Consider the following 68,931-nt stretch of genomic DNA (forward strand, 5'->3'; position numbering starts at 1 on the left):
TTCCTGGCTTCAAAGCGGAAGATAATATTAAGGGCACATTATAATCCCACCTATGTTTTTTAAATAAGCATAGAGGGAGCCTGGGTGGCTCAGTTGGTTGAGCGTCAGACTTCCGCTCAGGTCATGATCTCGTGGTTTGTGAGTTCGAGCCCCGCGTCGGACTCTGTGCTGACAGCATGGAGCCTGGAGCCTGCTTCAGATTCTGTGTCTCCTCCTCTCTCTGCCCCTCCCTTGCTCAGGCTCTGTCTGTCTGTCTCTCAGTAATAAATAAACGTTAAAAATTTTTTTAAATAAGCATAGGAACAAAATGTTAACAGTGGTGTTTTGGGATTTTACTACTGTGATTAACACTTTCTTCTTTAAATGGTAATGTATTTTTCCCAAATTTTCTCTAATACAGTTGACAGTTAAACAACATAGGTTTTACTGTGAGGACACACTTCCATGCGGGTTGATTTGTCTCTCAGTGCCCTTCAGTGGGCTCAGTGCTGATTCCTCGCCAGCCTTCCCCGGTGCTGAGCTCACATGCTGTGTGGTGAGCCACAGTCTCCTTCCAGGGGTCACCAGGGCCTGTTCCCTTTAGCAGAGTCTCCTGGACTCCGTGCTCACTGAGACCCGTGATTTGTTTGCTACAGTCATTCCCTCAGAAGGTTCTAGACTCAGCTTCCTGTTGAGCCGGAAAGGGAGGAGTTGGCTGCCACATTCTTAGTTTTTTTTAGTAAATAAGTCCCCAAATAAGTAACTGCTTGGGGTTTGGGGACACCCGGTCCCGGAATCTGGTTCTTGAAAGTGGTTGAGGGTCACAGGAGCGACCCTGGAGAATACGTCAGCAAGGACTTGTGGTAGATTGTCAGGAGGAGCAGGCAATAGAAGCCAAGGCAGAGAAGCCAAGACAGTAGATGAATTTGCAGTGATAAGTCTGGTCATCTGGAGGGGGAGAGTAATCACACTAGGAACCACGGATAAGGGAAAGGAAGAGGACAATTTCTACATAGGAGCATCTTGTCACCAATTTCCTTTCTTTTTTTTTTTTTTAATGTTTATTTATTATTGAGAGACAGAGACAGAGCACAAGCATGGGAGGGACAGAGAGAGGAGGAGACACAGAACCCGAAGCAGGCTCCAGTCTCTGAGCAGTCAGCACAGAGTCCCACGTGGGGCTCGAACTCACAACCGCGAGATCATGACCTGAGTCGAAGTCAGATGTTCAACCGACAGAACCACACAGGCGCCCCACAAATTTCCTTTCCATGTCATTTCTTCTTGATGTTCCCAGTGTTTCTCACCAGGGTGCGGTGGGCATTTTGGGGTGAGTGGGACTTCCTGTCCTTGTAAGACATGAGAACCCCAAGGAGCTCCAGTCATAGTCCCCCGCCCCCATTCATTGAACTCAAAAACTGATTTTACACATTTCCTTACCCTCTGTCAAGACCCCCTCCTGTGAATCCTAAACATATTCATGGGGAGAAGTCTGTATCTACACAGCGGGTTTGGGGGGGGGGGGGTGGCTTTAAATTGCCTGGCCATTCCATAGGTTTCCAAGTGGGCCAAATTAGCAACAGAAACACCCCCTTGTGTTCGTCTCTAATCACGTAGAAGAGCCAGGAATTTATCTTTAAAAAACATGGTTAAAGAAGCCACGGGTGGGGCGCCTGGGTGGCTCAGTTGGTTAAGCGGCCGACTTCGGCTCAGGTCATGATCTCGCGGTCCGTGGGTTCGAGCCCCGCGTCGGGCTCTGTGCTGACAGCTCGGAGCCTGGAGCCTGTTTCAGATTCTGTGTCTCCCTCTCTCTGACCCTCCCCCGTTCATGCTCTGTCTCTCTCTGTCTCAAAAATAAACGTTAAAAAAAAAAAAAAAAAATTTAAAAAAAAAAAAAAAAAAAAAAAAGAAGCCACGGGCTTCTGGTTCCAGAAATTCAACCTAAGTCATCTTGTTGACCTGCAGGGGGCAGCAGAGGACTAGCCAGAGCACAGGAAAAGGCTACTTGGGTCCTGAGACAGCTCAGGGGGCTGACCCTGGGGAGATGAGACCTTGCAGCCAGTGCATCTGGGCAGGGTGGGGGTGGGGGTGGCCAGGCCAGAGCTTGTGGGGGAAGGAAGAAGCCGGGACAGGCCTGAGCTGGGCGAGGTGTGCTGTGACCCAGTTCACCCCTAAGTGATTGGGGGTCAGCCGTGTGCTGGAGCCTCTGGTGCCCCCTGCAGAACCCACCATACGTGTCTCTTCCCACTTGGGTGTTCAGTGCCCTCACACTGGGGGCTTGGAATCAGCCCTGGTGGCAGTATTTGCATCCCAGGAAGCAGCCGGTGCTGCAAATCAAGGCTTGTTCGCCCCCAGCGAGCTGGCAAAGCAGCCCATCGCTGCTCTGGGGGCTCAGGAGCCCCACAGCCACACCTTGGGGTGTGGGAACCACCTTCTTACAAAAGGAGCGGCCCCTCCGACTCTGCCCTATGCCCCCTCACAACTGACTAGGCCAGTGCAACTGCCCAGACCTGCCCAGAAGTGTGCTGTTGCTTAGTCAGACCAATTCTGCCTCCCATGAAGACGAGGGGTGCTTATTAGGATGTTGGGGAGGGAGTACAGGTAGATGTCATGAGTGCATGTAGTTTTACTATCACCACAGGTGCCCTTCCGGTCTGATTTTAACATCCTAGTCTGAGGGATGGTTAGGAAGTTACCTTATTTTTATTTTGTTTGATTAGCCTCCTAATCAGATTGTTTGCAAGCTGATATTAGAGTAGTTACTTTCTCTAAGCCTAAGACAACACAGTGAAGAAAGGTGCCCAGGAATATTTTGGAAAATGAGACAAGGTGTACAGTTTGCCCCAAATTTAAAATTCAGCACAAATAAGCTGCATTTGCATCACTAAGAGTTGCTGCTCCTTCCATGCTGGGACCCATTGCATCCTGCCTTGTGGGGAAAGCAATGTAAGCTCTCCGTGCTGTCCTCTGGCTTTCCCAGATACTGATGTCCGTCTCCTGAGGTTCAGTCATCTTTGCTAATGAGAAAGTGGAGCTAAGTTGCCAGTGAGAAAAAGCACTGAAAGAAAGGAAAAGTAGAAGAAACAGATTCACCAGGGCTTCAAAGATAACCACAGTGTCTGCTGTATGCCAACAACTGTTCCAGGCACAGGAGAGACCGTGGTGAGCACAGAGCACAGTGTCCACAGTGTGCAAGACTCAACTTGTAAACAAATAAGAAAACTGCCCAATGGGGGAAGTCAAGGGTGGGCAAAGAGTGGCCTATGAACCAAAGCTGGCCCACCACCTGTTTTTGTAAATAAGGTTTTATTGGAACAAAAACACCTGTTTCATTTCCTATTGCTTATGAGAGGTTTAGGAGACATGGCATTCACAATTGAGAACACCAGTCACTTTACAGAGAGGATTGCTGGCCTGGTGTAAGTGCACGGATGCAAACAGGGTGAAATGAGAGAAAGAGTTTGGGGCCATGGCTACTTTCCACTGACTGCCCACGGGACCCCTCCCCAAATGTGACATTTAAACCAACATGTGAAGGACAAGAAAGAAGAGGCAGCCAGAGGAGGGATTGGGGAAGGCAGAGAGATCAGTGAGTGCAAAGGGCCTGGGGCAGTAGAGAGTTGGGTGTCACCCAGGAAACAAACCAAAAGGAGGGTTGATGCGTGCTGGCACCAGGGCTTGAGCATGGTGGTCTGGGAGAAAGGTGCCTGAGGGGATCTAATCAGAAAGGTAGGGGGCCTTACATACCTAGGTAAGGAGATTGGGTTTGGTCCAGGAGGGTTTAGCAGGTGGGCACAAGATCTGACTCTGGTTTTAAGAATTTCCCTTCCACTGCCCAGAGAGGCCAGGTAGAAGGTGATCTTGGAGGCCAGTGAGATATGAGGGCACTTGGATGGGGTTATCCAGGCTCAGATACCTTGTGAGCCATGGGCAGGAGTGCAAAGGAAGCCCCCATCCCTGGGTAAATATGTAAAATACAAGGTTAGAGTGAACAAACAGGGAAATAGCTCATACTTTGACTCCCACTTACATAAATACACTATCTGACCACCTGGAAGGCAGGACTGGTTTAGAATTCTGATTCCTCGAGTTCTCTGCTGCTTCTTGTCTCACCCCCCAACTCTCCAGCTCTTCACAAGCCTGGCATCCTCCCCTGCAAGAGGCCAACAGCCATGCACACCCCAGCCTCACCTCTGCCTCCAGCCACACCTGCCTGCCTGGGGAAGGCAGTGGGGGAACACACAGGAGAATATTTCAAGGCAGGAGCCAGAATTTATGAATAAAGACAATTTTCAACTTTTAACCTTTGTGGACCCTGCTTCTGGGCTCACAGAGAAGCTATACTGAGATTTACCAAGTCAAAGTGACTTAGCAAAACCTCAAAGCATAGGCTCTATTTCTGCCCCGAGCACACACCTGCCCCGAGCATATATCCTCTTTGCTAGCAAAATGACCAAAAAGAAGCATTCCGAACATGAAAATAAGAAAAAGAATAAAAATCCTGGTTCCCATAAGATTAAAATCATGCAGATTGGCATATGGTAAAAACATAAGATAAAGTCTGTAACTTTCTGGAATATCCTTCATCATGATAATTTGTAACTCTTTATGTAAATATATTTTATTATATGTATTTAACATATAAATATATATATTATTTTTATATATTATATATATAACCATATATATATGACCCTACACTAAATGTTCCTTTCTGGGAGCATTCTCTTCTTTGAGAAGATTGTGTCTCCTAGCAGTTGTCCTATCTTGGACTCCAATAAAACTTGCTTTTTTTCCTTTAGAAATTCTAAAATGTTTGCTCATTTTGCGTAGACAGCCATAGTCCCAGCTCCTCCCTTCCCAGGCGTTACTTCAGGAAGGTCTGACCAGACAGGGTTTTGTGACCACCAGGACACAGGTGGTCTTGGGGCTCCCGGGAGGTAGAGAGCACAGAGGGACTTGTGTTCTCCCTCCAAAAATCGGTGTTCTCCCACCTTCAGAGCTAGACGGGAGCAACTCGCACTCACTTCTTCCTCAGACCCTCTCTGTATCAGAAACACAGCCAACCTTGGAGAGCACCCCTGTCGAGTGGATGGCAGCTGCCTTCCCTGGGACACTGCTCTGGGCCTGCCACTTGCCTTTGCATCATCATTTGGTGGTGACAAGTGAAAATGCACCCATCAGCCAGGGGGGAGAGATTTCAGAAACCTCCATGTGTACTTCTATATTAAAATTGGTCTCCATGGAGACCCCACAGGCCCTGCACCCTTACTGTCGCCGCCACACCATGGAGGATGTTCAACACCTGGTGCCTGACAGCCACTTGGAGGAGCTGCTGCCGATCCTAGATGCCGTGGACATTTGTGCCTGGGACCTGAGCAGCAGGACCATGAGGGACATCCCTAACCTGATCAAAACAGACAAACTACACCATTCCTGGATGGTGAAAGAGGATGAAGAGAGGGTCTATGGGTAAACAACTGCAAGATTGCCAATCGCAGGGCCGAGCTGCTGGTGCTTCTGATCAACCACAGCCAGGGCATGGAGGTGCAGGAGCGAGGGCTAGAGATGGAAATGATGAAGTGCTGCCTCCGGCTGGACTCTGTGTGCAGCACCGCGGAGAACATCATGGCCACCACACCCCCAGGGTTGCTGACAGTGAAGCATTACCTGAGCCCCCAGCAGCTGAGGGAGCACCATGAGCCCGTCATGATCTACCAGCCACGGGACTTCTTCCGGGAGCAGACCTTGAAGGAGACCTCGCTAACACCATGGGTGGGTACAAGGAAAGCTTCAGCAGCATCATGTGCTTTGGGTGTCATGACGTGTACTCACAGGCCAGCCTAGGGATGGACATCCATGCATCAGATCTGAACCTCCTGACCCGGAGGAAACTGTGTCATCTGCTGGACCTGCCCGACCCCATGGGGAAGGACTGGTGCCTTCTGGCCATGAACTTGGGTCTCCCCGACCTTGTGGCAAAGTACAACACCAATAACAGGGCTTCCAAGGAGTTCCTCCCAAGCCCGGTCCACGCTCTGCTCCGGGAATGGGCCCCCTACCCCGAGAGCACGGTCGGCATCCTCATGTCCAAACTGTGGGAGCTGGGGCGTTGGGACGCAGCAGACTTTCTACTGAAGGCATCCTCAGTGTTCAAAATCAACTTCGATGGCAATGGCCAGGAGGCCTATGACTCCAGCTGTAACAGTGGCACATCTTATAATTCCATCAGCTCTGTCGTGTCCCGGTGAGGGCAGCCTTTGGCTTGGGCAGGGTGTCTTCGGACTGCAGAGCAGGGGGATGCAGCCCATAGTCCCGGCAGAAATTCCCCCATCCCTCCCTGTGCCCACATCCTGAAGGTCCCCGCCCTCCCTCCTGCTTCACCAGTTTCTCTGCCACTACCTCCCTCCTCCCACACATTCCACTGTGTGTGAACGGTCTTTGTAGTTACAGAGCAGACCACAGCCTGTCCTTTGGCCAATTGAGAAGCCAGTATCCCTCCTCCCTGTGCCCTAGATCATCTCTCATCCGCCAGCACCTTGCTTCTTACTGATAATTTTACTGGAATTCCTAACTTTTCAATGAAATTTTTTTAACTACTGTATGAATTGTCCTAAAAAAAAAAAAAAAAAAACACACATTTATCCCAAATGTGTTTCTTATAGTCTTTTCCTTGTCAGGCCATGTCCTCTGCTTATCCCTTTGATGTTCGTAGGACAGACTCCCATGTGTGGAATCCCACTGTCTGACTGACAAACAGACAACATGTGAGGCCTTTGCAGAAGAGGCTGTGTCTGAGACCATCCAGGGAACGCTCCCTCTGTGTCCCCTGCTGTCTGCTGATCACCGCCTGAGGTGCTCCCCCCTGAGTCGTGGTTTTTCCAGAAATTTTTGTGTTTCATTTCACACGGAAAGGGGAGGAAGGAATCCTCTTCTAGAGTGATTTCACACACAATGTTGTTTTCATGGTAAGACACGTCCTTGCTGCTCTTGTGTAAATGTCAACGTGCGCGTCCACGCGGAACCCTCAGAGTGTCCGCTGATCATTCCCGCTCATCTCAGGTAGAAGGTGACACAGCTGCAGGAAAGGAAGGTCTGCGGGAGGACTCAGCAGACCCCTGACTCCTCCTCGGTGGCAGTCCGCTGTCATTTGCGCGGAGCAGATGGTTTTCACATGTAGATCCTGGTTCGATGACTTCCTGTCTGTGAAGTCCGACAAAGAAGGCGAGGAAGCAAGATTTCCTGCAGTGATTTTAAGTAGTGATGGAGTTTTAAGTTGAAGTGAGGGAACACGTCCTAATTCTTCTGTCCTGAGAAGCGTGTAATTTTAATGTTATAGCATCTATCACTTATCTATCTACATGCAGTATGTGTATATACATGTATTAATAAAGTTAAGTTTACTTAATCTATAAGATGTAGTCAATAAGTTGCTGATTTTTCTTTTTTGTTCTTTTTCCTTTTGTTTCATTTTTTTATAAATAAAATGTCCCTTGTTTCATTAGTTTGTTGGAGTTTCATTCAAAAGGAATCCTTTTTCTCTCTTTTTTCTTCAATTGCCAAAACCCCACATGGCAGGGCAAACCAAACTGAAGTCCAGGAAGTCAATTAACCTAAACTCCCGTGTGGAAATACCGGGCTCATTTGGGGGCATTAGTACTAAAACTGGGGATGGTAGGGGGAAGCGGGAAGAGCCCAGATGGTTTTCACACTGTTGTCACTTGAAGAAGGGAGTCCCTTCCGTTGTCCTTGGGTGATCCAACACCACTGGGGTCCTTGAGTGCCGGCCAGGCACATGGGGAGCTTTTTCTGTCTGTACAGAGGTGCAGGGACCAACCCACAGGAGCAAGAGAAAACCTACTGCCAAAGATTCGTATCTCCTGCCCTTCTTTCCAGACAGAGCCCGCAGCCCAGGCCAGCTTTGACTTGCATGGAAACGCTCAGTGACAAAACCTGCATTTAGTAAAACCTAAACACTGTTTAAAGAAAGGAGAAAGGATTGGAAGGAAAAATAAGATGGTAACGATGATTTTTTTCCGTGGGGCTGGGAATACTGTTTATTTCTGTCTTGCCCAAATTGTCTGCAATAAAAATGGTCTGTCTATGTTATAATGAGAAAAAAACAAAACAAAAACGAATGAAATGATACTAAAAGCTGCACATTGACATGCCAGGAAAGGATGGCACTGAGATAGAAGCTTTGGTCACTCTAGAAGAGTGGACGATCTTTTTTTGTGTTGCCTCCATCCTGAAAGGTCACTTCACTCTCTCCTCCTTCAAAAAGAGTGTCACAGGGGAGGAACATGGCACAAGGCCACTGGAACCCAGAGGCAAGGGGTTGGTCTCTGCCTTCATCTGTATGTAAAATCCCAGAGGAGGATCTGGTCCCACATGGGTCCTGGAGTAGCCTTGTGCAAAATGTGATAGCCTGGTCCTGGGACCATGGGTTGAGTTTGGGAAAGAAGCCCAAGAAGGAAATTCTGTTAACAGGAAAAAGGGGACAGAGGGAGGATGCTGGGCAAATAAAAGCAAAGGAAAGCAAGAGTTTTTATACTTCTCTTTCATGCAGGTGCCTGGATTGGCAAGTGTTCACAAGGATGCAGAACCACTGGGATGCCTGAAGTGTTGAAGCCATAATAGGAATCATTACAACCCAAATCCAAAGGGCTTAAAGACCACTGACCTCACTGTCCCATCCTGGGAAAGGCCATGGAGGCAGGCCAGGGAGCCTTTTGACATCTTTAGTGCATGAACTCAGGTGAAGCTGGAACTGTCTGGCAAAGTCTCACCATGAGAAGCCAGCTCCACCCCCTACAGGAGGGAAGAAACCAGAACACGTCTCATTTCCTTCAGCCACAGTGAGACTCATAGGGTGCAAGTTCTTAGGAGCCAGAAAGCAAAGCCTCCTAGGATCTTTTTCTTAGTGTTGCCGTGAAATGCACTTGGGAACCTGCTCTTTTTCTCCTATGGGCGGTGCTGACCATTGGCACAAAGTCCACCCTTAGGCTGCTCTCTGGTGCCTGTGGTCTCCTTTTGGACAGGAGATTCCCAGGGACCACAGCAGCTAGAGGACACTGTGGGAGTTCTGACTAGTTCCAAATCTGGATGGCACTGTAGGTGGAGATTCTGGTGAACAGTTTGCAGAAAGGGGGGTTTAATTACAACTACAGGATTCCCTGAAATGTTGAAATTGACCGGCTCCCCTCGTGTGCTGAGTCCACACGGGTCTTACTAAACCCTGATGGGGTGACCCTGAAAAGCCACTCCAAAGCGAAGGGCTGACTTAGGTCTTCCTACATAAATAGCGGCTACATGCCTGTGAGGCAGTAAAATTGAGAGGGTGGTCAGGAGATCTGAGCTTGACAAGTGGAAGGCCTTCACAAAGGATAAAACAGTAGATCCAGTTCTGAAGACGAAAAGAGTTCTGGGGACAGATGCTAGTGATGGTGCATGGCAATGTGCATGTGCTTGTAAATGTGGTTAAAATGAACAATTTTATATTCTATTTTACTACAATTTTTTTAAATAGAGAAAATATATAAAGGTAGAACATTAAAAAAGAAAAAATCCAGGTAACAATAAGGCTTGCAGAGGGATGCAGAAGATTATCTGCTGTGTTTAGACCATCCAGCAAAGCAGGACTCCCAAAAAGAGGGATATAGAAAAAAAAAAAAAAAGATAGATTTTGTTTTGGAAGAATTTCATGTGTGTTATTTCAAAAAAAAATTCTTTAAGGGATGTCTGGGTGGCTCAGTCAATTAAGCATCTCACTCTTGATCTCAGCTCAGGTCTTGATCTCAGGGTCATGAGCTCAGGCCCAGCTCTGCACTGGGTGTGGAGCCTACTTAAAAAAAAAAAAAAATTCTTTAAAGTGGTATCATGGGAAGAAGAAGTAAGAATTTAGTTTGGCTTCTTTTCTCTTTTTCTTTACTACTCAATTTTTTTTTTCCTCAGTTTCAATTCATACATGGGATAACGCCATAGTCTTTTCAGGACATTGGATTCTGGAAGACTTAATCAGGCCAAACTTTATGGGGAGTAATGTTGTCTGATTCATTATACCCCAGACCTTTGCTGAGCACCTACTATGGGTGCCAGCCCCAGGCTCACAACAGGGCACAGAGACAGGTGACCATGTGTCTGCTCACCCAGGCTCATCACAGGGATCCACTCCACAGCTGCCTGAAAAGGTGGCTCTGAGGGGCTATTTCCAGAGACCTTTGCTATGCTTTGGGTGGCCACCTGAGGGTAGATCAGACTTCATCTTTGCAACCAAAGATTGTGCATTTCTGAGAGGCTGGAGCCTCAGACCCCTCTGAACTCAGCCGCTTCCAGACACGGGTCAGGATAGGGTTGGGAGTGCAGGTCCCTGCTGAACACCCTGGAGGAGGGAGGACCAGGGAGGAGCCCCTGGAAGGGGATTTTAAGGAGGTCAGTCCCCTGTCATGGGCACCTCTGGAAATGTGTGTGGCAGGAGCAGGAAATGGCCCAGCGGACAGCTGCTAATCTCCCAGAACCCCAGCTTCGGATGCTTGCTGGTCGTGACTATTGCTCACAGGGCCAAGTCTTTGCTCGAAAAAGATGAAGAAGAATGTAGGTGTAGGGAGGAGGGGCAGGAAAGAAGTTGCACAGGTTTCTACAGCAGAGGTTCCCCCGAGATGGGCCTGTGATGTGCCCTCCTTCTCGGGGCTGATGCTTGGTGAGGGGGCCTGGCCGGGTGCCCGAGGTTGTCACTCCAGCCTGCGGGGCTCCTGTCAGGGCACAGAGAAGGTCCTGAGGCCAGCTCTGGTTAGATGATGTGCCTTGTCCCCCTTAAATCATGGAATTTTATAACTGAAAGAAATTTACAGATGGTTTTATTCAGCCACACTCTGTGGGGTCTAGAAACAAAGAGCTTAAGAGATTTAGACAAAATTGTACCATCAGTTATTAACAATTCAGACTAAGTATCAGGACATCTGACCACACCTGGGGATTCACTTTTCTCCTGTGCTAAGTATTTATATTATAATGAAGTATGTGTGTATTGTGCTGAGTGCATGTGTAAATGTGTATATTGTGTAACTGTCTATGCATATGTATGCATCTGTATATATGTGCATAAGCGTATGTGCATAAGTATATGTGTCATGCATATCTGCAGGTGTATATGTGTAACTGTGTATTGTGCCTATAGGTAAATTTTATGTGGGTACATACATGCATAATGTGCGTGTGAGAGAGTATGCCTGTGTATATATGTGCATAAGTGTGTTTTCATGTGTGTGTACCTGTATAGTGTGTGTATTTTATATATGCTTGTGTATATGTGAGTGTGTGTTTCACAAATTAAAGGATTGTCTGTCCCTAAAGACCTGTTCTCCCGGCCAAGAGTCATGACCCTCACCGGTCCATCCATGAGTGCCTGTTCCCCACAGTTAAGGAGGCTCACAGAGCAGGTGAGGACTGTCTTCTTCCCCCCAGCTCCCCACCATCCCCAACCCTGTGTGAGCCCCACAGGGTCCTGCAGAGCCCTCAGGTTGCATCACAGCCAGTACTGATGATAATCTTTCTGTCTTCCAAGAAGAGAAGGCCAGTCATCTTATAGTCATCTTATAGGGAGACCGGTGCTGACTCCTGTGAATCATGATTCTGTGACCAGCCCTCACATGGTACAGAGAAACGTGGAATTTATTGCTGACAGTCCAGTGTACTAGAAGTCAGCGAAACAAAGTCCTTTGGTGCTGGCTCTCCCTGGAACTCGGGCAACAACCCTCTGGGATTTGAGGACAATTTGATGCAATGAAAGTTTTTATTCCCTTCAATTTTTTTCCTAGACATATTTTAATGTAACTGAAATCACAAAATGTACAGTTTTACATCCTGCCTTTTTAAAATTATTTTTTAATGTTTATTTATTCATCTTAGAGAGAGAGCATAAGTGGGGGAGAGGCACAGAGAAGGAGAGGCAGAATCCCAAGCAGGCTTTCCACATTAGAACAGAGCCCGATGTGGGGCTCGAATTCACGACCTGAGATATCATGACGTGAGATCATGACGTGAGCCAAGATCAGGAGTCAGATGCTTAACTAACTGCGCCACCCAGGCGCCCCTACATGCTGCCTTTTTTCACCTAATGTGTCATAACAGCAAAAATTCAATGTTATTAGAAGCTCTTCAGAAAGTACAGTGTTAATGGCTGCATACACTTACATGTTCCCTACCATGAAACACACATTTTTCCCTATTAGAAATAAAGCTGAGAGGGGTGCCTGAGTGGCTCAGGCAGTTAAGTGTCTAACTTTAGTTTTTGGCTCAGGTCATGATCTCACAGTTCGTGGTTTTGAGCCCAACATTGGGCTCGGGGCTGACAGTGCAGAGCCTGCTTGAGATTCTCTTGTCTCCCTCTCTCTTTGCCCCTCCCCCACTCACTCTTTATCTTTTCCTCTCAAAAATAAATAAACATGAAAGAAAGAAAGAAAGAAAGAAAGAAAGAAAGAAAGAAAGAAAGAAAGTTGGGATAACCAAGTTCCTGGACTTTTCTTCTGTATTTTGCATTGGATATGAATTTTTTTTTTTTGCTTTGTCACATGACAATTAAAGTCCAAGGAGAGAAGCACTTCTTACTGAGGAGAGAAGCACTTCTTGTATTTATATGGCTCTTTCTCTGGTTTCCTTTTTCCCCAGAATGCATTACTATATGGATAGACTGTTGACACACCTCATAATGCTTTTAATACAGTTTTTGCTACATATAACAGATTTCATAATAGCACTCTGACCAAAACAGAAAGATGATTCAATCATTCCAACATGAGAAATGAAAATGATTTGTCAGTAATTATAGTTACTGATAGTTTAGAAAACTTTCAGTTTCAAAATGTATTCTTGGTACTACCATGCACATTTTTAGGATTATTTTCAAATCTGGGAACCTCTATCATGTTGTATTTTTTTCTTATTGAAAGCTGTAGGCTTTTCTGATGAGGAGTTTTTTTATCTAGTGACCTATTTTGAATGTTTCTTGATTGTCAACTCTGGTTAACCAGTCTGTGGGGGTCATCGTCCTTCTCTGTCTGGTTTGAGGGGTTGAGTTCCTCTGCGGGCTCCCCTTGTTGGGGACACAGCCTTACTAGTGCTCCGGGTTCTTCTCCGTGAGAGTCTCCCCTGCCACCTGGCCCAGGTCCCCACTTCCCCAGCCTCCTCACATCCCTGCTCCTGGAGGCCTGCCATCCAGCTGGGGGCTCTGCCCCCCTCCCATTGGGAAAGGACTGGGGGACCTTATCACTGTAAATGGTGAAGATGCCAAGAAAGACTCTTCTTTCATGTGGAGAACACTCAGCCCCAGGGCCAACATGCAAAAATGGTTATCTTCTAGAATGTTCTGATTTGTGGTCTTATCTGATTGCTTTCTCCTGCTGACACCTAACTTATCCTCCATAGTCGGGACAAAGGTGGACTTCAGGCCCAGTTAGGTTCTCATTCATCATTTTGGCAAGAATGCTGTCCTAAAAATAAGAAATAAAAATTAATTGTACTATTCTGTGTCCTCAAAGAGTGTAGCCTGAAGCTGTTTTCCAATGAAGGTGAGAAGCTGTTTTCTCATCTACCGACTCCTCAACCCTGAGAAGCCCTACTGTGTGCCAGTGGTTCCCATACTTTGGGATTTTCATGAAATAGTAAAATTTCACGAAGAACATAGGGGCTGACACTTTCTTATACAAAGTAAGACTACTTAGAAACTGTTGTCACCAGTCATCACAAAAAATATATATTTTTTAAAGATTTTATTTTTAGGTAATCTCTACATGAGGTTCGAATTTACAACCCTGAGATTAAGAGTCACGTGCTCCACTGGCCGAGCCAAACCAAGCAACCCACTAAAATTTGTCTTTCATATGTGAAGACATCATAAAAGAAAGAGTAGATTTCAAAAATCAAAAAGGGTACAGTCTTGGAATATTGGATATTTATTTCAATTAAATAATTAACCTTAAGAAAAAAATCACCCAGTGGTCCTTATTTCTCTACCTCACTAAACTATTGAACGCATTGTTGTGGTTTTAAAAAGTTTACTGTATGGTTTGTTCTGTATTGTGTGTAGAAATGCAGGGAAAGCCCACAGGCCCTTTTCCATGTAATATTTCATGGCCGCGTGGATCCCATCCCCTGACACTGTAAAACTCACCCTGTGTTCCACAGGCAGGGCCTCACTTTGGGAAGACCAGTGATTCTGGCTGCTCTTGAAACATGTAACAGATCTCAGTGTTAGGAGAAAACCTGGAGTCACACACATGTCAGACCATGGCCCTGTCATGAAACACAAGGGTTGACAGGTCTCTGCTCCAAAAAAGCCCGGGATAAGGAAAGGGAAAAGTAGTTTTTAATTCATAAGCGCGCTGACACTTGCCTCCTGAATTTCCCATCCCTGTTCTGTCTCCAGGTTACATAGAAACCTTGATATCTGGGGCACTTGGGTGGCTCAGTCTGTTAATCGTCAGACTTCCGCTCAGGTCATGATCTCGAGGTTGTGAGTTGGAACACGGCCTCGGGCTTTGTGCTGACAGCTCAGAGCCTGGAGCCCATTTGGGATTCTGTGTCTCCCTCTCTCTCTGCCCCTCCCCTGCTCACACTCTGTCTCTCTTTCAAATATAAGTAAATGTTAAGAAAAAAACTTTTTTAAATAAAATAAACCTGGATTCCACGTCTACAATAGCCACATAAATATTTGTTAAAATAGTGATTATGCTGCTTGCTATTGTTTTCAATCTCCTAAAGACATATATAGTGGAAGACAAAATGATCTTGAGTCAGGACAGCATAGGGTGCACAGCCTTTCCTGTGTTTTTTTGGCAATTGGTAGCACAGTGTCTCTCTCTTTATAAAGCCTGGGTTTATGTTGAAAGCCATGAGCTCAAAAATCTTGTTTTGAAAGTTAAAGACTGAACATGTGACTCTTTTTCCTATCATTTCATTTTAATAATCCTAAGACTTTCTAAGGCAATGCATAGCTCTGGCTGAATGAGGGGCGGGTTGCACACAAGAAAGTCAACAAGAAGTGAATGTTACCCTTTCAACCTTACCACCTGGGAGACTCAGGGGAGAGCAGGGCGTGCCTAGCTCCCTGGTGCTGTCCTGTGAGTGTGACCAGCCAGCCGGGACCCTGTGCTTCCCCCACCTGTCTAGATCATGAGCTCTGAGCAAGCAGGGGTGCAGCAGGCTGTACATCTTCCCTAAGGCAGCGTATTTCCTGTCTGGCCCCTGCAAACGCTTGCACTCTTTGTAGACTGCTGCAGGGTGCGTGCAGTAGGGGGCAGTGGGGTCACATTTCACCTGTATTCAGCCCAAGCCGCGTGCGCCTGGGGCGGGATCTCTTCCTGTGCAGGTGATCCTTAGCAGCACACCCTGACCTTTCTAGTATATCCATTTGGCACAGCCTGAATCTTGTTTGTGCCCGGACTGCCTGGAGCTCACCAAACACTCCAGTATGGAAATCATGGGGCATCAACTGAGGACAATTTCCTTTGCAACAGGAAAACACACAACTCAGGAGGAGGAGACTCAACTGGGAAGGAGTTCACCAGCCAGGAGGCACAGGCTGAGCGCACATGGCTGATGCGGCAAAAATGTCCTAACCCATTAGAGAGACTGTGGCATTTTCTCTGTTTGTCAACCTTCACCCTGTTAGTGGCTGAGTGGGACTAGAAGTTAGTGATTCCACTGCAATGATAGGAATGGCCTAAGGAGAAACGGTAACCTTAATCCCCCACATTCCAGCAACCCTGTGCATTTCCTTTCATTTTTTGGGAAATGAGTCCCTTTCAGCTTTAACATGACTCCAACACTGCCCTTGGGTATAATTACTGTCCACACTGTCAAGAACTATCATATTCCTTTATTATTCTTAAAATGAATCTGACTTGGAACCATTCATGCAAAATCTAGCCTCTTTCATTCTTCAACAAGTGTCTCCTCATGGAGAGTGCAAAGGTCCTGGGGTCTTATGGGCAGTCTGTGTTTCCTACTCTTGGTCATTTCAAATATGTGACCTGTACCCCCTCTTGCCAAAGGCTGTGCTGGGAATCTTCCAGAGCCCACCAGCCACACATGAGTGTAAGCATGAGTGTAGGCAAGTGGTTCCCTTCAGAGCAGCCTCCTGCCCCTCTCCCAGTGTTAGGGAGACACCTCTCCCCTCTCCCACTATTGAGTGGGAGACTTATTCTTCCCTGCAATGACATTATGGGAGGTTTTCAGACTGGGCCCTAGGATTAGAAAATCTTTTTCTCTCTCTTTAAAGCCTGGCTTTCAGGCCCCTCCTGGACTCAGGAATTCTAATTGGAATGTCAAGTGCTGGACAGTGACCCTTCTTTGCATTCCTGTTGTTAAAATTCTGATTGTCTATGAGACAAGGATGTCCCTGGTTGTAGAGTAGACCTGTCCCTAGAAATGGAACACAAACAGGAAAAGAATACAGACATTTCAGACAGTATCACTCCCCTGTGTCACACATGACACAGGTCTGCAGGCCACTACAGGGCCCCTCTCTGCATCTGATACAGTCTCCCTCAGCCCTGACAACTGTACCCTAAGACCTACTCTAGAAGAAATAACTCAGGGTGGAGGATCTTCTTCTAGGAGAAGAGGGTGATGGTTCCTGCAGGGAGAAGGGAGGTCTCCCCATACACAGTCACAGACACAGGAGGTACTTTCCAGAAATGTTGAGTGGACACAGTGGCAGAGGGTTAGTGACTGTGCCTGGGGTAATGATGTGGGGGCCCAGGGAAGACTGTGGTCCCTTGGTTGCTGTCCCCACACTGCAGCATAAAGTATTAGCCATTGTCCTCTGCAATTCTCTTTAATGATCTTTATTGATGTCCAGCCTTCAATCCCGGGTCTGGTACAGCCTTGTGTGTTGCCTTGTCTGGAGTTACAGCCCCTGAGATCAAACCCTGGCTCCCTGCTCACCAGCCGAGGAAGCTGCCAAGCCCCTCCAAGCTTCAGTTCATTCATCTGTAAGGTACGATAAGGGGTATTATGGTAAACAAAGGCCATCATCCAAAGCAGAGCATTGGTGAGTGAGCCATACATCCCAGTTGTCTACTGGCTTCAAGAAGCCACAAAGACCAGAATTTTGGATGCATTTTTCCCCTTTTTTTGCTTATCTGTACTTTTAAAATTTTTCATAACGACTGTTTTGGTTTTTTAGCAAAAAAAAGGGGGGGGGGAGGGGGGAAAGAAAAAGAAGAAGAAACAGAAGGAACCAAAGAAAAAACAGAAAAAACTCCCAGAAGGACAATGGCCAAGGTCCCTCTGAGAGTCCTTGAAAACAGCCACTGCCAAGTTGTTCATAAAAACTCTAATGAGACGAGACAAGCCAGGGTGACAATGCGCTTACTGTCCCATCCCCAGGGGCACAATATAAGGAATGTGTGACATTGTGGTTCATGAGCCAGGTAACTGGTTGGCTAATTGTTCCTCTTGGGAATAAAACAGCCACATACTCTATATTTACAAAAAACCACTGCCTTTTCCATTAGATTTCAAATAGGTCAGGACCTAGAGACTGAAATTTTAAGGCAACTGTTCACTCATATTTGTTGGCAAGTTCAGTTTGCCAGGACCAATTGCAGAGTGGATCCACTAGACACCTACAAAGTCATTTTTCACTTGCCTGTTATTTTTCTGAAAACATGCAAGAGAAGAGGGGGAAGAACACCAGATTCCCAGATGGATCACCGATGACCAAGGTTCACCAAGACGAGGCCTGGACTCAGCATTGCATTTTGCCAACAGTCTGCCCACAGTTGACCTATTTCAGTGCGTCATGCACATTTGGGGGCTCCACAAGCAAGGAAATGCTGGGGGGAAGCCATGATGATGGAAGCTGGTTTGGTTGAGAGTCTCCAAGGTCACCTTAGTCCTTCGCTCTCCATCCAGCCTTGAGCACAGAGCACACCGGAGGCAGCATGTTGGCATGGCTCCAGCTGAGACTTATGGCCTCGTGTTCCTAATCCTCTGTCCACCTCTGCTGGGTCTGGTGACCTCAGGTGTTCGCCCCCTGCCCCACAGCCCTCAAGGGCTTATCATGTGTCCTACTGTATCTGGACTGTCTGATATTCTAAAACTTTCAGTGATATATCTTAAGATATGACACCAACAAGGATGTTTTGATGATAAGAGCCCTCTTAAATTCCAGAACATCATTTAGCATAATAATAGTAGCTACATTCTAGGGATTGTATGCTGACCACCATATCCTCTATAATCCTTAGAAATAGACATTTTTTATTCCCTTTGACAGGTGAGACTATAGACCCTCCAAGGTGAAGTGTCTTGCCAAAGTTACATGACTGTTGAGAAGCAGAATTAAAATTTGAAACTAAAACTGTTTTGCTTCAAAATCAATGGCCTGAATTAGTAAATATTTATTTACATATCATGTCTCTTGCCTGCCAACCACCATGTTCACCACTCACCTGATATATGATTGGCCTAAAATAAATATTTGTTGAATGAATGAATGCTATCTCCCCTCCAGACCTAGGGAATGGAGGCATAATGGTGGAATGACAGATCATTGTTTTGTTTTGCAGTTCATTGAACTATTAGGGCCAGTTGCCTATGGCTCCAAGGAGTCCAGCCAACTCCATGGTGCCTATAAAAGGGGGGATGCCTTGTTGCATTGCAGAAGTACGTTAGTTCAAAACTTCTATAAGATTTCTTTTTTCTTTATCTGCACTCTGCATGTTAGATTCATTAGCTCTAGCTGTTATAAATCCAAAAAATTCTGAATTAAGTAGAAAACATGAACAAAGAGGCGCCTGGGTGGCTCAGTGGGTCGAGCATCCGAGTTCAGCTTAGGTCATGATCTTGCACTTCCTGAGTTTGAGCCCCGTGTCAGGATCTGTGCTGACATCTCAGAGCCTAGAGCCTGCTTAGGATTCTGCATCTCCCTCTCTCTCTGCCCCTCCTCTGCTCACGCTCTCTCTTAAAAATAAACTTAAAAAAAAAAAAAAGAAAGAAAAAAGGAAACATAAACAAAATGATTTTCAAAAGGGAAAAAACTAACTCTAGCTCAAATGGAAATTCCTTGCCCAAAATATCACTTCCTCTAAAAAATATGGCTAGCTTTGTTTAAGGTCATCCGTGGGTTGCTGACAACTTTCTAGAAAGGTTTTTGAATGTTTCTTTTGGCCACTGGGGACAGAACTGCTGAAGCACCAGGGAGCATAAAGGAAATGGTCAGATGGAGGAGGCTGAGGGAAGCGGAAGGCCCAGCGGTGATCCCTCAGGGCTGTGTCAGCATGATGAGAAGGCGGGACCCACATGCCCCAGGCAGAAGGGCCTGTCCCTCCGACCCCACGTCATGGGAGAAAGGACTTGACTTTCTCCCACAGATGAGAGTCATTATTAATTACATTGGAAGTGCAGGATGCATTTCTGCCCCTTTCTCCACCCAGCCTCCCACAAATAGAAGCCTCAGGTAATAGTAGCTTGCCCTGATAGCAGGAGCTAGTTCAGTCAAATGTATTTTTAATTTCAACATCTCCTGAAAATCCTGGCACATTCCCCAGCTAGTTACGTTTCCAGTTGTGTTTCTTAAATGCTTAGTTACATAAATTAATATTCATATATAAACATATTTTCCTCCATTGAAAATATTCTTACAAACTGCCATGGAAGTCCTGGCATTACATGTAAATTAAAGTAATAACCACCGAAGTAAAAGTCATTCAAGCAAATTTCTTAAATCTAAAGAAAAACATGTCGGATACTGAGGAACATAATACTCCATAACACAGAGAGTGGGAAAGAAAAAGCAGTTTCTACATTTTGCCTTTCTTTTATTAAGCCAGATTTTTCTGTAAATGACACGTTTCTGTCAGTTCTGAGGAAAGAAGAATCCCTGCCTGGGGGAGGCAGGACAGGAGCCTTACCAAATGCCACGCCTTCCCCGGACACCCCTCTCCGTCTGCCCCTTTCCCTGAAAGTACTTGAGCCTTGCCCAGCGCATGCCCCGTGTGGGGCACTGTCAGCCCTCTCCAGATTCTTCATAACCCAGGGGCATCCCATCCCGACACAGTGATAACACCTCCCCCTGTGGGCTCTGCATCCTCCGCCAACCCTCCGGGAGATTTTAACCCAAAACGCTAGAACTAAAGGACAGGAAGGGTGACGCTGAAAACCCACTTGGGGCTCCCTGTGAGGTTCTTTACGTGAACCACCTGCCAACACATAAATTCGTGGTAATTAGTTGATCCGGGTCCCCAGGGAGACGCCGGACCCCTCCACGGGGCTGTCACTGGTCCCCCGGCTCACCTCCCCCGGGGCCACTGAAGCAGGTAGGGCCTCCTCTCTGGGACAATTGATCCAGGCAACTCACTCCCCAGGCGAACAGAGCTCCAGGGCACAGAAGCCCCGCCCACAGGCTGGCTCAGCCACTCGCAGCCTGAGCAAGGCGAGCAGGGCGGGGCTGGCCGGGCCGAATCCTAGGTCTTAAACGGGCGGCTGCCGGCCCAGTGCAGGGCCTTCTGGACTCCCGGACCTGCACCTGTGACTGAGATTGCTCAGCTGCACCTACCACAGCTGGTCTGCCCCCGCCAAACCCGAGCAGGGGGGCCATCCGAGGAACCAGCGAGGCCACCTGCCTTGGGGGTCGGAGGTTCGTGGCTCCCAGGAGGCGCTGTCCCCGGGCCTGACCTCTCCTTATGCGGCAGCCTGAGCCTCCGACGCCGCGCTGCGAGGCCCTCCCCTCCCTGCGCCAAGATCCAAATCCCTTGCCAGTGGGAGGCGGGTCTCAGGGAGGGGAGCAGGGCAGCAGGCCCCCAGCACATCCCACATCCTCAGCCTTCCTTCCCAGCCCTGTGCAAACGCTTGGGAGGATAAATTCAATTCCACCTTAGTGGCTCTAACATCTCAGAAGAAAGGAGGATGGCTTGGTCTAATTAGAAACTCATTTCCCTTTCTAGGTTTTGAAACATGCATCCTTCTCTCTTCCTGGCTGCCCTTTGCTTGGGAATAGCCTCAGCTGCTCCGCAACTCAACCAGAGCTTAGATGAACTATGGTCCCAGTGGAAGGCAACACACAGGAAGCTATATGGCATGGTTGGTAACATTTAAACTGCACAGAGGGACCCCCGCAGAGAACAGTCTGTGCTGGTGGGAGTTCATAGCAGGGAGTAGCTTCTTGAGGCCGCTCTTACCAAGGCAGTAAGCGGGGCACCTTGACTGTACGTGGGCATATGTCCTGCTGTGTGGTTGCTGGAGTACAGCTTGCGGAAGCATCAGGCCATCCCTGGCTGTGGTTTCTCCTCCTCTCTGTGAGCACACCCGCTAGGTGCAGGTGAGTTGGTTTTAAATAGAAATAAAGATGATGAATTATATGTTTGTCTCCAGGATGAAGAAGGATGGAGGAAAGAGGTGTGGGAGAAGAATATGAAAATGATCAGACAGCACAATTGGGAACACAGCCAAGGGAAACACAGCTTCACGGTGGCAATGAATGGCTTTGGTGACATGGTGAGTGTGGCATGGATTGCTGACTTTTTGTGCTTCCTCTCCCCAATACTTTACCAAAAAAATCTCATGCTTGTCAAACATTGTATTCCCTTTTCCTTGAAGACCAATGAAGAATTCAAGCAGGTGATGAATGGCCTTCAAATGCAGAAGCACAAGAAGGGGAAAGTGTTCCAAGCACCTCTCTTTGCTAAGATCCCTTCATCTGTGGACTGGAGAGAGAAAGGCTATGTAACTCCTGTGAAGGATCAGGTGAGACAATGTTCAGCAGGTCCCTCTCAAGAGTAAAGGCTAAAGGAATCAGTGTCCTTGCTATGGTAGACTGAGAAACAATGTGCAGTTCGCCATGTTTTAAGAGTTTTCAAATCTGTGGGCTGTTGTCAAATCTTGATATTTGTTTTGTAGACTGAGAGCTTTATGATTTGTTTTCAGGGTCCATGTGGTTCTTGTTGGGCTTTTAGTGCAACTGGTGCTCTTGAAGGACAGATGTTCCGGAAAACTGGCAAACTTGTTTCACTGAGTGAGCAGAACCTGGTGGACTGCTCTCAGGCTGAAGGCAATGAGGGCTGCAATGGTGGCCTAATGAATAATGCCTTCCAGTATGTTAAGGACAACGGAGGCCTGGACACAGAGGAATCCTATCCATATCATGCACAGGTGAGTGGAGCTCTTTACCTGTCATTCCAGTTCTGTTTTTTAGAGTTAAATACATTTGAAGAAAACAGATACCACATTTAATATGTGCATTTTATTTTTAACGTTTATTTATTTTTGAGAGAGAGAGAGAGTGGAGGAGGGGCAGAGAGAGAAAGAGACACAGAATCTGAAGCAGGCTCCAGGCTCTGAGCTCTCAGCACAGAACCCAATGCGGGGCTCGAACTCATGAATCATGAGGTCATGACCCGAGCTGAAGTCAGACGCTTTAACTGCTTAACCGACTAAGCCACCCAGGCATCGCTTAATATGAATATGCACATTTTAAATTGTAGACTCTAGATCTGCAAACTGTCAGATCTGTCATTAAACTGTATCGGCCGGGCACATTTCTCTGCTTAGATCGTTACCATATAGCTGTTCCTATTTCTATGTTTGTGGTGATATACATACCATTCTATATATATTGCAAATTTCTCCAGAGCAACAAAATTCTTATGGACAGGTAGACTGAGAGTGTCTCATTAAATACACACCAGCGAATATTTCCATTTCAAAACAACCAATAGCATTTGAACTCCTGGGATGTGTTAACAAACCTGACTTGGAAATCTTTTACCTGTAAGCTGTCTTGAAGTCATGTTCCCAGTGGATGGTAGTAATTAAGTCTTTTCCCCTTCACCTTTGAAAGGATGAATCCTGCAAATACAAGCCCCAGGATTCTGCTGCCAATGACACTGGCTTCTTTGACATCCCTCAGCAGGAGAAGGCCCTCATGGTGGCTGTAGCAACCAAGGGTCCCATCTCTGTTGGTATAGATGCAAGCCATTTTACCTTCCAGTTCTATCATGAAGGTAAGCTCTGTCTATGTAGAAATTTAGGCAGAAAAATGGGGAAACCACCATAAGGTACAGCAAGATTGACTCTTTGTTATGTAGAAGTCGATGTAGAATTTTGGAGGGTGTAGATTTAACATCATTCTGTACATGTAATTTTTGTGCCTGTTGTTTGTTTGACATGACTTGAACCACATCCCCACAATTTTAAGTACGCCATAAATATATTTAAATGGCTATATAGTTCAATTGGCATACTTTAATTTACTTTCTTCTAATTGTTAGACCATGAAACATTCCAAAGAATTTTACCACTGTTGTTGAGATTGGACAGAATCCCGTGGCTCAAGTAATTTAGTGTTCTGTGCTGTTTCCTTAAGCTGACATCCTAAAAGTCAAATCACAAGGTTTCAATGAGTGCTCTTTTAAGCCTCTTGACAGGTTGTTTTATGCTTCTTGCCAAATTGTCTTTCTGCCGGTACTAGATGAGAGCCTCAATCCCTAGCCTAGCTCAGAAAAGATCTGCTTCTAACTCTCATCTGGTGTTATGTCATTTCGCTGAAGGTTGAAATGCCTCCCTTACTCTGGTTGATAGGCTGGGTTGCTATCACATGTCACATGGGAATCCTCACCCTAGCATTGAGTTTCACTTTTCCAGGCATTTATTATGATCCAGACTGCAGCAGTGAAGACCTGGACCATGGTGTTCTGGTGATTGGCTATGGCACTGAAATAGGACAGTCGATAAACAATACATATTGGATTGTCAAGAACAGGTATAAGAAGCCAAAAATACTTATCTTTAAAATTGAAAAGGGAATCCTTTCCGAAATCAGTGTTTGGAGGCATGTTCTCAAACCCTTGAGCACACTTCTGAAATCACAGAAGTCTTTACCCTACGTAGGGGAAACACAGACATATTCATTTCATGACAACAAGAAGACACTGTCTCAAGCTTGCTAAGGTAGTGCTACAGTTTTGGTACCACTGCATTTCTAAATTGGAAATTTTTCCTTATTTCAGAAACACATCTGATCCCAAGTGCTTTGGGGTCTCTCATTTTGTGGGCTGTGAAAGGTCTGGGGATAGAATTCTGTGCTGGGTTAGAATCCAATCATGAACAAGAATGGCCTCTCCTGATTCTTCCTGAATCTGCCGTAGCCTCTGGTGCACTGCTCAGTATCGGGTATTGTTCATAAAGATAAATGTGTTTGTTTGTAATAAATGGCAAACCCTGTCTTCTTTCAGCTGGGGTGCAAATTGGGGCATAGATGGCTACATAAAGATGGCCAAAGACCGGAAAAACCACTGTGGAATCGCCACCATGGCCAGCTTTCCTGTTGTATGAGATGATCTCTGTAGAAGGCCTTGATTGGGAACAGAATACTACGAAGAAGAATTTTATCTTACAACTGACCACACCTTATTGTGTGGAGCAAAACACTTGGAGCTCGAACTTGTGATTTGATTCTGTGACATTTTATACCAGTAAAATGTTACTTCTTTAAATACTGCTTTGAACAGCTTTGTGTGATTGATTTGTCTAATAACTTCTGAATGTTTATATTTTGTACTGATGTATAAAGTTTTACCTTTTAAAATAAAACCATTTCAAAGTAGAAGTGGGGTCAGTTTTCAATATATTAACTTTCTGTAGAATCAAGCTGTTAAATAACAAAAACTCAACCAAGTAAATTATAAAGAGCTAATTGGTTCAATGAAGGATTTATGGTTCATGAAGGATTCATGAAGGATTTATGAATCAGGCAGCTTCTCATCTATCTAGCAAGTAGAAGAGAGCTCCAAGAGCTACAGAAAAAGAAAGGTTTGTAAAGGTAGAGAGGGAACAGAAAAAAGGAAATTATTAGCAAAGAATCTTATTTTAGGCAAGATCACTTTCCTAAGAAGAGAAAGAGTCTGTTGATGTAGTGCTGACCAGGACATTCCCATTATTACTGGTTAAAGGTTATATTTCAGTGGGAAGGGAGTTGAAACTGCAGTTAGGTTAGATACTGAGTCTTCATTTGCTGATTTGCTTCATTTAACTAAGTGCTACCATATTGGGCCTGTAGCTCAAAAGACCTAACAATGTGCCCATGGTCCACTAGGAGAATGCTGGGTGGGGTCTGGCTCTTGTAGTTGTAAATAGGCACATGTCATCTCAGCTGCCCTTTGGCTGTGTCTGTCCCAACCCTTGAATGGAGCAAATAGGAAATACATTTGAGGGCAGGAGGCAAAACTAGTGGAAGATGAGGGTTATTTAGGAATTGTGTCTGCACAGAGATGTGTTCAGTGCTGTCTTCCAGCCTCCAGTGATCAGGATGTTCTCTTGCTGGAAACTTTCTCAGGGGAGAACACCTTTCTCAGGGAAATTTTATGACCTGCTTCTGGAAAGGGGATGTCAGAGAGCCCTTCCTGCATCTATCTGCTGCTTCTCAAGTGCCTTCATCTCAAAATAACCAATATGCCACTGTGGCTTATTTTGGAGTAGCGTGTCCTGAACCCCTACATCCTTATTGGGTCATTTGAAAGTCTTAGGAGCAAAACTGAGGTCTCCAAGGGAAGAAGGAATTCGGCCTCAAGACTGTGGCATAGGGTGTGTGTCTGTGTGTCTGTGTGTCTGTCTGTGTGTGTCAGGGCAGGAAGGCTTGAATCCTATTGGTTGTGTTTCTCTGGAGAACTCAGACTGGTACACAGACCCATCTTATAGACCCACCCACCATGTCCTACTTTCCTGCATATCTTTCTCATGCCTTTTCCCCTTCTTTGCAAATAATAATAATAATAATGATAGAAGATGGTTAGATTTCATTACAGGAAGTAAATACAGAGAGTAAAGATGGTGTTGTCATCAGGTTAGGTGGAGCAAAAGGGCTTAGCATGGTGCCAATATATTTATTTCTTTCCACATTTGTCTATTGTGATGTCCCTTGAACTAGGGAAGGGATTTATTTCCATGTTCATAAAAGCTGGAGCAGGTTTCTAAGTAATTCGCAACTTTCTCAAACCACTGAAGAGCTTTCCACAGTCAACCATCTCCCTACTGCTGGACACTTCGATCCTTCCCATCTTTTTGCTCTTACAGACAATATGTAACTTTAGAAAGGCTCATCTAGGTTTTCCTGCTGACCCGCAGGTCAGAGGGCCTGCTTATCTAAACTTCTCAATGTCCACAGAGCTGCCACATTGCCATCCCGTGGCCGTCCTGTGATCTGTCTCTCCAGCAGGCAGAAGAGGGCCATGTCCCAGCACCTGAGGACATCTGAAAGGATCAGTCACTGCTGTTTATTGTGCATCTGCTGAGAACAGATGGGCCATGTTCTTCTCATTTCCTGATCCTTATGGAGTCTCACCATCTTCCCACTAGTTTATAGACTATTTGTATTTTTCTCTTCACAAACTGCAGTTTTATATCCTTAGTTTATCTCTCTGGGGGGTGGTTTATCTTTTTTCTCTTAATATGTATGATCCTTACTGTGCCTTTTATTACCTGTCACAAACATTTTCTCCTGCACTTTGGAGTGACTTAACTTTGTGTGGGGGATGTTGTTAAATCGCATCTCTTTCCTTTATACATTTTTCTTGCTGTCTTTTGGTCCCGTTTAGGGTCATAAATATATCCCTTTCATACTTCCATTTTTTATGTTTAATTCTGGAATCCGTCTGTAATATGTTTTGCAAATCCACTTCTATTTTTTTCCCAGACGACTAGCTAATTATCCACCATTCTCTTCCCACTGATTTGAAACAGCATGCCTTCTTCTTATTTTTAAAAAACATCTATTAAAATAATCATATGGCTTTTCTCCTTGTGTTAATGGCTCTGCCTTCCAGTTGCTGAAGCCCATTTGCCCAGAGTACAATGCAAACCAGTGAATAGTCCCACCTTCCCCAAGTGGGGCCAGACCCATAAAGAGTACTTTGGGAAATGCTAGAGAATGGAAAGCAAACCAAGGGGCGCCTGGGTGGCTGAGTTGGTTAAGTGTCCGATGTCGGCACAGGTTATGATCTCATGGCTCATGGGTTCGAGCCCCACATTGGGCTCTGTGCTGACAGCTCAGAACCTGGAGTCTGCTTCAGATTCTGTCTCCAACTCTCTCTGCCCCTTCCTCTCTCTCTCTCTCTTACTCTCTCTCTCAAAAATAAACATTATTATTATTTTTTTTTTAGAAAATGGAAAGAACACCTGGATTCCCCCTGAGACAGGCCCAAACATTTAACCTGGGAAGGCAATCATGAGAGAATGAGAAACCAAGAAGAAAGGGATCCTCAGATCACTTAGACCAGAGATCCCACCAATAATTCTTCTGTCCCCTGCCTATGGAAGGACAGTCACTCAGGCACCATTCCACCAATTCCCTCGAATCTTTGATATGTGGCCTCTGAGAATGGAGTGGGGGAGTCCTAAGCTCTTCCCAGCTCCTTGTTTCAGGATTTCACTTACAGGGACCCACGGTCTCAGCCTGAAGAAGGAGGCGTATGAATGGTGCATGGATCTTCTGAGCGTCCGCCACACTTATCAAAGCAACACACACCATGACCGAAGGTGCTGTCTCTCACCTCTGTTTCCAGCAAAACCTTCTCCTCATGGCTGTGCAGTCTTTAGACCAGGTGCTGTACGCTCACCAAATCAAAGTGTTCCTAAGAGATTTTGAAGTGAAGACTTCAGTTGGGATCTTTGAGATAAACATTTCAGATGAAGTCTATAATAAAGTAGCCCATTGGTTAAAATCAGAATGTTTCTTAAAAAAAAAAAATTGATGTGTCCTTTGGAGAGGCTGAAAGCATTTCAATTACATATTAAAATTTTGCCGCTATTGTTACTGCTGCCAAGCCATATTTAGCTGAGGAACAACGCTGAGTCCTGAATTATACACATGCTGACATCTGCATTGGGTTGTATGAACCACCCACCCAAAGCCACAGTGAGAAAGGAGAGCCTCGCTTCTGCCCATGGCTCCTCCTAGTCCCCACCTCCCCACCACCATTGCCTAATGCATTACTTTAGTGGACTTTCTAATGTTGAGTCACTCTTGAATCCCTGGGTTAAGCCTGATGTTGTCCTGATGCATCTTTGTTTTAAGTACTTCTGGATTTGATTTGTCAATATTTCATTAAGGATTTTTGTCCTCTGGGTCCATATACATATATAGTAATTCTTGTGAAAACAAGCTGAGGTTCCTGATGTATATGCCACCCCAATCGCAATGCTGACATAATTTTGAAAAATGATTGATATTTAACTATGCACTCTGGTCAGGCCCTAGGATAAATTAAAATCTTCTCCCCAAAATGAAAATTCAAAGTTAAGGGGTTGAGAAAAGTAGGTATTAATTTTTAAATCTTAACTCTGTTTCATATGTGGCTTAGTCAACAGGTGACCACACCTTTCTGTTCAAACAATTATTGGGCATCCAAATCATCACTCCCGAAAAAGGCTCAATCTGAAGCTTCAGAATTTAATAGCCATAAGATTTCTAACTCAAAACGTATCCAAAGTAAGACAAAAGCTCTTCCGTAACTGCTAGCCATTTAAGTACATGTAAATATACATTTAAATATAGAATATATATTAAATACGTTTATCTCTTTCACAAGAAAGGAAATGAATCACTACAGGAAAATACATTAGGTTCAAATTATAAGCCAACCAAGACAAATTCTTAGCTAATCTCTGGACTTTTTGCCGCAAGTCGGTAGTTGCCAATTCCCTGGCTGGCAGACTTAGAACTATATCTCTACTAGCTGCCGCCCATGAAAGAAGACAAATCAAAGTTTTTCTTTTCACACGTGGGTTTTTATTTTGAGCCCTTTACACTGAGCACAGAACCGCCTCTAGGGTCTGGATCTGTGACAAGCAGTTCACTGCTGTTCTGGATGTGACTCAGGAGCTTTGCCTTTTGTTACTCGTCACCATTGTTTCCACTTATCGTTTATTTAGGGCCCTTAATAGAAGGGACAAGGCAAAGAGAAGACAGCTTGCAGGGTCAAACCCACTACCTGCCTGCCTGGCTTTTCTGTACACAGGTGAGGTATTCCTGCACATCATCCGGGGACCCTAGAATGAGGGGAACTCGTTGGTGAATGGACTCCGGCTTCACATCCAGAACAGGCTGGGTGCCTGTGGTCGCCATGCCTCCCGCCTGCTCTATGATGTAGGACACGGGATTGCACTCGTACAGGAGCCGGAGCTGTGGAGAAACAGAGTCAGGTGGACAAGCTTGGCAAGCTGCCAAAAGTCCTATGACACACCCCTAAAGCTCAGTGAAGGAATTACAACTGCTGAACTTCTGTCTCATTAGCATGAGCACACTGGGCACCCCAGCAGAGTGGGCTTCCTGAAGTCAGGGCCCTCCAGAAGGCTGGGTGCATCAGACGTTGTTCATCATCACATCTTTGGGGCACTGCTGGTCAGTATCTACCCATCTTGTGACCTTTGTGTTCATAGGAGACCTGCCTCCTTGTCTGGAAGTATGAGATCTAGATACTAGTTTCTTACAGTTTGGCAATGAGGCAAATTGATGCTGAGGCCTGGTCAGGAGCCTCTGTACGTGAGGCCTTATGACTAGGAAGGAGTCCAGCTTGGGTGGGATGGGAGGTCACCTGGAGAATACTAGGTAGCCTCTCAGGATAACCTCAGTGTCTGAGATCATATGGAGGAATTCCACATCTCAAGCATCAACTTGACGAGGTAGGTTGCTAGTATTTAAATGGTCTTTTCTCTTAGCCCCCGAGACTGAATTAACTTCTACTGCTTGCACTCCAATAGCACATCCCTCTTCATATATTTGTCACACTGAGCTCTGTTTAGTAACTGCCTTCCTCCTTATATGCTCCCCCTTGAAGGCAGCAACAGAGTCTGTCTTGGTTGGTCATTGTGATATCTCCGTTCCCAGGACTTGCTGACACAAGGAAGTGTCCAAACAAGGCTACTGCATCCGTTACCCAAGGGTTCCCAGTGGAGGGCCACAGGGGGCAGGGTAAGGAGAGTAAAGTCAGCCTTTGTCCTGCTTGCCAAGTTGTGCGTGTGGACCCAGGGCTGAGACTGTCCTGAGGAAGGGCTGCCTTTTCTAAGAGGCACTAAGGGAACTAGCAGGTGTCTGCCCTGCATCCAGTGAGTACTTAATAAGTTGAAATGAAATGGGCTGGACCGAATGCTTTTTGGGATCTATTTCTGTGATTATGTTGCGATTCCCTCCTCCTCACCACCCCCACCCCCACCAGACACACACACACATATCACATTAGATCCAGGGGGATGGTCCAGCTGCATGTTCTACCTCAATATCGTACCACCTTCTCCTTCCTTCCCCAATAGGTACAAAATTTGCATTTAAAAGAAAACCAGTTCATTTCTGTAATCAGCTTCCAAAGTGGTTGGCCCAGCTCTCTGCAGCTTTTTCTTTTCTATTCTTTTCTTCAAATCGATTCTGAAGATCATTTGAAACTACCTTGAGAAGCAGTCATATTCTGTGCTGGTTTTTGAATTATTATTATTTCACAGTGAGGAGCAAAAGATCTCTGGTCTAGGTTGGAGAGCCGGACATTCAGGAGACAGTAAGTTAAGATTCCAGAGGGCATTTACTGCCATTTTGGTAAAACAGTGTATGCTGCCCTCTCCCTAGACCTCTAGCTCTCAGAGTTGTGGGCATCCTAGCAGAGTGCAAAGAAGCCCCAGTGGGTGTGGACACACTTGGATTGGCTAGTTTTGTCTCTGATCATCCACAGGAGGGACACTGGAAGCCAGTCGGTCCTAGGTCAGCTTATAGACCTCAGCCCCTTCTTCCCTTGCCTGGGAATTTGGGATGTCAGCAATAAAGTCTCAGACTGTAACCAAGTAGCCTTTGTTTGTACCATGTTGATTCAGATACTTTAAAAAAACAACATAGGATTCTCGCATAAAGTTTGTCCAAGGCTGCCCTTCACCTTAAGTTTCCCTTAGAGTAAATCCATCTTAAGACACAATTCTCAGGTTTTCAGAGTTTGGCCTGCTGTCCTCATGATCTACTTTATTCTGCAGTTAAAATCTAAATGGATAAAAAGAGACAAGCACACATAGGAGGAAAGGTGTACACAACCACCCCACCCCCAAAATACACACCAGGGTGGTCACAGAGACCACAAAAGCTAAAACACTGAGTTCAGGAACCAATGGTATTTTCAATAGGGATGATGGTTATGGTGTTATGAATATAGATCTATATATGGAATTATATGTACTTACAGAAATGTCTAGGTCATTATATGTGGATATTTTCTGACTTATTTTAAATCATTTTATTTTGTTTTACTTGTATTTAAATCCAAATTAGTTAACATATAGTGTAATAATGATTTCAGTAGAATTTGGTGAATCATCACTTTTAAGTCATTTTAACAATTATTAATAATTAGCCTAATGTTTTCTGTGTTGAACTGAGTAGGCAGCAAGAGTGGTTGTATTTAAGCATTTCCTCATTTTCTGGATCTCATTCAATCCTCCAGGCCAGCACCTCTCATGCAGACTTATCTGTGATTCTTACTCCCAAAGGTTATAACATACATGAACTAAACACTCGCATGAAGAGAAATTCTGATACACCAATCTGCATATTAAAAATCTTCCTTCTGGTCCCATGTGCTCTGAGATTTCTTACCATGGCTTTGAATCCGGCATTCCAATAATTCAAATTGCACACCCTGGGAGACATATATACATGTGGCTAATTGTTGCTGTGCCCCAAGAATACAGTAGATCTGTGTTTTGATGTGTCTACTTACCTATGATTTCTGTGATTGGCTAAAAAACAGACACGTTTCTATGGGAGGGTCTATTCAAGACAGATGCACTTGGATCATAAGATTCCCACCTAGTAATACAAGTATTTTGGGGTTTGTGTCATAAACTAGCAGTAAGATCTTCCAGGAGCTACCTTTGTAGAAATACTGAATAAGTTCTGATCAGTTTTTATTCTAGAGTTTGGGAACTCTCTAGGGGCTTCATGGGTAGACTTCAGGTCATCTGTGAACCCCCTAAAAACGTATGTAGTGTGTACGTTTATGTGCATTTTTTTTTCTGGAATGTGAGTCCATACTCTTCATTAGATCTTTAAAGGATCCTTAATCTAGAATCAGGTGGTGCTGAAGCTACAGGTCAGGCACAATATGTAGAAAGTGGTAGATGAACACAGCTGACTCATGGTGAGTTACAGGCATGAGGAAAAGGGGAAGTGAAGGCCAGTGAAAATTGCCAACAACGACAATTTTCGTCTCTCCCACAGCCTCAAATTCATTAATGGGAAATAGCCCTCATTTCTCTTCCACATGCCCACTCACAAGTGGACGCGAAAAGGACAGAGCAGTAACTAAAAAGCAGACATGAAGAGAAAGGGAACTCCAACTGGCTTACTGACCAGAGCCACTGGACAAAAGAGAATTACCTTGCCCTTAGGACTTTTCTGGTTCGCTGGGTATAGGAAGATCCCTCCATACACCAGGGTGCGGTGCACATCAGCCACCATGGAGCCCACGTATCTGGCCCCATAGGGAGCACTGCCATCCTAAAAGGCAGAGAGAGGAGATAAGATGCTCATCTGAATTAGATACTCCATTACCAAAGTATCCTGGTTTAGGAAGTTTGCAACACACGGGAAATTATTAAAGGCTTCTAAGGAAAGAGGGAGACCCCAAAAGCATTTAGGCTTGGATTAGACAGCAAGAGAAATTCACCCAACAAAACAAATTGGAATGCAATAAAAACAGGCACTGTAGGTGATTCCAAACCCTGAATATTAGATGCAATGCAAAATCTGCAATATGCTCTCCTAGATAACAACATGAGTAGCCATGTTCAGAAATCTTGTATAAATTCAGCTCAATAAATAATTTTCAGGGGCACCTGGGCGGCTCAGTCAGTTAAGTGTCCAAATCCTGATTTTGGCTCAAGTCATTATCTCATGGTTTATGAGACTGAGCCCCATGCTAACATGGGGCCTGCTTGGGATTTTCTCTCTCTCTCTCTCTCTCTCTCTCTCTCCCTCTCTCTCAAAATAAATAAATAAACATTAAAACAATTTTTTTTCAGCATCTTCTTTATACCAGGCACCAGGCTGGGCCCCGAGGAGGCCAAAATTGGGAAGACAGTCCCAAGGAAATCACCAACTAAAGGGGGAGACTAGCATACATAAATGAGTAAAAATAAATGAATTTACAATTCAATGGTAAGAAGATGAATAATCCAATGTTACAAAAAACCGAAAAGCTTACCTTATACCATATGACAAATTAACTCAAAGTTGATAGATGACCTAAACATAAGAGCTAAGACTCTAAAACTCTTAGAAAATATCAAGACTTTTTGGGGAAGAAACTTGAAAGAAATGATATTAAAATTATCTGCCAAAGTAAACCTGAACATTTATGAAAATGAAGAACAAGAGAAACATATGTATCTCTACCAAATCTAAGAACATATAGTGAACTAACAATGTTTACATATTTAAAGAAGAAATGCAAACACCAAACAGTAGATCAGAATAGAGCATGGTCCTGGGCCTAAAGATAGACAAGAAATTCATTTATGGTTAACATGACCTTCCAATCAACATGGAAGAGCACTATATAGAGAGCAGCACTGGGCTAGCTGCTTAGAAAACAGGTGTGTAAGACTCCTACCCTCATTCTTGACAACCAAATTACTTCAAGATGGAGATAGACTTAAAAGGAGAAACTCACAAATAATTTAGAATAAGGCTGTCCAATGAAATTCTTTGTGATGATGAAAATGCTTTTTATCACCATGTTCAACTGTTCAACATGGCAGCCCCTGACCACATGTGGCTGTTGAGCTCTGGCAATGAGACTAGTATAGATGAAAATGGAATTTTACATGTTATTTAATGGTAATTAATTTAAATTTAAATAGCGACATGTGGGTAGTAGCTATGTATTGGACAGCACAGAAGAAGGAAACATGAATACGTTAATTTATAATTTGGTACACAAAATCCATTAGATATAACAAAAAATAAATATATAGAAAAGACCCTGAATAGCCAAAGCAATCTTGAAAAAGAAAACCAAAGCAGGAGGCATCACAATCCCAGACTTCAAGCTATACTACAAAGCTGTAACCATCAAGAAAGTATGGTACTGGCACGAGAACAGACACTCAGATCAATGGAACAGAACAGAGAACCCAAAAATGGACCCACAAATGTGTGGCCAACTAATCTTTGACAAAGCAGGAAAGAATATCCAACAGAATAAAGACAGTCTTTTCAGCAAATGGTGCTGGGAAAACTGGACCGCGACATGCAGAAGAATGAACCTGGACCACTTTGTTAACACCATACACAAAAATAAACTCAAAATGGATGAAAGACCTAAATGTAAGACAGGAAGCCATCAAAATCCTCGAGGAGAAAGCAGGCAAAAACCTCTTTGATCTTGGCCACAGCAACTTCTTACTCAACACATCTCCGGAGGCAAGGGAAACAAAAGCAAAATGAACTACTGGGACCTCATCAAAATAAAATCTTCTGCACAACGAAGGAAACAATCAGCAAAACTAAAAGGCAACTGACAGAATGGGAGAAGATATTTGCAGATGACATATCAGATAAAGGGTTAGTATCCAAAATCTATAAAGAACTTATCAAACTCAACACCCAAAAAACAAATAATCCAGTGAAGAAATGGGCAAAAGACATGAATAGACACTTCTCCAAAGAAGACATCCAGGTGGCCAACTGACACATGAAAAAATGCTCCACATCACTCATCATCAGGGAAATACAAATCAAAACCACAATGAGATGCCACCTTACACCTGTCAGAATGGCTAACATTAACAACTCAGGCAACAACAGATATTGGTGAGGATGCGGAGAAAGAGGATCTCTTTTGCATTGTTGGTGGCAATGCAAGCTGGTGCAGCCACTCTGGAAAATAGTATGGACGTTCCTCAAAAAACTAAAAATAAACCCTACGACCCAGAATTGCACTACCAGGCATTTATCCACGGGATACAGGTGTGCTGTTTCGAAGGGACACATGCACCCCCCATGTTTATAACAGCACTATCAACAATAGCCAAAGTATGGAAAGAGCCCAAATGTCCACCGACGGATGAATGGATAAAGAAGATGTGGTATATATATACAATGGAATATTACTCAGCAATCAAAAAGAATGAAATCTTGCCATTTGCAACCATGTGGATGGAAGTGGAGGGTATTATGCTAAGTGAAATTAGTCAGAGAAGGACAAATATCATATGACTTCACTCATATGAGGACTTTAAGAGACAAAACAGATGAACCTAAGGGAAGGGAAGCAAAAATAATATAAAAACAGAGAGGGGTACAAAACGTAAGAGACTCATAAATATGGAGAACAAACTCAGGGTTACTGGAGGGATTGTGGGAGGGGGGATGGGCTAAATGGGTAAAGGGCACTAAGGAATCTACTCCTGAAATCATTGTTTCACTATATGATAACTAATTTGGATGTAAATTTTAAAAAATAAAAAATCAATAAATAAAATAAAAATAAATAAATATAACATGAAATTGTAAGCATCTCTATAGGATCAAAAGTTGAAAGTCCCGATATATTCCTAATATGAATAACACACAAAGGCTATTTTCCTTCATTTACTAAGAACTTATACAAAGCAACAAGAAAAAGATAAATAATACTAATTAAATATTTGAAAAGATAGAAATAGGCAATTTACCAAGACAAAAGTAGATGCTTAATAAATACAAGCAAACATGTATGACATAAATCATAATTAATTACACACTAGTCAAGCCACAAGGTTCATTGTTTACCATCAGATGGACAGAAATTTTTAAAGATTCACCATATCTAGCACCATCAGGGATGCAGGGAAACGGGTACTCTTTCATATGGCACCAGAGACTAAATTGATGCAACTTTTGTGGAAGAGTATTTGGTAACATTAACATGTTAAGTGCTCATATACTTGGATCCAGTAACCCCAGTAAGCAATGTGCTGTGCACATCTACTTGCACAAGGTCACGAGTGTACACATTTGGGCATCTCCATTGCAGCTCTGGGTCTCCTGGTGGAAAATCAGAGGCAAGCAAAGCTTTTCTCCATAAGGAATTAGCTCATTCTGTCCTCTCAACACAAGGCTGGGCAGCCCCTTCAGTCAATGCCACAAATCTGTCTGTGCTTGTGTAGAACAATCTTCAAGTCATGAAAGAGAAAATCAGGTGAGATTAATATGCTCTACCTGATCTTAAGGGGTGAAGGGGTAGATATGGAGATGGATGTGCATAATCCCTCCCGCTGTCCCAGCTCAAAGAATAGAAGTAACACTGAGCAGTGGTCATCCCTGGAAAGAGCAACTTGGCTGGGGGTATGGGAGGGGGGAGGCTTTTGCTTTTAATTTTGTATATTTCTGTATGTTTTACATTTCCTCATCTTAGATCACATTTTAAAATTGAAGTAAAATTCACATCAGATAAAATTAACAACTTTAAAGTGCATAATTCAGTGGCATTTAGTACACGTTCATAATGTTGTGCAACAATGACTGTCAGATTACAGAACATTTCCATCAGCCAAAGGCAAACCCTGTACCCATTAAGTAGACCCTGCCATCCCCTCCCTCAGCCCCTGGCAACCACTAATCTGACTCTATACATTAACCTTGTCCTTGCATCTTGCTCCTTCTGCTCAGCATAAATGTTTCTGAGACTCACCCATGCTGTGGTATGCAACAGTACTTCACTCCTTTTTGTGACTGAATAATATTACCGTGTGTGGATGTACCATCACTTATTCATCCATTCTTCAGTTGATGGACATTGAATTGTTTCCATCTTTGGTTATTATAAATAACGTTGCTATGAACATTTGTGTATAAGGTGGGGCTTTGTGTGTGTGTGTGTGCGTGTGCGTGTGCGTGTGTGTGTGTGTGTGTGTGTGTGTGTTTAAATCCCTGTTTTCAGTTATCCGGGGTATATACATAAAAGCACAATTGTTGGGTCAGATTGTAATTCTATGTTTAACTTTTGAGATATATTACTTTTTAAATTTTGTTAACAAGAATAGAAATCAGAGTTTCAGTCAAGTAGAAACATTGCAAACTATTTTTTGCCTTCTTCTTTGGACCTTTCTTTTTTGTTTTTTTTTGTTTGTTTGTTTTTAATTTTTATTTCTTCATTTGGGGGGGGGCATGAATGAGAGAGGGGCAGAGAGAGAGAGAATCCCACGAGGGGCAGAGAGAGAAAGAGAGCAGGAGGGAGAGAAAATCCCATGCTGACAGCACAGAGCCCAAAGCGGGGCTTGAGCTCACCTGATGAGGGGCTCTAGCTCATGAGATCATGACCTGAGATGAAGTTGGATGCTTAACTGACTGAGCCACTCAGGTAACTCTGGGCCTTCCTTTATTTAAAAATAGTAAAAAGTACTTAATAAAATAAAGCAACAGCTTCAAGCCAACACCCATCAGGCCAACCTCTCCTGCTTTCATCTCTGCCCCTCTCTCTTCACAGAGAATTTTTGAGGAAGGGGGCACAGATTATTTTCCCTAATTTTCTTTTAATTTCTTTAAGGGATCCCTGCAAACCTCCACTACAGCCAGGAGGATGCCCACCACCCTGTTGAGTGTATTCCCATTTGTCCAAAGTCAAAATTCCTTTTTGTATTTTTAGGTAGAAATTCTGGGACCCAACTCTAGGTTTCATTCTGTTCTTCTGATCAGTCAGAATTGGACGCTCCCAAGACCATCTGGCACTTGAGTCAAAATGGATCATTGTTTTTACATCCAGAAGAAAGTACCTCCCTGGACTCTCAAGCATTGCCTGAGAAAATTATCAAGCATTCACACTAGTTTCCAGCCATTGCATGTAGACTAAACTTTCTGAAGCCAGAAAGCGACTTTCCCTAACAACTAATCCCTAGTCTTCAGTTTATGGAACTTGTAAGGGATTTTATGTAAAAGTAAGCAAGCAAAACCAAAACGTCCTATAGGCAAAACAATGCCTTTTATGCTAAGAACAGATACATAGTAAATCTCAGGTTTCACATTAAAAGGCAACTGGAGGATTCTGGAGATTTGCTTTATATTGGGAAATAGGTACCTTCCTTTGCTGTTTAAAAGGGTCTCATCTTTGATTCCGTATAGAAATATTGGTTAATATGTTGGGCTCAGCAGTCTACCATTTCTGTGATAAGTGAACACTGACTTTTTAATTCCAATGACATGCCCCAGAGTTTGGTGAGAGAGGGTCCCACTTGTAAACAAGCTTGAGCCCCTCTTCCAACTTAGACCAGAATTTACACTTCTGGTCTAGAAATTCTTTGGCTCTGCTCCCATGCCTGTCTTAAAAGCTCTCTTAGTATGGTGGAGATACTGACTGGAGTGTTTGGGCTGCATTAACAGCCACATGAAGTCTAGAACGTGGTAATCCCTTTGAGAGACAAAAAACGTCCTAAAGCTTGGGGTAAACACAAGGCCCTGATATTAGGGCATATGAATGGGACTTTCAAATAGAATTAATTATTCCATCTAAAATGGAATGACCAGGGGCGCCTGGGTGGCTCAGTCGGTTGGGCGGCCGACTTCGGCTCAGGTCATGATCTCGCTGTCTGTGAGTTCGAGCCCCGCGTTGGGCTCTGTGCTGACCGCGCAGAGCCTGGAGCCTGTTTCGGATTCTGTGTCTCCCTCTCTCTCTGACCCTCCCCCGTTCATGCTCTGTCTTTCTCTGTCTCAAAAATAAATAAACGTTAAAAAAAATAAATAAATAAAATAAAATGGAATGACCAGAATCTACATAGGTGGTAGCTCAATAAACAAATGACTTGAGAAGTTCAGGCCTGAATCCTGAATTTTGAAAATGTAGTCTGTCTTCTTCATAAACAATGTCTCCTAAAAAAACTAACTGGGGAATATTATCTTGAGTAGGTAACTTTAGCTATAAAAGACTTTGGTCATTTATGAAGAAAGGCAGGGTCAGTCATTCTCATACCAACCAGAGCCATAATCAGTGGCACCGACCTCTGTCAGCCAGGCTCCCAAAGCCACCACCCAAACAGGGATCCAGTGAGGCAGCATTCTCCCTGCTACTGTGTTAGGCTTCCTTCACTCACCTCTGGAAATTTCTTCTTCTGCACATATTCCGAAGTGCCAGCATCAAAATACTTGGCATAGCCCTCATTCAGACTGAAAATCTTTCCTTTCTTTTTTATCTTGACATCTTTTTCCACCAGGATAAATTCACCGAGAGCCTAGAAAGATGAAGAGAAACACCTGGAAGAAGAGAGAAACCAGGAAACAGAAGCCCACAGCACACTGCCGAGCAATCAGAGAGCATCAGAAAATGTGGGACTGCTGGAGGAACCCAGGGGTGCCACATCCTTCCATAGCTCCACCAGCAAGAGATGAAATAATTCAAAGGAAAGCAGGAACGGTTCCTTGGTAATGTTCACTGCCTGCCCAGTTACTCATTTATAGGGAAGCTTGCAGTATTTATCCCCCAAGTTCTCATCCCCAGTTAATTCCTAATGTTTCAAGGGAGTTTTGGGCCATAGACAATGAGAGGAAGAAGTTTCACGGATTGGATTTGTCATAAGGGTGGGCGATGCAGTTCCCCTACCAATGTGTGGTCCATTTATGTAAATGACTCAGTCTTAGAAACCATTAAAAGTTCCTGATATCCCAGTGACTCTTACACAAGTTAAGGAGGAAATCCCTTCCATCAGAAACTGTATTCACTTGGCATAAGGAGTAAAACGGATAAAAATTTTTAAAATCTTCAGAATCATTAATAAAAATGTGGCAGTGCCCCCACTGTGGTTGCTCTGCAGGATATCCCCAGTGTACCCCTTTATCTGAGTGCTGGTATTATAAGGACATCCCTCAGGTACCTGTTTATCTGAGTACTTATGGATGTGATTAGGTGGTTGCAGGTATCACTTTGAAAGGCTAGATATCTCTCTAAGTCACTAAGAGGAAAACCAGGCTTGGAAATGTAATCAGCTTTAATGAACTTCAAAGACTAAGAAAGTGAAAATCCCCCACGATGACAGCTCACAGCTGGCAGCTAGACTAGAAGGTTCCTAATAAACATAGGAATTTACATTCCAAGAGTATAAAGAGGCAAGACCATGTTGACCATGTCTGAAATAAGACAATGATAAGAATACTCAACAGCCACAAAAGTAACTAAGCATCCCTCTCTTCTGTATGTGATGATTGCTTCTTTCCCAATGAATCTCTACCCTCACTTTAATCTTCCCACCTCCTAGATAAAAATTATTGATATACAATCATTAATTGTGCCCACTTCTAGACAACTCCCAAACCAGAACTAACCCTCTCTTTCTTGAATCCTCCTGAGATCAAGCAAAAGCCCACTTGCTATATAGTTAAGTCCATCCCAACTCCCTCCTACCACAACACTCTACAGTTCCTCTAGAACACATCCTCCCTTGTTCAGTAAACCCAACTTCTTTTTATTAGAGGCAAGTTCTTGGTGGTTTTTAGTTCATTAAATTTAATAACTTGCTGTGGACATTTGTTGCTTTGGAACAGCCCAGTGTGGAGTAATACTTCCTAAAAGCAGCCTGACTCCCTTTGAAGAACTAACTCTCCTCAGTGGATGCCAATCTAGGAAGACTAGACTGAGCCTCCTCTAGCTCAGTTCATGCATTTGACTTATCTTGGCAAATTAAATTCTCCTCCCTGGCAAGTGAACCTGGAGTAAGAGACACAGAATCAGAGGTAGTGTCCAAACCAGACTGGCCAAGCTGCAAGCCCATTCCTGTGACTCCTGCTTCCTGGTCCTCAAGACCTGCCCATTTCAGCTTTCATTTTGAGCTTTACCATTAATGCAGTAACATCCTTTACTTAATTGGGAAGAACATGTATGTTAGAGGCAGTCCTACAAACCCAGCTGTCCAATAGGGTAGTCACTTAAGTTAATTAAAATAAAATAAAATTTAAAACCCAGTTTCTTAATCACACTAATCACGTTACAAGTATTCAATAGCCACATGGGGCCAGTGGCTACCAAATTGGACAGCACAGATTATAGAACATATCCATGGTCACAGAAAGTTCTATTGCATGGTGCTGCTCTAAAAAGTCCATGTTACTGTCTAGACATTGGCAACATTATGATTTTTTAAATCATTGTACTCCCATAAGCCAAAGAGGTTTAACACATTTTTAGATTAGAAACTCCTTATGGACAGGGTCTGGGTTGATAAGACAGACCCCTAAGAACCCTTCAAATGCCCTCCATTACACAAAAGTCTTTAACGTTTTTTGATGTTGGTGTTGGCTCACCAACTAGACTCTCTGGCCCCAAAAAGCAAGTATTAAGAATGACCAGAAAACTATCCCAGGGGACTGGAATTAAAGCACAGAGGCACATGGAGTCCTAAGTACTGATGCTGCCATATTGGGTACCTACAGGGTCAAGCATGAAGAGGTCCACTCCCTGCCCAGTGGAAAGAGCCACGAGGGTTGCACTGCCATAGAGGGCATAGCCCGCAGCCACAATATTTCGGCCTGGCTGCAAAGCATCCTTTTCGGAAGGCTCGTCGTCTGAGGTCTGCGGAAGAGAAAAGAGGAACATGGTGTGTTATTGTCTCTGGACAGAACCCTTTGCCAGAGGCCGCTGGCACTGAAGGAAGCGCAGTTCTCAGCATTTTGAGCTGAAGCACATGCACCTGGAGGGAATGAGCTGCCATATTAATGAACAGTTCTACCTGAGCCATTTTGCAAAGGCCATTCTTGGACTTCTCCCTGGTTTCTGAACACATTCGTCTGCATCCTGCCAAGAAATCACTCAAGATGCTAAAACCACAGCCTCTCTTCATAGTCATAAGCAAGAGGGAAAAATCTTTATCAACTCCATTGTGTAGATGAAGCACTCAGAATCTAAATGTTTGGATAACTCACCCGACATCAAGAAGCCTCAGAGGTGGAGTCAAACCCAGGCAGCCTGGCCCAGGGCTCTTCCCTGTTCCATGTGTTGTACCTTGAAGGCCTAGTCCTTGCCTGCTCCCCACCTCCATCCCCACACCACAATGAGCCCATGTCTACAGTTCGGAACATTTTCTTCAGGAAGCCTCCCCCTTTGCCATGGCAGCAATGCAGGTGTGAGTGAGAATTCAGAGACAGGACAGGTGGGGATGCCAAGGAAGAAGCAACAAATATTCTCGATGGAGGGATAGAGCTGCAGCTGAGACTCTATTTCATAACCCAGTTTCCCCAATACCTCTCGAAGGTTCCTTCCCTCCCCACCTCCTTATGCTCTAAAAGGCAAGTTTATCAAAACTTATGAGTTTGGTGGGGCATCTGGGTGTATCAGTCGGTTAAGTGTCCAGCTTCAGCTCAGGTCATGATCTCATGGTTGGTAAGTTTAGGCCCTGCATTGGACTCTGTGCTGATAGCTCAGAGCCTGGAGCCTGCTTCGGATTCTCTCTCTCTCTCTCTCTCTCTCTCTCTCTCAAAAATAAACATTTAGGGGCGCCTGGGTGGCTCAGTCGGGTGAGCGTCCGACTTCAGCTCAGGTCACGATCTTGCGGTCCGTGAGTTCGAGCCCCGCGTCGGGCTCTGGGCTGATGGCTCAGAGCCTGGAGCCTGCTTCCGATTCTGTGTCTCCCTCTCTCTCTGCCCCTCCCCCATTCATGCTCTGTCTCTCTCTGTCTCAAAAATAAATAAATGTTAAAAAAAATTTTTTAAAAAAATAAATAAACATTTAAAAAATTTCTTAAAAATAAAAGAGAAGAGATGGAGGTCAGGGGAGGTACCCACACAACATCTTGAAACCAGTGAGTGATAAAGCTGGGACAGACCCACATCTCCCAATGCTAAGCCAGCATCCTTCATCCTTCAACACTGTCACAGAACATGGGGCTAGTCTGACCGTTGCAAACAATATCCTAACAACTTGATTATAATTACCAAACCTTACCCTTCTTTAAAAATGGCATGTTCCTTTTAATAGTTTTTCCTTTTCCCATCTTACATTCTTTCAAATAACTTTTTTTTTTTGCAAATAATTACATTTCCATCTGACTTGGACACATATTCAATAAATTGGCCTTACTTCCAGATTTACTGGTCACATACAGATTCTGAGAACCAGACCCCAGAGCAGATTCTCAAAGTGGACCAGCAGCATCAGTATCCCCAGGGATCTTGTTAGGAGAGCAAATATTTGTCCCCCCTCCTCCCCCAATCTGGCTAGGCCTACAGAATCAGAAACTCTGGACCTCCAGAGTCAAGCTTCCAGGTGATTCTGAAACATGATAGTTTGGGAACCACAGCTTTAAAGAATGAGCTCTAAAGACTTTTCAGAAAATTGAAAGGTTTTTAATTAAAACTTTTAGTCTTCACCATTGATGCTCCTAAAACACCTCCATTCGGCCATCAGAAGGACCACATTTTCTGTGTATGAAACTAGGGTTCCTTCCCACTGATTTTTCCCTGACCAGAGGCTGTTCTATCTTTGAGCTGTGATCCTGTAGCCCCTGCACAGGGTACCACCCTCTCCGTGGCCCTCTGGCCTCTTCCCCATGGCTGGAGGAGAACCACTCCTTCCCCTTGGCTTCACTAGCTTTTAATAACAGGTAGAACTCTCTGGTCTAAAGAAATAACAAAAAATACATTCCAGATCCCAAAACTTCCCTCTAGCCATTGCCCTATCTCTGTCTTCATGTAGATCCTGGAGTCTGAAATGCCTGTCTACAGTAGCTGTCTTTCTTCTCCTGCTACCACCGCAGGCTACCAGCTGTCCACTCTATCAGGAGCACACTGTCCAGTCCTCCTGACCTAACCCCTGGGCAATGTTGGGTCCCTTGACTACTGTCACCTTCTTAGGTCCCTTGACCACTGTCACCTGCTTGGGTCTCTCCTAAGCATCTGTCCACTTCCCTCTTTTCTGGACTGCAATATTGTGATTTATAAGAAATATGTATTTGCTCCTTCAGATGACCAAAATGCATTTCTCCTATATATTTGGTTTTTGCCCACAGTCCCTGGCTCACAACTTCCAAAACACTCAGACTTTCCTAAGTGTTGAGAGTGATGAAGGTGTCTTTGTCATGATGATGAGTGACTTTGGGACAGCACCTAAGGAGGAGGGCTGGTTGCCCAGAGAATCAACCACGTGATCACATGATTAGAAGGCTGAAACTTTCTTCTTCACCCTCTGACCTCCTGGAGAGGTGAGGAGATGGAGATTGAATCAATTGCCAATGGCCAGTGATTTAATCAACCATGCCTATGTAATGAAGCCTCCATAAAACCCGAAAAGGACAAGGTTTGAAGAACTTCTGGATTGGTAAACATCTGGAGATACAAGGAAAGTGGTGTACCTGGAAAGGACAGGGAAGTTCTGCACCCTTTCCCGCTTACCCTGCCCTAGGGATCTCTTCCATCTGGCTGTTCCTGAGTTATATCCTTTAATAATAAACTGGTGATCTAACAACATGTTTCTCTGAGTTCTGTGAGCTGCTCTAGCAAATTAATCAAACCTGAGGAGGGGGTCTTGGGAACCTCTGATTTATAACCAGTCAGAAGCACAGGAAAAACCTCGGCTCTCGACTGGCATCTGAATTGAGTTGCTGGCAGGGGCAGTGGAGGGAGTCATTGGAGCTTTCAATCTATAGCATGTTGGTCAGAAGTACAGGCTTGCCTTGTAGGACTGAGCCCTTAACCCCTGGAATCTGATGCTATCTCCGGATAGATAGTGTCAGAATTGAGTTGATTTCTTGGACACCTGCTGGTGTCTGAGAATTGCTTGATGCTATGTGGGGACCCCATGGCATCCCCATGTTGGAATTGGGTCCAGGAACCTTTCATGGACTTCTTTTGAACTCTCTCGCTGTGCGTTCTCATTTGTTTTTGCCATCCCCTATTCTTCTGATCCCTTAATGCAGGTACTCCTCCTGGTTCTCCGCAGTGCAAAATGGACTTTCTTAACTGCCACCCTATCCAATGTGGAGACTCTGAATTGCTGTGAGACAGAAAAATTTAATGAGGTCTGGGGTAGATGCCTGACCCAAACTTCCCCAATCACAGTCTACCCAGAAATCCAGATTTGGGGCTAGAACACTCTGGTTTATGTCAACTTGGGAGCTGTGGGATGGCACCTTTCTTCTGCCATTGGCCAAAGAAGCAGAGAAAACTTGGTCCACAGAAAGAAGGAGTGAACTGGCCACGTGGCAGGAAGGCAAGATAAGAGACTCTTTTCTGGTCCTAGCTTTCCCTGAGGCTGGCCATATTCCTACCTTGGAGTTTCCTAATCCATTCCTGCCATTCCTGCCATTTACACCAGAGCCCTAACTAATAAAGCTCTCTTCTTAGTCTGCACACTGCTCGGTAATCTCACCCACAACCAGAGTTCAAAGCCCTACACACACTCCCAGTCCTCCATCTTCATCTCCCCTGAGAGCCCAGCCTTGGAGTCACCTGCCCACCAGATATCCCTAGTCAGGTATCCCACAGATACCCCAAACTCAGTATCATCTAAGATGGAATTTGTCTGCCCCATCTCAACCCCAAAATCCCTGCTCTTCTGCCATTGCTTCCTGTCTCAGCAAATGGCACTGTCATTTGCCCAGTAGAAACCTCAGGGTCACCTGCCCCTCCCTTTCCCTGACCACCCTCCTTGCCCTTACCCCATGCCCTCCACTCAGTCACTGAGCCCAGTCTCTCCTAGCACCCACTCTTCACAATTCCATGGCCTCCTCTCCATCCTTACCATCACCGCTTGGCCCCAAGTGACCTTTACCTCCTTCCTGATCCCCCAACTCCACCCTTGCCCCACTCTGGTCCATGTCACTTCTCGCTTAAAACACGTTATTGACTTCCCACTGCCTCAACGTCTGATATTAACTCATTTTACCAGGTATTCCATGATCTGTCCCCCATTGGTTGACCAGCCTTGTCCAACACCATCCTCCACCCCACACCCAGGCCCCACACTGCAAAAATACCGAGCTTCTTTTCTCTTCTTGAACATTCCACCACCCTGCATCTGAGCTCCAAGAATCTGTATATGACTTTCTTTCTAGCCAGCATGGCCCAATCTTTTCTCCTCACACCTTCTGCCTGAGGAACTCATAGTTAACCTTCACATCCCAGGTGAAGCATCATCTTTCCATGGAGGCCTTCTCTGACCTCTTGGTTAGTCTTCCAGGTACTTAGTGCTTCTCCTGGGAAGCTCCCAACACACCTTCATTAGTGCTGTTTAATGTCTGCCTTCCTAAATAGACTGTAAGCTGCATGGTGGCAGGTGCCAGTTGTCTTGTTCAGGCCTGTTTTCCCACCATGAGGTGCAATCTGGCACATGGTTATGGCATTCAGTTGATTCACACATGCAAACATCCATGCAAGTTAATACATGTGCATATATATGCATGCATACATACATTTTCAGGAGCATGCTGGACAGGCAATTGCAAGGCATTCCCAAATTTCATCAACCTCTTATATAAATTTAGACTTTCCTGAATTTTAACCTTTTATTTTAAAATAATTAAAGATTCACTGGAAGTTGCACAGATAGTACAGAGATCCCATGTACCTTTCATCCAATTTCCTTCAATAGTTGCACTGTAAATATTTTGCTACAGTACAATATCAAAACCAGGAAATTGGCATTGGTATTAAGTCTGTGTACCACTCTGTGCCATCTTGTCACATGTGTAGACACCACATAAAGACACAGAACTATACCATCAGGCACAGAAGTCTCCCTCATGCTACCCCTTTATGGTCATTCCCACCCTCCGCCCCTCCCTGCTATCCCTAACCCCTGCGACCACTGATCCAGCTCTATAAGTATGCCTTTTAGAGAATATCACATAAATGGGATCATAAAGTTTGTGAACTTCTGAAATTTTTTACTCAGCATGAAACCCATGAGATCCATCAAAGTTGTTACATGTATTGATAGTTTATTCCATCTTATTGCTGAGTGGTTCCCCATGGTATGAATGTATCACTATTCAACCATTCATCTGTTGTAGAACGTTTGGGTTATTTTCAGCTGTGGGCTATTACAAATAAAGCTGCCATGAGCAATCACGTGCAGGTTTTTGTGTGGACATAAATCTTCAATTCTCTGGGAAAAATGCAAAAACTGCCAAACTTTTCCTGAGTGGCTGTGTCACTTCACATTTCCACTAACAATGCATGCCCTTGTAGCAGTTGGTATTGTCACTGTTTTCTATTTCAGGGGTTCTATTAGGTATGTAGTGATGACTCATCATGGTCTTACTTTGCATTTCCCTAATGGCTAGTGATGTTGAACATCTTTTATGTGCTTCTTTGCCAAGGAACTTCTTTTCACCTGTTTGGTGACACGTCTCTTTATGTTTTATGTTCTAATTGGATTGTTTCGAGTTTTTTACTGTTGAGTTTTGAGTCCTTTGTCAAACTCTCATTCTGTAGCTTGTGCGCTCATCCTCTTTACAGAGTGTGCTTTTTGAAGAATTGCTCATCTAACTTGTCCAATTTATGCAGGTAGAGGTGTTTATAGTATTCCCTTTTTATCCTTTAGATGTCTCCTTTTTTTCAATATCAAAACAACTCTGAGATGAATAGTCTAGTGAACAAATACATGTTTCCCTGATTATTTTCCCCAGAGAAATTCCAAATAATGAAATTATTGGGTGAAAGACTTTTGATATATATTGAAAAGTTGCCCCTCAGAAAGACTGCATTAACTTATAGCTTTACCATCAGTGATAAAAAGCATTCACTTTAATTCAACCTCATGAACATAAAAGAGCACTATCTTTTCAACTTGGCCAATTTGGTGACTGAAAAAAAAATGATATTTCTTTTGTTTTAATTTCCATTTTTTATAGTTAACAAAGTAAACTTCATAGCCTTCTTGTCCATTTTTATTTCTTATTTTGTAAGTTGCCTGTTTCATATCTTTGCATATTTTTCTCTCAGGGTGTTTGTATTCTTGTTGTTTATTGTAATACCTTTTTACATATGAGAGATATTAATGCCATATATTTGTTACACCTATTTTCCTCAATTGTCATCTGCTTTTTAATTTTATTTACAGTGTCCTTTTCTTTTGCAGTGCAGTTTTTCTAGTAATTGAAATTATTAACTACAGCCCACATTATTTTCTTCTCTTGTCTTTATGGTTAGATAGAATTTCCCCTACATCAAAACAAAGCCAGACAAATATTATTCTGTTTTTGCTCCAGTTTCATCTCCCATCTCTCCATCAAGTCCATTAAACCATCTGTAATTTACTTTAGTGCATGGAAAAAAGAAAGGCTCATATTTTTCTGGTTCTGAGACTTCAAAAATCTACTTCACATTAGTAATCTCTATTGCCATGACACTTCTCTCAGAAAATCTCAGAATAGTTTGCAAATGATTTGGTGTTATCTTTATCAGGTGGTTTTTTTTTAATGTTTTATTTATTTTTTGAGAGACAGAGCACAAATGGGGGAAGGGCAGGGAGGTAGGGGGACAGAAGATCCAAAGCAGGCTCTGCACTGACAGGCTGACTGCAGGGGGCCTGATGCAGGGCTCGAACCCATGAACTGTGAGATCATGACCTGTGCCAAAGTCGGATGCTCAACCAACTGAGCCACCCAGGTGCCCCTCTCGGGTCTTTTTATTTCTTCCTACCCCAAGAAAATATCTAAATCTGTCACGGGTAAAGGAAGGGATGCATCATATGGCAACTTACCAGTAAAGTTAGTGACAATTGCAAAGGCTCAATGTGTTGGTGGTAGAGGGTATGGAAAAGTAGACTATTTTTCTTTTTGTTGAGGTATAACTTAAACATAGCAAAGCACACAAATCTGAATTGTTCAGTTCAATGAATTTTTACATACGTGTAGTATATATTCATGTAACTACTGAGATTAGCTTGCAGAATATTTCCAGGGCACCTGGGTGGCTCAGTCGGTTACACATCTGGCTCTTGACTTCAGCTCAGGTCATGATCTCACAGTTTGTGGGTTTGAGCCCTATATTGGGCTCTGCATTGACAGTACAGAGCCTGCTTGGCATTCTCTCTCTCTTCCTCTCTCTCTGCCCCTCCCCTGCTCTTGTCACTCTCCCTCTCTCTCTCTCTTTCAAAATAAATACACTTTAATTAAAAAAAAAATTACAGAACATCTCCAACAACCTAGCAGTCTCTGGATACCTCTTCAGTCATTATCACAGCCTCCAAAGGTATCATGTGGACATCAAAAGGATAATCGCCTTTGCCTGTTTTCATATAAATGAAATTACAAAGCATGTGTTCTTTTGCATCTGCTTATGTTTCACAACATTACGTCTTTGCAATTTTATCTATGTCTTTGCATTCAGAAACTTCTTGTTCTTTTTCATTGCTATGTAGTTTTCTGTTATATGAATATATCACAATTATTTATCCATTCTAATGTTGATACACACTTGGGCTTTGTTTTCTAGTTAGGGGCTACTATGAATAATTTGTGCATGTCTTTGGGCAGTCACAAGTGCTCGCTTATCCTAGGTGAGTACCAGCAGTAGACTTGCTGGGCCACAACGTATTACTACATGTTTATCATCACAGGTGCCATGCCAACCTTTCCAAAGTATTTGTATTACTTTTTACTGCCGTCAACAATGTACAATTCCAGTTTCTTCATCAACACTTGGTATACATTTTTCATTTGAGCCATTCTTGTGGGGATGAATGATGTCTCATTGTTTAACATCCATTTCCCAGATGACTAACGACTTTGAGCATCTTCCTTGTGCTTATTAACCAGTTGTGTGGAAAATATCTCTTTAGTGAAGTGCTTATTCAAGCTTTTGCCCATCCCTTTGATTATACTGATGGTATTTTTTTATTGATTTGTAGAAGTCCTTGATTTATTCTGCATAGGTGTTCCTTGTTGGAAATATGTATTGAAAATCTTTTCTCCCAGTCTTTTCACTTATCTTGTCTTATGATGAATGAAAGTTCTTAATCTTAATGAACTACAGTTTACTAGCCTTTTTTTTCATGGTTAGTGCTTTCTGTGTCCTATTTAAGAAATATTTACCTTCCCCAAAGTCAGGAAGATATTGTCCTATGTTATTTTCTAGAAACATATTGGTAGTTGCCAGAAGCAGGGGTGGAAGGGTGAGGGGGAAATGAGTGAAGGTGGTCAAAGGGTACAAACTTCCAGTAAATAAATGAATAAATCCTAAGGATGTAATGTACAGTGTGGCGACTATAGTTAACAATACTGATTGTATGCTTGAAAGTTGCTATGAGAGTAGATCTTAAAAGCTCTCATCACCAGACAAAAATTTTGTTTAACTATGGTGATGGATGTTCACCAAACTTACTGTGGTTATCATTTCAATATACATATATTATATATATCAAATCATTATGTTGTTCACCTATTCTAATACAATGCTATACATCAATCAGATCTCAGTAAAATTGGGAGTGGGGGCAAGGAGCTATTAAGAGCCATTATGGCAGAGTTGGAGAGCCTGTTTGAATTCTTGTCCTTCACGTACCAACTGGTGATTTTAGTTGAGTTACTTAACTTCTCTATGCTTCAATTTGTTCCCTAGTAAAAAAAAAAAAAATGTAAAAAAAAAAATGGTAGCAGTGTGTGCACCTGCCTCATGGGCTGAGGTGATGAGTGACCCAGGAGCACTGTGCTTGTAGGTGGGCAGAAGAGTTCCTGACTCATGCTCAACAGTCAACAGTATTGGCCACAATGAAAAAGCCAATATTGAAAGCTACCTCAAAGATACAACTGGTGTCTTTTTTCAGAATCTCATAAAGATCATACCACCTATCTCTTTATTTTTATTTCCAAGCTATACTTCAAAAAGAGAAGTAACGTTCCTTTATACACCTATCTCATTTTGGCTTAACCTTCAAATATCATATTAGTCTTTCACTTTCTCAAACACCAGAGGAAGTGTCTTGGGTCATTTTCTCCTGCTCCCTCAGCAAAATTCTCCTTTTCTCTCTTCACAAGAAAAAGAGAGAGACAGAGAGAGAGAGAAAGAGAGAGAGAGAGAAACACCAATTGGGAAACATTCTCAGAGTATTCCTCTAGCCTGGGCTGGCTTGGCTTACATTTGGTTCTCCAAAACAGAAGTAACAGAGCCCCCATCCTGCTCCTTGATTTTCTTCACAGAAAGAAAGTTTAGGCTAATTCACATATTCTGCTAAGGTTAGGTTTCTGCTAAGCTTTTGCCCCTGAAAATCAAATTCTGGCCTCTTTCTTTGGACAACCGTCAGCCAAGCACAAATAATCTTGCAATATCAATATCTACAGACAACACACTGGGCGACATGGGATGTACCCAATCCTCCCCCACATTTATAATCTAAGAGCATGAAGGAAAACACTCATAGAAAGTTAATTACATACACATTACATGATTAGTGACAAATTGGTAGCATAGAAATCAGTGATGCCTGTGTGTGTTTGATCATAGTTTAGTAGAAAGAATGTGTGCTGTGGAGCCAGAGGTATGGGCCTCTAAGACCAGCCCAGAGGGCAGATTACCCAACCGAACAATCCTTAAGACCATCCAGAGCCTGTAGTGTCCCTTCGGCCTGACAGCCCCCCTGGGGAAAAGGCTCAGCCATTCTGATTAGAGTGAGGACTGATCTCAAACTGAGATATACTGTGGACTATGTTGTGTGACATGAAGTTTCTGGTAATACTGGGTGGTCACCAACCCACCCATAAGATCCTCTGTTGGCAGGTATGTGGTGTATACGCGAAATGGCCCCAAACAGGTCCTAATGCCCAGAGTCTGTGACTAGGTTGCATTACATGGCACAAGGGACTTTGCAGATGCAATTAGGGTCACTAATTTAAAATAGAAAGGTATCATTGTGGATTTTCCAGATGGGCCCAATCTAATCAAATGAGCCCTTAAAAGCAGAGAACTTTCTGTGGCTGAGGACAGGGGAGACAAGGCAAAGTGGGGATATCAGAGAGATTAGAAGCCTGAGCAAGACTTGGCCTGCCTTCACTGCCTTGGAGGAGAAAGGAAGCACAAGCCCGGGAATATAGGAAGCCTCTAGAAGCTGAGAATGACCCCAGTATCAGCCGGAAAAAAAAAAAACAAAAAACAAAAAACAAAAAACCAAGGACCTCCATCCTACAGCAGAATGGAACTGAATTCTGCCAACAACCTAAAAGAGCCTGGAAGCTAATTCCCCACCCCCCAGCCTTTCGATAGGAAGCCAGGCTGGCTGACACCCAGATTTTGGCCTTATGAGACCCTGAGCAGAGAACTCAGTCATGCCTTTCAGACTTCTGACCTACAGAATGGTATATACTAAATGGGGGTTATTTTAAGCCTCCAAATGTGTGGTTATTACAGCAGCAATAGAAAACTAATGCAATAAGATTTGAGAAACATAAAGAAGAAACAGAGGAGTCCTCAAATGCCACCTGGAACCTAATACTCTATCTGATATTTGTGCCACTCCCATTTTCTTAAAACCAAGACTCATCTGTCCTCTTATTTTACCTTCCCACCCATGCAGTGAAGAAGGCAGATGGAAAATTACTGTATCAGCTCTTCCAATGAGGAGCCCGAGGCCAGAGTGAGTTATGGTTTGCTTACAATGGTGGGTCTGGTCAGTGGGAAGATAGAGGCTAGAACTCCAAACTTGTGGCTCCCAGGCCAGGAACCTTCCAGAAGCCACCAAGAGGGAAAAGGCATTAAAGATCAGACTCACCTTTCTGTAGATGGCAAAGATGGTTCCAATGGAGGCCAGGCAGTCGATGTTAGAAGATCCATCCAGTGGGTCAAAGCAGACCACGTACTTCCCCTAAATGCACAGAGAGAAGAACCACCTGATTGGTGCCCTTCCAACCAATACACTCTGTGAAGTGGCAGTGCATGGTCGGTACCACTACATCAAAAGTGACCCAGAGCAAAGGGATATCCTTACCAAAAACTGCAATTACTTAAGGAGGGCAAAGTGTGTCAGCATCTATGAATCCTGAGCTCGGGGCCAACGTGCCCATAGACAGATGAGTCGATGCCCACATGGGGCGGCGGAAATCCCATCCACCTCCGTGCCTCCTCTGGCTCTGCCCTTCCCTCCAGGGTGGGCCCATGGGGGCCTCATAGCAGTGGAGGGTGTGAGAGGAAACCATGTCTGAAACTGGCACCTGGCCGGGAAGAGATAGAGGAGCTGAAGATAAACCTGCGCGAGCTCTACCCATATCCACAGTAAAGTCAGTAAAGTCAGTTATGGATTTATTCATGATTCTTTCTGAACCTCTATGCAGACAGGCTTTTCTCACTGGGGAGCAGTTTTGCCAAAAGACTTCAGAAAATCTCAGAACAATGTCCCAGGGCCTCTGGATCTGTCTTATTAAGAGAGCTGGCATGTATACATACGTCAGGAGAATAAAAATACTGTCCCAGGTTTTGCTGCATCCAACCCAACTGTCCTGTGTGAAGGCCAGAAGACAGATCTGGATCTTTCCAGCCCACCCACACCGCTGTCACAGGCTGCTCCAGCCAACATTCCACGGGAAGAAATCATCAGATACTTTTTACAGGCCTCCTATGTGCAAGGTTCTGGGAGAGCTTTAGTGATGGGGACCAGAGTTTCCTGGCTAATTAGGCTAATTAAATACTGGTAATATAACATCAAGTAAGATGGAAGTCATTTCTCCCACCACTAAAATTACTTTTCCCTGACTTTCTGGTGACTTAATGCCCTAGCTTAAGCTATTTTTTTCCCCCTCTCTCACTGGGGGTGGAGATGGGCTAAAAAATGGGATAATCCATAAGTTTGGAAATTTCCCATTCTCCCTGTGGATAATTCAACTGAACCCATTCAATCATTCATGCATTCATTCAACAGATATCTTTTGAACATCTAGCATATGCTGGAAAATGTTCAAAGAACTGGTGTGGAAGTAGGCATAGAATATTCAAGAACCAGCACTAAGACCTGTATAGATCAGGCCAAATGGGGAAGAAAACAATAGATTAGATAGGAGAGATGATTGAGAGGCATGTAACAGTGGGAACTGAAAGTTGAAAATAATAGGTGTGATTTAGCTTAAATTGTGTGAGACAACAAGAGTAAAGTGCTTTGCACAGTCCCTGGTATAAGGTAGATGTTTCATACATTTGCTTTTACCTTTTTCATCCTCTCAGCTAATTATGAAGAAATGGTCTCCAACACCCAATATATAAAACAAGGCCCAGTCCCAGTATTTACTTTGTATCACAGCTGGACATGGGTTGAATTGTTGGCCACTAGCAAACCTCTGACATTAATGAACTGTTTTTGTGAAACCAGAGTAGCTACAGACCCTGCCTGGTCATGCCCTGCACTAACCAAGTTTGCCATTGTATTAAGGCAAGAGGGCACAATCTTTACAGTTTCTTTTCTATATTGGCTAACAGTTTGTCAGGAATGAAGAAATCTCTGATGAAACCAGAGCCCCTTGGAGAAGTGTGTGTTGGGGAGAGGGAGAATAGAAGTGGGGATGGGAAGAGTACAGGTCTGCTCTTCCCAGGAGCTCTAGTTTTTACTGGACTCGATGGTTTTGAAACCACAAAAAATGCAGCACTTGTTCCTGGCAAATGAAGACAAAACCCCACCCACTGAGGCATTTTCAGGAAATTACTCTTTACCCTGAATGAATCACCCCCCTGTTGTGGATTTTTTTTTCCACTAGACAGCGTAAGACTTCTAAAAAAGTATGCAATCTCCTCCCCCCCCCCCCCCGAAAATAAAAGTTAAGGAATAGGAATATCCCAGGAACTAAAGAAAAGCAACCAGATTCTTCCCAACTCAGTAGTACCATCTACTGGTGGCTAGGGGAACTGCATCCCGTCCCCACACGCACCCTCTTCTCCTTGGGGGTGATAATCGCGTCTTTATTCTCCTCAGAGACCAGGACACAGGTGCCGTAGGAGGACTGGAGCATGTTGATCACCAGAGAATTGGATAACACGTCCAGTTTCTTCACCTCATCCCCGGTCACGTTCACGCTTCCCGCAATTCCATACCTAAGAAGACGAAAGACTGAATGAAATTGTTAAGGGAATCCAAAACTCCATCAGAGAAGCCCAGATGGGGGTGGCGAGGGGGGGGGGGGGGGGGGCGCACCCGGGTGGCTCAGTTAGTTAAGCATGCCACTTCTGCTCAGGTCATGATCTCACCGTTTGTGCGTTCGAGCCCCACATCAGGCTCTTTGCTCTCAGCACAGAGCATGCTTCATTCGGATCCTCTGTCCCCCCTCTCTCTGCCCCTCCCCTGCTTGCACTTTCTTTCTCTCTCCCTCTCTCTCTCTCTCTCTCTCAAAATAAATAAACTTTAAAAAAAAAAAGGCCCAGACACCATTATTATAAGCCACTTTTCCCTTCATTGCTGCCAAATCTCCAATTTATACAGACCAAGTGCAACGTGTCTCAAAGCTGTGATTCTCAACCTTGCTTCCTTTACACCGTGAGGATATTGTCGTAGCCCCGTATTCTCCCAACAACGCTAACTGGAATTCAATCTTATAAAAATACAAACCTGCAATGGGCAGTGGGAGGTGAAGGGAAAGAGCCAATTCATAAAGTCAGACATGTTGCCATCATTACTAACCCCAAAACTAAAGGACCATGGCTTCCCAGCACAGGAATTTCAAGTATCACCCTCAAATAATGGCCTGGTGGACTGAATGAGAAATTTGCCCTGTGGTGGCTTTGCATTACTTAAGATGGAAATTTGGGGACAGACTTAACTAATTTAATTTTGTTCTTCATTACCATTTCAAGCGACGTAAGAAAAATTCTATCTAGCTTTATGTTTTAGAATATCAGTATGCAAAGGTCTCCTAACTTCCACCGTCATGGGCAGGGTCCTTCTAAAATACCAACAAGATCACTCTGGTCTCACCCAGAATCCCCAAGTTCCCCATGGTGGACTTAAGGCCTCACCAAGGAAGCCCTGTTCCCATGCTGGCATTGCCTCTTGTCCCACTGACCTCACTCAGCCAGTCTCAGCCTCTGGAATCCACTAGGCACACACTTGTCTTACGCCGACCCCTCGGTTGGCTGCCCCATCCCCGCACTCTTCCCGCCAAGAGTGGCATGGCTATACCCACTCAAGCCTTTTTCATCTCAACAGCCACAAAAGTCCTGTGGCCACTAGTACCCAGCAAGATGCTCCTCTCTTCTTCACCCTCACTTATGGTGTTCACTCCACAGGAATGCTGTCTGCCTACCATGAGCTTCTCCCTACTCTCCCTCCTGATCCATTCCAGAGGCTTCCTTGGCCCCAACACCACCAGGCACACCCCTGTCATCTTTCCACAGCAGTTTGTGATCTGTTCATGGGAATACCTTTCCTGGTAGATTATCTGCTCACTGAAGGCTAGAACAGTGGCTTATTATACTGGTTTCCATAGCACCCAAGGATGTGGTAAATGCTCAATATATGTTCACTGAATTATGAAGAAAGCATGGCAGGAAAATAATTTCTCTACATCCCCACACCTTTTTTAAAGCCATGTATTTGCTGAAGGAATCCTCGGGTGGCTCTAACAGGTAGCCCGGTTGAGAACCACTGATGTACCCTAAGCAGGGGACAATTCACTTCCCACCCTCTTCCTTGACTGACAACCTTCCTCCAGGTGCCCTTTACCCTTAACCCCCATTAGCACCCCTCCTTCCAGAAAGAATGGAAGCACATTCATAATGAGATCTGTCTGACACCTGCTCCAAGTTAGATCATGGATACAGCAGAGCTTTATAATCCACAGGACAATATCTTTTACTATTTTTTGAAAGCTTTACTGATAATTTTTGAATGGGATATTCTACCACTTTGGCAGAAACCCATGAAGATGCTTCCAGGAGAAGGATTCTAGCATTCCCTTCTTCCTACAGCAATGAACAGACAAAAGAGAAGAAAAAGCATGAACATTTTTTATCACGTTTGCATTCATTGAGCTTGTGCCTAAAATGTCTTCCCAAAAAGAGGAAGCAAAGAATGAGGGGCTTGAGGCTCCCTAGATGAAAAAAGGGGCAGGAGCATGTGAAAATCCTATTTTCAGGAGCAGAATTGTTCCAGGACAGAGAACGACCTTTTAGCAATATGAGAAGCAATTCCAGGGTCCTCTTAAAATAACCTCAGCATTTTGTTAGAAAGAAGGATTTTCCAGGCAATGGGCATCTCACACTGCCACTTTGGTGTTTCAGTGAAGGGTCAGGAGAAGGATGACATCTGAATTGGCAGAATGTGGGGCTTCTGCCAGCCTGAGGACCCCGGCCTCAGCCTCTGAGAAAATAGTGGATCCTGAAGTCTTGATTCCATGGGCTACACCTGCCACCTAGTGGACATTCAGCAGCATGGAACAGCCAGCGGGCAAATTTCCCCAGATCTAGGCTTGGACCCACTGTAATAATGAGCATTTACTGAGCATTTATTATGGATCTGGCGCTGTTGAAATTATCATCACATGGAGTCAATAAGCTTTACAACAATCCTATAAGTTAGGGGCTATTCCCATCCCCTCTGTTTTACAAATGGGGAACTGAGGTCCTAACAAGAGTAGACAGTCACATGGAAGGCAGCCAAGTTAAATGAACACATTATCCAGTTCCTGAGTCTACTTCATCTGGACACTCGACAACCACAAAGTTAGAGTTCTGAAGCCGCGTAGTACAACTGTACCACCGCATCCACTGCCTAGCTAAGCGTCCTGCACAGAAGATGAGCACATTAAGGCGGGTAAATAATACTGAAAAGCAGTGGAGATGCCCAGAAAATGGCTCTAAGCATAGCAGAGCCATATGCAGGGACAGGTGAAGTCACTACTTAGTGTCACTCAGCACAGCCCATCACCTGGTGGGATCAGGACAGAGGCAAATGGCTGTACCTCGTGTTCATAAAGACCGTTACAAGTAAAGGTTGGCCATTATTGGTCTATGAGGCAATACAGTTATAGCAATACACAGAGATCAGGGAGGGCCGATCATAATGCGTCTTTAAATTGGATGTCATTACTGGGTTACAAAACCTTATACGTTATAAATAAATCCTATAGTTATCTTGTGAGAATTACATCTTGTGATATAACGCTATCAAATTTTTGGTTCAAAAGTACTAAATTGTTAAGAATTACTATTTTAAATTATTAGACTTTATTTCTTCATTTGGGGGAATAATAATAATGGGCCCCTTCACCTTTGGAGAGGACCTTTGCTACAAAAAAAAAAAAAAATGGAAGTGCAAAGAAAGTCAGCTTCTTTTCAGCACAGACTTAAACTGGACTGTTGGCTGTGTGAACGTTAAGGAAAACCTCACTAAAATTGAGTCGGGAGGCCAGAAGGGGGAGCCCTCACACTGTAGCACTGGAGGTCATTGCAGGAAGTGTCAATTCCAGACTAACACAAAAATCCTCCGGGGAAAGAATCATCAGTTAGGGGCTCCTAGAAGGAAGGATGTACATTGCCTCTCCTGCAAGAAATTGACTTGCCAACTCAGCCAATAAGAAACCATTATGGCCCTGAACTCTTGCTTTTCACCAATGGACTTTGGTTCAAAACAGCTCCTGCCAATGTCCTCCTTCATAAAATAAACTTCTTCTCCTTTGTTAAACCAGCCTATGGTTTTTGGCATAGTTCACTTGTCCCATATTGTAATTCTCTTACTATTCCCAAATAAACTCATTTTTGGGGGGTAAAATAACTGACTTATTGGGGTATCTGGGTGGCTCAGTCCGTTAAGCTCAGGTCATGATTTCAGGGTCATAAGATTGGAACCCCACATTGGGTTCTGCACTGGGCTTGGAGCCTGCTTAAGATTCACTCTCTGCCTCTCCCTCTGCCCCTCCTCCTGCGCTCGCTCTCTCTCTCTCTCTCTCTCTCTCTCACAGTAAAATAAAATAAAATAACTGGCTTATTTTTTAAGGTCAGCAGCTGTGACATTCAGCAGCCATAGTATGAACTTGGCCTTCTTCTGTGTTTGGATAAAGTACTGAAGAGAACAAAGTGGAAGAATGCTCTTCATTTCCTCCTCCTGGACCCAGAACCTCCCAGCTTCCTGCACACCAAGTAGAGAAAAAGATAATGAGTCTCAGAGAAGAAATAAAAAATTGTTTTGAAAGCAAAAGACTCCTTCCCTCAGTAAGGACAGAGACGCAGGGCAGGAAGTCATTTTGTAAATGATTGCTAGCTCCTAACACAATGGCAAAGTTCATGGCAATAAAATGCTACTACCTGTAAAAATCATAAAGCAAAATCTCAAGTCCTATTTGCTGTTTCTTTGTGCCATAAGAAACAAGCTGGGATAATACAGTCTATGTTTTTAATGCAACCAGCCACTGAGCTTCTCATCGTTATAATACATGGCAACTGGAAAAATTATATATTTTTTTCTTCATACCATGTCTCCAAGTATTTCGTTCCTTTCTGGAAACAAGTCAAAGGCCCGTTTATCAACAGACAGAAACTTTAAAAGTGTCTTCCCTCCAGAGCACAGAGGCAAATAGCTTTTGACATGGTCGCCTGCCCAAGTGACCTGCACCTGTGGCTTTGCCCACGCCCCACCTGGGCCCGAATCCCTATACATCAGGGGCAGGTCTGTGCACCCACACCTACTCCCCCAGGACTCACAGGTGGGCCAGCCCGGCCTTGCGCACAGCCGAGGATATGGCTTTGATGGCTGTCAGCATGGAGTTCAGCAGCTGTGTGAGCTCCCCAGTCCCTTTGGCCTGACGCCCCTTTTCCATAACGTAGCGCGTCAGGGTGAGCATGTCCGTTTCAAAGGGGCTGCTGTCTGACATGGTGGCGGATAAGTGTTCAAAATCTTCTTCTCCTGGAAAGCCTTGTTTATCTCTGAAATCTGTGGCTCTTTGGTATCAGAGCTGGTTTGCGCTAGCCCTGCCAGGACCTTTAAGGAAAAAGTGCCCCAACCCACGTGATTAAGATAACTGGGCAAGCCCTCAAGGAAATCTCTCTGGCAAGGTTGATGTTGAAGGCTGCCAATGCACCATAAGCAAGCTGTAAATAGAATCAGGCAGCCCAGAAACACACCTACTTTCTTTTGATGAACCTTTTTATTTAAAGATCCTAAGAAGGAGCCATTTAGAAACTGGTGGAAGATGAGAAATCCAGCCACTAAAAAATGATCCCTAGAACCCTCTCATTCAAGGACTCAGAAGGATTCTTTGCATATATCTACTGTAGAATCCAGTTCCCCAATCACTCTAAGAGGCAGACTGGCAGATCTTACCTAGGGTATAGGTCACACAATAAAATATGGCAATCCTGGGACCTCTCAGCCAGGGGTCTTTTATATACTTTTGCAAAAGATGCTTTTTATTTCCAAAAAGACATATGCCTGAGTGGATATCCTTAAAAACCACCCAAATCTAGAAGAAAAAAATTACATTCCTAGCACAGTGCCTAGCATCAGGTTATTTTTATCAATTCCTTTAGATTTGCACATCTAATTCAAAAATACTACTTTCTTGGGATGCCTGGGTAGCTGAATTCGTTAAATGTCCGACTTTAGCTCAGGTCATGATCTCGCAGTTTATGAGTTCAAGCCCTGCTTCGGACTCTGTGCTGACAGCTCAGAGCCTAGAGCCTGCTTTGGATTCTGTGTCTCCCTCTCTCTCTGCCCCTCCCCCACTAGTGTTCTCTCTCTCTCTCTCTCTCTCTCAAAAATAAACATAAAAAATTTTTAGATACTACTTTCTTACTGAAAAGGAAACACTACAGAAGTATATAAAAGAAAAAGTGAGAGTCCTCACCACCAGCCCATCTCCCAGCCTACTCTCTAGAAATAACTGAGCTGGTGGGGGTCTGTACTGGTATTAGGCACTGGCAGGGGCCTGGGTGGCATAGACCAAGACCTTTCTCTAGGGGCACATAGACCTGGCACTGAATCCCAACCTAATTATCTGCTAGTTGTCCTGGGAAAGTTCCTGAAGCCTCAGTTTCCTCTCCTATAAATGGGAATAGAAGTAAAACATCTATGTTATAGAGTGGTTTTCAGGATTAAAAGTGATAAGATGTGCCTGGCACAGAGCAGGTTCCCAGTACTTGGTAGTTATTACTACCCTTCCAAATTTTTGATGCATATATAATTATTATGTATACATATATAACTCCACTTTATAAAATAGAGGAATATGCATGCTGCTTTGTAGAATACATACATTGGTCTGCAATATGATTTTTCTTTTGATGGTTATTTCAATCAGAATGTGTTCAGCTGCAGGTAAGAGAAAACTCAGATGATTTAAATATTGTAGGGGGTTATTTTTCTCATATTTTCTCATGCGTTCACAAGGAAGTGGCTGCTAGCATTTATTCAGCTCTTTAAAGGCTCCATTTTAGGGGCCCCTCTGTCTCTTCTGTTACCCTGGGTCAGCTGGCTTCTGCCTCCAAGCTGAAACATCTTATGAGCACAAAATGGCAACCACCATTCTGCCCATCTAGCCCACACTGAAGGCCCAAAGAAGGGAGAAGGGCACTCTAATCACATCAGTTCCCTTTTATTAGAAAAGAAATATTTCCTCAGAACACCCCCCCCCACACACACACACACACACACGCACCAGTAGATTTCCACTTCCATAGCTTCGGCCAGATTTGTTTCACATGGTGACCCCTCACTGCAAGAGTTGGGCACTGGTATTGGATCAACCAATCTAAGGTGGCTGCCATAGCCTACCATCTTGGAAATACACATCCATGTTGGTACATAGAGGTATGCTGCATTCTAGTGTGTGAACAATTAATTTACTTTGGAAATGTGCATCCTTGAGATAATGCTTCCACAAGCTTCCTTATCTTTGTGCATGCTCTTGTGTGAGGCCTTCAGTCAGAACATTTTCATGTTGATATCACCAGGATCTAAACCAGAAAGCTCTCATTCTTTTCGGAAAGCTTCAGGGAACTGTAAGAACTATAGAAGGGAACTTTCTTTGATCCTGATGTGTCATGTTGCCATTAACAAATAACTAAGCTTTGTCTTTCAAGTGAGAGATCAACAATGATTCTTCTGACATAATTATAGGAAGACCAGTGGCTGCATGTTAGGAGTTCTGGGCCAGTAAGTGAATATAAGAGAAGAGGGTGTCCTGCTTGTAGGTTTCCAGGTTTCCTTTGAAGTACAACATTGTCTTCAAAGGATTTGAAGGTGAACATTGGATTTGAAGGATTTCAAATCCTTTGTACTTCAAAGGATTTGAAGTACAACATTGTCTTCAAAGGATTTGAGAGTGAAAAACAATGCCAGTTGCAGTGGGCCTTTACATCTTTCCTAAAGAAATGATTATGTATATTCACACAAACACCCATTCACAAATATTAATAGCAGCTCTATTTATGTAAGAGACTGCAACCCCAAATGCTCTTCAGTGAATGGATAAGCAAACTGGGGTAGATCCATAAAATGGACTACTATTCAGCAAGAAAAAAGAACAACCTTGCTACACGCAGCACTAGAACGAATCTCAAAGACATCGTGCTAAGTGAAAGAAGCCAGTCAAGGTGGCCGGGGTGGCTCAGTTGGTTGAGCATCCAACTCTCAACTTCAGCTCAGGTCATGATCCTAGGATCGTGGGATCGTGCTCTGCATCAGGCTCCATGCATAACATGGAGCCTGCTTAAGATTATCTCTCTTTCCCCTGCCCCTCCTCCTGGCTCGTGCTCTCTCTCTCTCTTTCTAAAATAAATGAAAAGAATTTTTAAAGAAAGAAGCCAGTCTCAAAGACTATATATGGTATGATTCCATTTATATTTTGAAAATACAAAATTATATACAAAGAGAACAATTCTGTGGCCATGTGGGGAGGGTCAGGACAAGGGAGGGTTTTTTGGCCTGATGGAACTTTTCTGTATCCTAATTATGGTGATGGAAATTTGAATCTATTTAAAACCCAAATAATTCTACATTTTTTTAAAATTCATTTTACTGTAAAACAAAATGCAAGGTGGATCATGGACAGTCTGCAAACTGTACTAGGCCATGACAAAGTTAGTAGAAAAATTGGCAGTATTTAGAAATTTCTATAGCAACTTCTCTGTGTTACATTTGCTCTGACTATATTAAAATGCAATTTAAATCTAGCAATAAAATGTCATTTAAATTTAAATGAAGTTACAACCTAACACTAAACAGTTGGGGCCTGCCTTTTGTAGGTAATCATTTTTTATTTCATTTTTCCAGGTTTTCTTTTTGGACCATTTTAGCCATTTTTAAGCATACAGTGCAATGTCATTAAGTACATTCACAGTGTTGTGCGACCATCACCACCATCCATCTCCAGAACTTTTTCATCTCCCCCAGCTGAAACTCTGCTTAAACAATAACTCTCATTCTTGGCCTTTCCTGTAATTCTTTATATTACATTTTATAAAGTATCTGTTAACAAGAGATTGGAAGTGAAACCCACCAATCAGTGCTTCAGCACAACTCCCTGGAGAAGCTCTGGGCCCAGCACACTACAGATGCTAAGAGTAGGCAGAAGACTGGAGAATTTGGAGACCAGGAAGGAGAAGTATTGGCTAGTGTCATTTATAAGCGGTCAGTTACTCATCTTAAAGGGAACTGGGGAGGGTCTGCTATTTTTGCCACTGTCTGGCTTAGGCTGGCAGCTGGGTACAGCAATCATACCCTTTTGCAGCTACATTTAAATGTTAGAAGTTCGAGTTACCCAATGGTCTAAAATTGCAACTGATGACCTTTCAGCAAATGCCAAAGTTCTTTCAGGGCACACGACAGGGTGGAAACATAGAACAGCCGTGGAGAAAGCCTGGAGAAAAGGAGAGAGCATCCAGCTTACATTTATTTCAGGGCCACTGATACACCGGGGACCTCAAAGCTCTCTATGGCCTTGCTCCACTTTGGGAAAGATGCTCACAGACCTGAGTCAAAGTGAGTAAGGGCAAGCAGACCTTCCTGATAGTTGAGACAATCTTGCTCTTACATCAGATCTGAAGACAAAAGCAGGGATCTAAAATGTGACTTAGGGGGGCGCCTGGGTGGCGCAGTCGGTTAAGCCTCCGACTTCAGCCAGGTCACGATCTCGCGGTCCGTGAGTTCGAGCCCCGCGTCAGGCTCTGGGCCGATGGCTCGGAGCCTGGAGCCTGTTTCCGATTCTGTGTCTCCCTCTCTCTCTGCCCCTCCCCCGTTCATGCTCTGTCTCTCTCTGTCCCAAAAATAAAAAAAAAAAAAAAAAAAAAAAAAAAACGTTGAAAATAAAATGTGACTTAGGGTATCAACGGAGGGACCATTCTTTGTTAGCCAAACTCTACTGAGATAGTTTACGTACACTCTCTCAGGCAATGTCAACATATGGGGGGGGGGGGGGGGGGGGGTTGGTTTTTTTTTAGTTTTCACTCAGAAAAGATTTTATTCTAAGAATGATGCCATCAGGTAAAAATGAAAAACAATGCAGTTGTGGCACAATGTTTAAAAATATCTATACCTCTTCCCTCGTAGGACTGCCGTGTTTCCTATGTACCTGAGCATGGAACACGGAGCGCCCTTATAAGCTGCTCCACATGGGGACTCTGATTCCTTGCAGGTCAACCTACTTTTCCTCATGTACTAATGAAATCGGCTTAAGCCTCAACTTTGCAGGATTAACAGAACACAAAGATGGAAAATTAAGAATCCAATTTCTACTTTCCTGTAATATGGTTATACCAAGTCCAGTCTTCACTGTATAAAAAATACATAGGAAAGTGCTGTATACATTCTTCACATGGAAAAAACAAAGTTAAAGTAGAGCTGACCTATGTCAGACCTGTATTTTAGTTCTGTGGTGACCACTGTACCTCATGCTATGCATTTAAAAAAAAATTAAGACTTCGTTTTTTAGAGCAGATTAAGCTTACAGCAAAATTGAGAGGAGATACAGAGATTTCCCATTTCCTCCCACACCCACACATGCACAGCCTCCCCTGTGACCAACATCATTCACCAGAGTGATATGTGTGTGTGTGAATATATATATATATATATATATATATATATATATATATATATAACAAATGATGAACACATCATTATCACCCAAAGTCCATAGTTTGCCTTAGGGTTTACTCTTGATGTTGTACATTCTATGGGTTTAGACAAATGTATAATGGCATACATGTATCATTATAACATCATACAGAGTATTTTCACTGCCCCAGAAATCCTCTGTGCTCTTCCTACTTATCTGTCCTCCTCTGCCTATCCCTAGTAACCACTGATCTTTTTACTGTCTCCATTGTATAACAGAAGGTCATATAGTTAGAATCATACACCCTGTAGCCTTTTCAGATTGGCTTCTTTCACTTAGAAATATGCATCTGAGTTTCTTCCATGGCTTTTCATGATTTTTGAGTGCTGAATAATAGTCCATTGTCTAAGTGTACCACAGTTTATTTATCCACTCACCCATGGAAGGGCATCCTGATCGCTTCCAATCTTTGGCAATTGTTAATAAAGCTGCTATAAATTACTTTCTGCAGATTTTTTGTACAATGTAAGTTTTCAGCTCCCTTGGGTAAGTATCAAGTCCTGTGATTGCTGAATCATGTGGGGAGTATGTTTAATTTGTAAGAAACTGCCAAGCTGTCTTTCAGAGTGTCTGCACTACTTTGCACTCCCACCAGCAATGGATGGGAGGTCCCCGTTGCTCCACATCCTCGTCAGCATTTGGTGATGTCAGTGTTCTGGATTTTGGCCATTCTAAAAGGTATGTAGGGGTGTTGCTTTAATTTGCATTTCCCTGATGACATCTTCCCATATGCTTATTTGCCATTTTGCCATCCATATATCTTCTTTGATGAGGTATCTGTTAAGGTCTGTGGCTCATTTTTCAATCAGCTGTTTTCTTATTGTTGAATTTTTAGAGAGTTCTTCATATATTTTGGATAACAGTCCTTTATCAGATATGTCTTTTTCAAATATTTTCTCCCAGTCTGTGACCTGTCTTCTCATCCTCTTGACACAGTCTTTCCCAAAGAAGCTTTTTATCTTAATGAAGTCCAGCCTATCAATCATTTCTTTCATGGACCATGTCTTTGGTGTCATATCTAAAAAGTCATTGCCACAACCAAGCTCATCTAGGTTTTCTCCTATATTACCTTCTAGGAGTTTCACATTTATATTTGTATTTATATTGAGTTTAATTTTTGTGAGGGCTGTAAGTTCTGTGTCTGGATTCATTTTGTGCATGTGGATGTCTGGTTGTTCCAGCACCATTTGTTCAAGAGACTATCTTTGCTCCATTGCATTGTCTTTATCAAATATCAGTTGACTATATTTATGGGGGTCTGCTTGTGGGCTCTCTATCCTGTTTCATTGGTCTATTTGTTTATTCTTTTACCAATACCACAGTCTTAATTGCTATAGATTTACAGTACATCTTAAAGTCGGTAGCATCAGTCCTCCAGCTGTGTTCTTCTCCTTCAAAATTGTGTCAGCTATTCTGGGTCTTTTGCCTCTCCATATAAACTTTAGAATCAGTTTGTCAATATCCATAAAGTAACTTGCTGGGAAATTGGTTGGGATTGCACTGAATCTATAAATCAAGTTGGGAAGAACTGACATTTTGACAATATTGAGTCTTTCTACCCATGAACATAGAATAACTCTCCCTCAAGTTCATCTTTGAACTTTCATGCTTCAAAGTTTTGTAGATCTTATACATATTTTGATAGATTTATATCTAAGTATTTCATTGTGTTGGGTGCTTCATCTAGGGATGAATCCTTCTTTGGCTTCTCCAGCTTCTGGTGGCTATTGGCATTCTTTGGTTTCTTTGGCTTGTGGAGACTCTAGTCTCTGCTTCCATCTTCACATTGCATTCTCTGTGTGTCTCTTCTAAAAACACATTTCATTGGATTTTGGACCCACCCAGGTAATTCAGGATGATCTTATCTCAAGTCCCTTAATTAAATCTGCAAAGACCCTCTTCCTAAATAAGTTCATATTCACAGGTTCCAGAGGTTTGGATGTGGACATGTGGGTTTTGTTTTGTTTTTTTTTTGAGGGGGGTGGGCAGAGGGACACCATTCAACCTGCTATAGTAATCTTGAAATTATTTCCAATTCTGAAGCTGGGGACCACAGTCGCTCTGAGAATTTTGAGAAACAGTGATTTTCATCCTCAGTTTCTACTCTTTTCCTGGTCAGTCACAGGGTGTCCTGTCGAAAGCCCAGTAGCATAGCATGGTGGCAAACCATGGCAGATAGGTGCTTCAAGTCGAACTGGACTTAGCTTTGGGTGAAAGACACAAAGCAGCAAGTATGTCATTGTGGAGAAACTTCTCTATTGATTTACTTTAAAATATTTAGAATTTAAGCTTAACTCCAGGAATGGTTTCAACTTGGAACATGAGGAGTAAAGCTATGGAAACTCTAAGTACCAAAGTCAGACCTGTAGGTGGCAGCAGGGAGGCGTGGGGACCTCTACCAATCCTGCTAATGATGTTACTGAAGAACCTAACAGAAAATCCCTAGCAGTCAAATATTTGAGTGGTTAAAGGGGATGCTTTCCTTTGCAAAGAGAACATTATGTGTTTTGATTAGTAGGAGAGAGTTCCCATTTTAGGGACAGCATGACATGAGCCTGAGAACCAGCAGACCTGAGTTCCTGCCAAGTCTCTACATAATGCACCACAAACACCATCCCTTCGCCCTTATCCGTGAAGGGCATCTCAGGGTTTCCAAGGTCAAATCCAACTTTGAGATTCCATGGATCATCAGAGGAGAATCACTGTTCATGCTGCTGATTCTGTGTCTGTCTTCCTTTCTCAGAGAAAAAGAGAAAGACTCGATGCATCCATAGCAGAAAACAGGCACCAGATGAAAACTCTTAGTTAAATAAGCCAACGGCCCCATCGAAAGACACCATACAGAACATAAAATAAAAACAGGGAGAAGGTATCTTTTTGTGATTTTGCTTGGCTTCCTCACGGCAGCGGGGTAGGAGACTATTATCTCCCATCTAGCTGTCTTTATAGTAAGAAATGGCTCCCAGACCACCACATCTCCCTCAGTGCTTCGAGAACCAGAAGTTACAAGACCTAAGCTACAAGGTTAAAAATCAAAAGGTGCTTTGTGAGTTCAGGAGACTTCCCTGAGAGGTCCAGCCACAGCTGGAGTGGGAAAAATACTAGCTTTGGGTCTAGTCAGTGGACAAAAGCAGACCCAATGCTTAAACTCAAACTAAGTTCCTTGTTGGAAAACATGAAATTGGCAGGGATTATTTGGAGGGAAAAGAGCAGGATTTACAGACACATATTTAAACTTACAAGTAAAAATATATATATATTTATCTATTACATATCTATATTTTATTAATACATTAAATATATTAAGTATTTAAAATATTAAATGTTTTAATATGGTAAATATGTTTGATAAAATATTTTACTGTATCAATATAATTATGGATTAATATAGCAAATAACATTTATTATATATTAACATATCTGTTTAAATCTAGAGCTCAAGAAAGCCCACAGATGTTTTTTAACATATAACTTGCCATGATCTGGGAATTCTAGCCCAGGGTCAGCTAAGGGAGACACTGTTTATACAGTGAGCCTAGTGAGAAATAGACTTGCTTGCAATAAATTGTATTTCCTTAAATTACATTTTATGATGAATCTTTTTACTTAAGGTAATTAGACCTTAGGAATTATTAGGCTTTGTTGTTCAATAGAGTGCTATGTTTTTATTGAAAAGTCACTACTGAGTGGCAACATAAGCCTTTAGACTCAGAAGGTTAGGTCATAGATGGGTGGCCCCCTAACTTTTCACCTGTCCAGTTCCCAGGAAGGCATAAACAGCTCTCTCTGCTCAGGTTAGTTCTGCTCACTCAGACCTGAACGGGCAACACAAAGAACAAGGGACACATTAACTCTAAGTTCAGTGGCCAGAGTACCTGGGCTTGTATCCCAGCGCTGCCGCGCATCGGTTGGACACCTTGGGCAAATTACTTCACCTCTCTGTTCATTCCA

General features: G+C 43.6%; 2 protein-coding genes across 2 annotated transcripts; one reads left to right on the top strand and one right to left on the bottom strand.

Annotated features, from left to right (window-relative positions):
• The first annotated feature begins 20,431 nt into the window (after window positions 1–20,431).
• On the top strand, window positions 20,432–24,478 carry LOC132663537 (procathepsin L-like). The gene is made up of 8 exons (XM_060609909.3): window positions 20,432–20,620; window positions 20,928–21,063; window positions 21,355–21,477; window positions 21,580–21,726; window positions 21,907–22,131; window positions 22,820–22,982; window positions 23,623–23,740; window positions 24,213–24,478. Exons 2-8 carry the CDS (start codon window positions 20,938–20,940, stop codon window positions 24,310–24,312), a joined length of 1,002 nt encoding a protein of 333 aa, XP_060465892.1. The 5' UTR covers window positions 20,432–20,620; window positions 20,928–20,937; the 3' UTR covers window positions 24,313–24,478.
• Window positions 24,479–28,739: 4,261 nt separating this feature from the next.
• Window positions 28,740–59,848, bottom strand: FBP2 (fructose-bisphosphatase 2). Its single transcript, XM_060609908.3, has 7 exons — window positions 59,570–59,848; window positions 54,808–54,970; window positions 52,668–52,760; window positions 41,400–41,540; window positions 39,073–39,210; window positions 32,384–32,503; window positions 28,740–29,155 (listed from the first exon to the last, which is right to left on the bottom strand). Exons 1-7 carry the CDS (start codon window positions 59,737–59,739, stop codon window positions 28,961–28,963), a joined length of 1,020 nt encoding a protein of 339 aa, XP_060465891.1. The 5' UTR covers window positions 59,740–59,848; the 3' UTR covers window positions 28,740–28,960.
• Between the last annotated feature and the right edge of the window lie 9,083 nt (window positions 59,849–68,931).

Source organism: Panthera onca, chromosome D4 (assembly GCF_046562875.1).
Source record: "Panthera onca isolate mPanOnc1 chromosome D4, mPanOnc1 haplotype 2, whole genome shotgun sequence".
In the NCBI taxonomy this organism is placed as follows: Eukaryota; Metazoa; Chordata; class Mammalia; order Carnivora; family Felidae; genus Panthera; species Panthera onca.

Coding starts and splice junctions, on each gene's coding strand:
- LOC132663537 (XM_060609909.3), top strand. CDS start 20,938: ATGCATCCTTCTCTCTTCCTGGCTGCCCTTTGCTTGGGAATAGCCTCA. Junction 21,478..21,579: donor TGAATGGCTTTGGTGACATG/GTGAGTGTGGCA, acceptor TTTTCCTTGAAG/ACCAATGAAGAATTCAAGCA. Junction 23,741..24,212: donor TATTGGATTGTCAAGAACAG/GTATAAGAAGCC, acceptor GTCTTCTTTCAG/CTGGGGTGCAAATTGGGGCA.
- FBP2 (XM_060609908.3), bottom strand. CDS start 59,739: ATGTCAGACAGCAGCCCCTTTGAAACGGACATGCTCACCCTGACGCGC. Junction 41,541..52,667: donor TCTTTGCCATCTACAGAAAG/GTGAGTCTGATC, acceptor TCTCTTCCGCAG/ACCTCAGACGACGAGCCTTC. Junction 39,211..41,399: donor ACCTCTTCATGCTTGACCCT/GTAGGTACCCAA, acceptor TCATCTTTCTAG/GCTCTCGGTGAATTTATCCT.